Source organism: Phyllopteryx taeniolatus, chromosome 1, assembly GCF_024500385.1.
Source record: "Phyllopteryx taeniolatus isolate TA_2022b chromosome 1, UOR_Ptae_1.2, whole genome shotgun sequence".
NCBI classification, from domain to species: Eukaryota; Metazoa; Chordata; class Actinopteri; order Syngnathiformes; family Syngnathidae; genus Phyllopteryx; species Phyllopteryx taeniolatus.
The window spans coordinates 35,688,847-35,759,843 of record NC_084502.1 but is presented as its reverse complement, the minus strand read 5'-3'; the positions used below and the strand labels follow the sequence as shown (position 1 = coordinate 35,759,843).

At 42.9% G+C, this 70,997-nt stretch overlaps 4 protein-coding genes across 9 annotated transcripts in view; 3 read left to right on the top strand and 1 right to left on the bottom strand.

Annotated features, from left to right (window-relative positions):
• The window catches only part of rtel1 (regulator of telomere elongation helicase 1), a 57,302-nt gene extending 51,004 nt beyond the window's left edge, over positions 1-6,298 (top strand). The window contains exons 27-32 of one of the 3 annotated variants that reach the window (XM_061791947.1): positions 2,727-2,822; positions 4,004-4,214; positions 5,073-5,210; positions 5,311-5,421; positions 5,727-5,915; positions 5,983-6,298. In XM_061791947.1, the coding sequence (XP_061647931.1) occupies positions 2,727-2,822; positions 4,004-4,214; positions 5,073-5,210; positions 5,311-5,421; positions 5,727-5,915; positions 5,983-6,119 (882 nt within the window). In that variant the 3' untranslated portion in view covers positions 6,120-6,298. Of the gene's footprint in view, positions 1-2,726; positions 2,823-4,003; positions 4,215-5,072; positions 5,211-5,310; positions 5,422-5,670; positions 5,916-5,982 lie in introns of those variants that run through there. The other 2 variants (XM_061791955.1, XM_061791962.1) reach the window with 2 other exon arrangements.
• A 3,432-nt stretch (positions 6,299-9,730) lies between these two features.
• icmt (isoprenylcysteine carboxyl methyltransferase) lies at positions 9,731-14,119 on the top strand. 2 transcript variants are annotated; one of them, XM_061791934.1, is made up of 6 exons: positions 9,815-9,981; positions 10,409-10,497; positions 10,574-10,658; positions 11,183-11,371; positions 12,221-12,438; positions 12,713-14,119. In XM_061791934.1, exons 1-6 carry the CDS (start codon positions 9,960-9,962, stop codon positions 12,890-12,892), a joined length of 783 nt encoding a protein of 260 aa, XP_061647918.1. In that variant the 5' UTR covers positions 9,815-9,959; the 3' UTR covers positions 12,893-14,119. The 2 variants fall into 2 exon arrangements, with proteins under 2 accessions (XP_061647908.1, XP_061647918.1); XM_061791924.1 differs by lacking the exon at positions 10,574-10,658 and having other exon boundaries at positions 9,731-9,981; positions 11,202-11,371.
• A 3,238-nt stretch (positions 14,120-17,357) lies between these two features.
• Positions 17,358-34,107, top strand: LOC133486555 (large ribosomal subunit protein eL22). 2 transcript variants are annotated; one of them, XM_061791902.1, is made up of 4 exons: positions 17,358-17,462; positions 20,980-21,090; positions 28,467-28,591; positions 33,919-34,107. In XM_061791902.1, the coding sequence occupies exons 1-4, from the start codon at positions 17,451-17,453 to the stop codon at positions 34,061-34,063; spliced, it is 393 nt and encodes a 130-aa protein (XP_061647886.1). In that variant the 5' UTR covers positions 17,358-17,450; the 3' UTR covers positions 34,064-34,107. The 2 variants fall into 2 exon arrangements, with proteins under 2 accessions (XP_061647886.1, XP_061647895.1); XM_061791911.1 differs by lacking the exon at positions 17,358-17,462 and adding an exon at positions 17,544-17,562.
• Positions 34,108-34,176: 69 nt separating this feature from the next.
• Positions 34,177-48,896, bottom strand: rcc2 (regulator of chromosome condensation 2). Of its 2 annotated transcripts, XM_061791889.1 has the most exons (14): positions 48,703-48,896; positions 47,673-47,785; positions 46,510-46,725; positions 46,327-46,420; positions 40,318-40,461; positions 40,072-40,203; positions 39,858-39,946; positions 39,647-39,761; positions 38,709-38,875; positions 38,403-38,583; positions 36,377-36,482; positions 35,309-35,381; positions 35,146-35,223; positions 34,177-34,889 (listed from the first exon to the last, which is right to left on the bottom strand). In XM_061791889.1, exons 3-14 carry the CDS (start codon positions 46,708-46,710, stop codon positions 34,785-34,787), a joined length of 1,485 nt encoding a protein of 494 aa, XP_061647873.1. In that variant the 5' UTR covers positions 46,711-46,725; positions 47,673-47,785; positions 48,703-48,896; the 3' UTR covers positions 34,177-34,784. The 2 variants fall into 2 exon arrangements, with proteins under 2 accessions (XP_061647873.1, XP_061647867.1); XM_061791883.1 differs by lacking the exon at positions 47,673-47,785 and having other exon boundaries at positions 48,703-48,895.
• Between the last annotated feature and the right edge of the window lie 22,101 nt (positions 48,897-70,997).

Genomic DNA, 70,997 nt, shown 5'->3' with positions numbered 1-70,997 from the left:
GGTAAGGTCACCCATGGAAAACGGGTCCTAGGTGAGGGACCAGACAAAGCAAGGCTCTAAAAACCCCTATGACGAGCAAAATAAATGGACATAGGTTTCCCTTGCCCGGATGCAGGTCACCGGGGCCCCACTCTGGAGGTGGGGCTCAAAGGCGAGCGCCTGGTGGCGGGGCCTGCACCCATTGGGCCCGGCCGAGCACAGCCCGAAAGTGTAACGTGGGTCCCCCTTCTCGTGGGCTCACCACCTGTGGGAGGGGCCATAGTTGTCGGGTGCAGTGTGAGCTCGGCGGTGGCCGAAGGCGAGGACCTTGGCAATCCAATCCTCGGCTACAGAAACTGGGTCTAGGGATGTGGAATGTCACCTCTCTGGCAGGGAAGGAGCCTGAGCTGATATGTGAGGTCGAGAAGTTCAGACTAGATATAGTCTGCTCACCTCCACACATGGCTTGGGCTCTGGTACCAGTCGTCTTGAGAGGGGTTGGAATCTCTTCCGCTCTGGAGTTGCCCACGGTGAGAGGCGCCGAACAGGTGTGGGTATACTTATTGCCCCCCCACCCCCCCTCGGCTCGGCGCCTGTACATTGGGGTTCACCCCAGTGGACGAGAAGGTAGCCTCCCTCCGCCTTCGGGTCCTGACTGTTGTTTGTGCCTATGCACCGAACAGCAGTTCAGAGTACCCACCCTTTTTGGAATCCTTGGAGGGGTTGCGGGAGAGCGCCCCCGCTGGGGACTCCATCGTTCTCCTGGGGGACTTTAATGCTCACGTGGGCAATGACCTGGAAGGGCGTGATTGGGTTAGTCGGTGCCTGTTGTGGTGGCAATCCCCGAACCAGCGGACAGCGGTGAGGGATGCCGTCTAGCTGAAGAAGGAGTCCTATCGGGCCTTTTTGGCATGTGGGACTCTTGAGGCAACTGATGGGTACCAGCTGGCCAAGCGGAATGCAGCTTTGGTGGTCGCTGAGGCAAAAACTCTGACGTGGTAGGAGTTCGGTGAGGCCATGGAGAACAATTTCCGAACGGCTTCGAGGAAATTCTGGTCCACCATCAGGTGTCTCTGGAGGGGGAAGCAGTGCACCATCAACGCTGTGTATAGTGGGGATGGGGGACTGCTGACCTCAACTCGGGATATTGTGAGGCGGTGGGGAGAATATTTCGAGGATCTCCTCAATTCCACCGACACGCCTTCCCATGACGAAGCAGAGTTTGTGTTCTCTGAGGTGGGCTCTTCTATCTCTGGGGCTGAGGTCACCGAGTTGGTTAAAAAGCTCCTCTGTGGCAAGGCCCCAGGGCTAGATGAGATTCACCTGGAGTTCCTAAAGGCTCTGGATGTTGTGGGGCTGTCCTGGTTGACAGGCTTCTGCAACATTGCGTGGACATCAGGGACAGTGCCTTTGGATTGTCAGACTGGGGTGGTCGTCCCCCTTTTGAAAATGGGGTACCGGAGGGTGTGTTCCAACTACAGGGGATCACACTCCTCAGCCTCCCTGGTAAGGTTCATTCAGGGTACTGGAGAGGAGGGTACGTCGGGAAGTTGAATCTCAGATTCAGGAGGAGCAGTGTGCTTTCCGTCCTGGCCATGCAACAGTCGACCAGCTCTACACCCTCGGCAGGGTCCTCGAGGGTGCATGGGCGTTCGCCCAACCAGTCTACATGTGTTTTGTGGACTTGGAGAAGGCGTTCGACCATGTACCTCGGGGAGTCCTATGGAGGGTGCTTCGGGAGAATGGGGTGCCAGAACCCCCTGATAAGGGCTGTTCGGTCCCTGTACGACCAGTCCCAGAGTTTGGTCCGCATTGCTGGCAGCAAGTTAGACTCGTTTCCGGTTAGGGTTGGACTCCGCCAAGGCTGCCTTTTGTCACTGATGTGGTTCTGTTGGCTTGATCAAGCCGTGATCTCCAACTCTCACTGGAGCAGTTTGAAGTGTGAAGAGGCTGGGATGAGAATCAGCACCTCCAAATATGTGACCATGGTCCTCAGTCGGAAAAGGGTGGCGTGCCCTCTCCAGGTCGGAATGAGATCCTTCCCCAAGTGGAGAAGTTCAAATATCTTGGGGTCTTGTTCACGAGTGAGGGAAGAACGGAACAGGAGATCGACAGGCGGATCGGTGGAGCATCTGCAGTGATGCGGACTTTGTATCAGTCCGTTGTGGCGAAGAAGGAGCTTAGCTGAAAGGCGAAGCTCTAAATTTACCAGTCAGTCTACGTTCCTACCCTCACCTATGGTCACGAGCTGTGGGTCATGACCGAAAGAACAAGATCCCGGATGCAAGTGGCCGAAATGAGTTTCCTCCGCAGGGTGTCCGGGCTCACCCTCAGAGAGAGGGTGAGAAGTTCGGTCATCCAGAAGGGGCTCAGAGTCGAGCCACTGCTCCTCCGCATTGAGAGGAGCCAGATGAGGTTGCTCGGGCATCTGTTTAGGAGGCCTCCTGGATACCTACCTAATGAGGTGTTTCGGGTACGTCCCACCGGCAGGAGACCCGGGGACAGCCCAGGACATGCTGGAGAGACTACGTCTCTCAGCTTGCCTGGGAACACCTTGTTGATCCCCTCGGAAGAGCTGGAGGAAGTGGCTGGGGAGAGGTGAGTCTGGGCTTCTCTGCTAAAGCTACTGCCCCCGCGACCCGACTTCGGATAAGCGGAAGAAAATGGATGGATGGATGGTATAGAAAATGGATGGATTATTTTGGTTTTTATTTTCATTTTTTTTAAATTGCCCATTTCTTTTCTAGCAAAATAATTTGTCCACACTGTCACTTCAATACGACAAGAGGATGGATGAGATGATGCGTGGAGGAAAACGCAAAATAAAATTGGTCCAAGAAAAGGTATTTGTCATTTCCAATAAAACAACAATTTCACAGTTGTCAAACACAAAGCCCGGGGGACGGATCGGGCCCGCCACACCATTTTATGTGGCCCACGAAAGCAAATCATGTGTGTCAGCTTCCTTGGATCTTGTTTAAATCTGTACCAAAATTATTGTCATATGTAATAGATAATAATTATTGCAAAAACATTTTTGTTACCAAACCCGTTTTTACAGTAATTTGATCAATAGTTGAACAAACTGTTATCCTTGACTTCTGCTTTCAAAACTAGTTATCCATCAATTTGTTGTCATGTAATAATATGAGGGGGTTAAACATTCATAAGGTTTCCCATTCATATTGGCCCTCTGAGGGAAACCGTAAGTCCGTAGCCCGTGACAAAAATGAGTTTGACACTCCTGAACTATTTGGCAGAGCCTATTCTACAGTATATATTTTTTAAAGCATTAAAACAGTTTATCTTCCTCCACAGCTGCCTCTACAGTTGCGAAGTAATTTACCCTTATGTCACATTTTTTAATTGACAGCAGAAAATGTGGTACAAATCTGACCAACCTTAAGAAGCCAAGCCAACTAATGTACTTGCATTTAGTCATTCCAATTGTTATTGCATCAATAAATCAATAATAGCAAAAGGTGATCATTTAAACTCCTATAGTTGCCGTTTCGAGATTTGTCTCAGCTGTGTTAGTAAATACACTTCAAGTAGAACAGTAGAATGATTTCCATGGAAACACTTGATTTTAGTGTCTATTTTGCCCCACTAAAGCATTTCATTAGGTAGTGAGGATAAACGGTACGTAAAGTGAATGAATGACTAAGCTGTAATGACCCATTATTTTAAATGTAAAATTATGTATCTTAATGACATTTATTGTCTCACAAAGGGGTTTTGTTCCTCCCCACTGAAGCATGATAGTGTGGAAATCACGTATGATTTGGGTCCCCCTCGTCCATATATCTGCACCCTACCAGTTATTCTTCAATCCTAGCAAAAACCTTGTTCATTGACCCTGTATCAAACAAGCTTTTTAGACTTTAATAGGAGATTTTGCTTGTTATAACAAGCGTCCTACTGGAAACGGAGGTCTATCTTATACAGCTGTCTCTGTATATGTCACTGCCATTATGTATTAACAGCTATTAATAATTTGTCCTCATCTTTAATCTTTCTAAAGAAGCCAAGTGTTTCTTGGGTTGTTACTGGTGATGGGAAAAACAACTTCGCTAGGAACTTCCTGGGAGAAATGAAATCATCACTCAGCCAGGTCAACTTTGAGCGAATTCGCCAGGCTCTGTATTCATACAAGAAAAATGACAACCTGGACAATCTGCTGCTAGACACGTCTTTATTAACCCATGACCCTCATACTTACAGACTTTACCAGGGTAAGTCATTTGTATTATAAAGTACTTGTCTCAGTTCTTTCAGTGACCATATTTAAATTGACACACTACGTTGCTCAAGTCTGTTTGCATATCATTGTGTATACACAAGCGTGAAGTTGTGAACATTAATTCCCACTGACAGAATATTTAGCTTCTCCTCACTATAGAACCATTGATTAATTGAGGTACTTGTACTACCCAGTACTACTTCAAGTATCTGGTCAGTCTGGGGTCCAAACGTGCTGAGCTGATACCATTTTTGTGACATAAACTGTGGATTGTTGCTCATTTGTCAAGCAGATTCGTCATCATCGTGTCATTGTAATGTTTGAGGTTACACAGGTAGCCATGACAAAAATAAACACACATGCTAATACTGGCTTCCCATATTGCTGTGCCTTACTTAACTGGTTACTGCAGTATGATACTCCCCAGTCTCCAGCTTGCTGCAGTGTTCTGTTATCTCCTTACAGTTGCCACAGCAGAACCTCTTTCCCCTCCTGCTGTTTGTTGGCATCTCTAATTCCTACTCATTGATTTAATGTAGCATAGTTTTGGCAGTTTCCCGGTGAACTATTTTGTGGAAAACTGACCGACTCAAACCGGTGCAGTGGAAAGTGGCATTAGGACCTCCAAGTAATGCACTATTCTGGAAAGAGAGCACTACTGTTATAATATTATATTACAATTCTCAGTATCTTATGACATTTTTAAATTGTAAACTTTGCTGATCCCCAAGGGAAAATCTGAGGCCTATATATAAACAGGGGCTTAAAGAATGAGATGTTCCGTATGTATTACAGTGTTACATGTATTTCTGAGTTATTAGTTGATTAAAAGTCACTAAATGTGTCGCAGGTTTATACTCCTTTATACGACCACATCACAGGAAGACATTTGACGAGAAATGCCTGGAGCTGACTGGTACTGGCTGTGGATACAAACTGGAAGACTCGCTGTACAAAGATGAGAAGAGAGCAGGGATGTCGCATAGTGGTACAACTACAAAACAAGTCCAGTCAAGCAGCCTACCCTAAGTCACACAAGACAGTAGCTGTACATCCAAAGTCTTAATCTTTATTTTCCTGTCCAACAGATGAACAACCCAGTGGGCTTTCATCATCCAGTTCCAGTTTTACATCAAGTACGCAGTTGAATGTAGAACAATTCAAACGAGGACATCAAGGTCTTCGAGAAACTCAGACTGGTAGGTCATGCATACAAAGGAAATTTAACTCTATGCACAGAGCGCAATTCATAAACATGAGCATTGAAACTACAAACTACATCCTGAACACCAACATTGAAGCATTCTGTTAGCAGCACAATGATGTGGCATTTGATTATTTTACTGTAGCTGGAACTTGGAGATTTTACATAAGGCCAAAGGGCTTATTAATGGTCTCAAAAATAAACAAAAGTTTGGAAGAAAGTAATTTTGGAATCACAATCTTAGGTATTAGGTAGTGTTCTTATTGAACAAGAAAGTCCAGACTCCTCCATGTTTACCAGGCACTGATCCAAAGAGTCAAGTCCAGGCTGCCTTTTTGGCTGATGTGAAAAAAGCACTTGGCCCAGAGGGATCAGCTCAACTCTATCAAGCTGTTAACGCCTACAAGAAGACAGACAACTATGAAAATATGGTGACTGCGGCTGTGGCCTTATTCACAGAGAAAGATGAAAACTTCAGCCTTTTACTGAGTAAGTAGTCTCATCATGTTTGAATGTCTTTTTTCAGTTTACCTTTACTTTTCTTTCTCTTCTGAAGGATTTGGAAATATCATTCGCCATCACCATAAGGAGCAGTACAAAGAGATGTTGAGAGCGTTGATGGGTCAGGGTGCTGACACTGCTCCTGCACAAACAGATGAGACAAAAACAGAGGAAAGACAATCAAGTGCATGATTTTACTGAAGTTGCTATCATACCATTTCCAAATCATTTGAAACTCAGTGGAAAGCCTCTTTGTATATATTGTACAGTATGTGCAAAATATTATGATTACTGAATAATTCTGTTTGTATGCTTTTTTTGGGGGGGGAGGGTTACTTAAATAAAGTGAACATATTTTAATTTCAAACAGACAGTTGTGTCTTGGTGAATTAACTAATTCTAGTTTTAATGCAATACCTTAAACCAGGCTTTCCCAAACCTTTTAAGCCATACACCCCCTTCAACATCTGGACAGTTAGTGCACACCCTCAAAAGCGAAAGCCTGTTAATAGCCACTGAAAACATGGTCGAGTGAAGTTAAAAATTACATTCATGTGCACTGTTTTAAATTTAGCCTTTTAATTTAGTAGGGGAAAAAACTTACATTGGTGGAGGACACCACAGTGCATCCCGTAAGTATTCACAGCACTTTTGTTTCTTATTCCATTATGGATTAAATTCATTATTTTCCTCAAAATTCTACACACAACACCCCATAATGACGGTGTTAAAAAAAAGAGATTTTTGCAAATTTATCAAAAGCAATAATGAGAATTCACATGGGCATAAATATAGCATTTGCCGTGAAATTCAAATTATAGCTCCGGTGCATCCTGTTTCCACTGGTCGTCCTTGAGATGTTTCTGCAGTTTAACTGGAGTCCACTTGTGGTAAATTCAACTGCTTCAACATAATTTGTCACACAGTTGACAGCACAAATCGAGCATGAACTCAAAGAAAGTGTCCAGACCACAGGTGTCAAGCTAAAGGCCCAATGGCCAGATCTGGCCCACCACATCATTTTATGTGGGCCACAAAAGCAAATCATGTGCGTTGATAATGTTGAGAAGGGGTATTGCAACCATTTTTGTTATCAATCCCCCTTTTAAAACAAATTGAACAGTAGTTGAACAATTTTAATTTGCTTCTGATTTCAAAACTAGTTATGTCAATTTGCTGTGTATTTATTAATTTGGTGATGATGTAAACATTTACTGGAACTGGTTTCCCAGTCATAACTGCCTTCTGAGGGAAAGCATAACTGTATGTGTTCCGCGATAACCTCCAAGGTTAGGCAGCCCGCCTTGTGTTTGCCCAAAAGCACCTAAAGGACTCTCAGACCAGCAGAAAGTTGTCTGGTGTGTTGAGACAAAGGTTGAACTATAAATGCCACGTCATGTTTGGAGAATATCAGGCATCACTCATTACCTGGCCAATACCGGCCCAACAGTGATGTATGCAGGTGTCAGCATCATGCTGGGATGAACTGCAAAACAAAATGGAGGGGAAGATGAAGGCAGCAATCAATGTACCACGTGCTGGATGAAATTCTGCTCCTAACCGCTTTTGAGCTCAGACGCGCGACGGGACATCTTTCAGCAGGACGACCATAAGCACTCAGTCAAAATACTGTATAAAAAGAGTGGCTTTGGGGATTGGCTCTTACAGTGGCCAATTAGCCAAATGTGTGTACATTTCAACACTGGTGGGTAACACAACGACTCATAATAGCCACTTTGGCATGTTATATGTATATTGTAGTTTTCTCAAACGGCATCTGTAATAATCCAACTGCAATGTGAGACGACACTACAAATACCATAAACCCTGTCTGCAAACTGTTTGCTCATTGGTCCATTCGTGAATCCCTTTGTAGACGTCACTGCTGAGCAGAGGTGGGTGAAGTAGCGAAATGTTGTACTCAAGAGTACTGTTACTTTACTCAAGTAAAAGTAAAAAAGTAGTCCTCCAAAAAATTACTTGAGTAAGCGTAAGAAAGTACTCAGTGAAAAAAAACTACTCTAGTACTGAGTAAATGGTATGTTCTGATTTGTCAGAACATGAATGTCAAAATACATCCATACATCCATTTATTTTCTGAGCTGCTTCTCCTCACTAGGGTCGCGGGAGTGCTGGAGCCTATCCCAGCTATCATCGGGCATGAGGCGGGGTACACCCTGAACTGGTTGCCAGCCAATCACAGGGCACATATAAACAAACCAACCATTCGCACTTACAGTCACACCTACGGGCAATTTAGAGTTGTCAATTAACCTACCCTGCTTGTTATTGGGATGTGGGAGGAAACCGGAGTGCCCGGAGAAAACCCACAGGCACGGGAAGAGCATGCAAACTCCGCAGAGGCGGGGCCGGGGATTGAACCCCGGTCCTCAGAACTGTGATGCAGACACATCCCCTCTGTCACTAATGTGATTATTAAATCTTTTTGTTTAATAATAATAATGCATTCAACTTCTATAGCTTCTATGCTAGACGGGCTCATTGGCTTGACCCCATTGTGGGTGGAGGGGGCCAGGCCCACCCTTCCTCAATGTGCCGGCTAAGCAACTCCTTACACCAGTTGACTAACATGTATGTGATATGGTATTCATTCACTAATAAGTTGGATAGACACACAATAGGCTTTAATTGCTTGTGCTGGGACCACTAATAGCTAACATATCAACTCACATGTTCTTACAGGTGATTAGACACTGAAAAAGAATCCCACCGCACCACTCGTCAGGCGCACTGCCTTGCTCATTGTCTCACATCCTGTCCTGTCCTTTTCTGTCCTCTCTTGGTTAGTTATTGCATGTCCTCACCGGGTGTGTGTGCCGCCCCGCCCCCCACCCCAATTTCCACAAATAATAACACGATTTGACTATTGTAATGTTACTTGTATTAAAATATCCAAACTGTCTCACTATTGTTCTGCTGTCGTTCTCACCCCTCATCCAGAGGGGCAGAGTGGACAAGTCTGGGCAGTCTGTCCCATAAAACCCTTTTCTGTCCGGGTGCATTTTCAATAAATATCAGAGGAATTAAAAGATAGTTGGAGCCGCTTAGTACCTATCAAAGTCGTACTGCCACCTCTGCTCTGAAGAGATGTGAAAATGGCTATGCACGCACCTCATCCAACCTGATGAATCGTGAGAGCTGCTGCAAAGAAGAAAGGGTAAAACTGCCCAAGAATAGAGGTGCCAAATTTGATACATCATACTAATATAGGTTGTATTTGCTGTTAAAGGTGTATCAACAAAGTATTGAGAAATGACTGGGAATAGAAATGTACGTTTTTATTTTTTTTATAAATTTGCAAACATTTCTAAAAAAAATAAATAAATAATGTATGTTGTCATTATGAGGTGTTGTGTCAAGGGCGAAAATATTTTCCAGTTTTGAATAAGGCTATGAATGCTAAGTGTGGAGAAAGTAAAGAGCTGTGAATACATTCTGGGTGCAGTGTAATAAATGTGTAATTGTCTGACTAATCTCATGCACCAAAGTTAATAGAAATTTGGGACAATCGTTTGTTTAACATTATATTTCTTCGGTATTGGACCGGGTTGATAATGGGACGATATTGCCGTTGACAGCACGGAAAGACTGCAATGGAATCGGCTGAGGAAGTTGTAAATCGGTGATGATGTCACAGGCATGCCGAAAGTCGTAACAACTTTCTGTTCCAGTTGCTTGTTTTCTAACGGGATATGAAAAATGCCTACATCTGACTATAACACGAACTGAGCATCAGAAATCCCCACTCCGCTTTGTTAGTTGAATGCACCATGATAAAATCTCGCGATAATTTGTGCTTGAATCCATTTCCATCATGGCAGGGAGTAAGTTGGTACTTGAGGGAGCTGTAAGTATTAAGAGCTTTATACTAGGTCTCAGCGTTGTGATAATACCTTTGGTGAGGTCCTACTTTGGTCACCTTGACTGGGTCTTCGATTACCTGACGGAAACTCCTGGAAAAATAGCAATTTGTTTGCATATTGCAGTTATCAATGGCCTCCTGTTAGTCATATGCAGGGGACCTCTGTACAAGGTAAGCGTCAAGGCTAGCTAGCGAACTTTCATTCTAGTTATGTTTTATAAGGAATGAAGAATTCAAGTACCTTCGAATACGAATTTGTGTTACGTGCCACATTTTAGACCGCTAGCTAGCACTGCAATAGCAGTCCACGTTGGTAATCCTATTAGCAGCCCAAGTAGAACGAGACAGCTGGTGTTATGGTGGCGTTTCGAGCTGCAATGACCTACAGACATTACTATTTATTTTGATTTAAGGCCCTTGACGAATGTTTCAGTGTCTTTAGACGAAATGCCGCACATAAATTTAAAGTCGTAGATTTTAGGCCATAAGTGAAATAGAAAAGCATCAAATTTTCATGATCAAATTGAGAGCAAGCAGTTCGCCAGAATTACTTCAAACTTCACAGAAAACCAAAGTTTTTTTGTCTTGTTTCTTTTAGGTTGCAGTAAGAGCCTGCTTTCTTGGAGTCATTTTTGGTTGTGGTCTAATTATAAGCTGTACCGAAACCACTTGGACACATTTTGGCTGGTATGTAAATGAATATTATATAAAGTTAGAGAGAGCTATGCCTTTATCATGGAATCCTTGTTTACAAAATGTACAGGGGTGCTCCTGTGCCTGCATGCATGCTTACTCAACACAAATACCCCCCTGCCACAGTATCTACAACAACTTCACAGAGCAATCAAGTATGTGGCATTTATCAGAAAATAGCATTGTTAGAAAACGCTAATCTGTGTAGTTTACAAAATGTAATGGAGATCTGGTTACCTTTTGGCTTTAAAATGATAGCAGAGACATCGCACCCATGGGGAACGTGGGTGTTTTTGTTTGATAGCATTTTAGACAGTGTTGCTTCAAAGTGGCTGTGGCTCAGCGCCCTGCCTAGCTCATCACGTCATGGGCGTAAAGACTTGAGGTGGTTATTAAGTAGATTATTATCCAGCTGAGTCCTAACAGTGGGGCGGAAGTGTAGAACAGCTTGCTCACAGATCTATAGTAATAAGCAGGTAGCAAAATATTTACTTGGTTGTGAAATTTCACACTTGATTGGTCGGTAGGCAGTGGGCACAATCAATTAGTCAATGTTCCATATTATGTCCCCTTTGAAATTAAATCCCATAGTTTGAGCATTACTCGCAGGTTCTCCTTCTTTAAGACCCTGTATTATATGTTGCAATGTGTTTGCTGGTTAGAGCTTAAACATGTGTAGTGCTGTCACCTCTGTGCAGGTATATGTGCTCGCTGGCGTTCTTCCACTACTCCGAGTACTTGGTGACGGCTATTATTAACCCTCGCAGCCTGTCAATGGACTCGTTCCTGCTTAACCACAGTGTGGAGTATACGCTGGCTGCGGTCTCATCATGGCTTGAGTTCACTGTGGAAAATCTAACATTTCCAGGTCGGTGTGCGTTGGGCAAGTAGCTCCTGAATGTAAAATATTACGAGTTACTAGTAGTAGTTATACATTACAACTAGTAGTAATTTTTGATATTGCTATATCACTCTCTGAAAGGTTAATGCAATTTGATGCAAACACCTGAAACAAGATATTAAAGATGAGGCTAACTTTCTGTTGAACGTTTGTGTCTTACCTCACTAAATCAAAACAAAACAAAAAAATAAATAAAATTACAAAATCATTTGCTAAAAATGTCTTTCAGTTCTCCTTATATTGCCTTTTAGCCATCCATGATCCATTTCTATACCGCTCGTCCTCATTAGGGGGCACAGTGTGACTATTTTTCTTAGACAAATATAATCGTATTTATTTCTATTAAATTTTTGGTCCTATAAAATCAAAACCATTAATCATAGACTACTATCATAACCATAAACGTGGTGCTGCTTAAACTGACCTCGTGGGTAATTTGCGCTTTTGCGTGTAATTGCATGTACCCAAATAGTACCTGACCACCAAGAGCGATCTGGAATGTGACTGGCTGCACACAAAGAAAAAAACACCAATATAATGTATCGTCGCTCGTCTTTTTAGTATCACTGTCTGCTGTAAAATACACTCGTACAACAATCTTAGTTAGCTGTGTGTATAGGGCAAATTTACGAAATTACATTGGCAGCTTTGTATAATTCAAAAGAAGAGCTTAATTCATAGTTGTGCATTTTGTTTCATACATTCCAATAAGCAAGAGAGTATTTGGTCAATTATAATTGTTCAAAGATGAAAATTTTGTAGTGTCAAAAGCTGTTATTAAACATGTTCCGAATTCCTGTTTGACTTGTCTTTCAGAGCTGAAGCAGCTGAGCTGGTTGAGCTTCATGGGTCTGCTCATGGTGTTGTGTGGTGAGGCCCTCCGCAAGGCAGCAATGTTGACAGCCGGCTCCAACTTCAACCACATTGTCCAGAACGAAAAGGCTTACAGTCACGTGCTGGTCACCAGTGGGGTCTACGCTTTCTTTCGACACCCCTCCTATGTGGGCTGGTTCTACTGGAGCATTGGAACACAGGTCTGATTATCATAAATGCTCATATACCATCAGTACCGCAACTGTTGTCATATATGTGTATTGAGAGTTTATACTCAATGTATGAATTAATTCAAATGATAAAAAGCATACCGAACTAACCTAATCTTAAATATAAGAATTATTTTTATTTGGTGGGAAAAAAAACACTATGTTGGGTTTCACAGTGATTTGAAGTCATTTGAAAGAGTGTTTTTTGGGTCAGGCCTTGTTGGATAAAATGGTAGCTAACCAGTTGTATTACTGTTCGCTGTAGGTGGTGCTGTGCAACCCAGTATGTACACTGGGCTACACCATCGCCAGCTGGAGGTTCTTTCGGGAGCGGATTGAGGAGGAGGAGATTTCTCTCATCAATTTCTTTGCTGAGGAATACGTGGAGTACAAGAAGCGGGTTCCCACCGGGCTGCCCTTCATCTCAGGCATCCGTGTCAACTAGTAGGACCGCAACTCTTGAGGAGTGTACTTGACTCAAAAAGCAGGCCAGACTGTTGTGTCTGCGTGGTCGCAAAGAATTCTGCGAGCTGACCCACTAGCTAGCACAGTCCAGCAAGCAAGTGGACTCCTTTTACTTGACGAAAATCTACAATCCAGTTAGAGAGACCAAAACCTTTAACCATCTTTGCGTGTACTCTAGTAGCACTTGTTTGCATGCTTTGACCATGCTAGCTGTTAAACAACAACCAGGTGTCAATAGAGACTGGATGGTGTCTGTATAGGGAGACAGCAGCATTGTGAGGGACTTACAGGCATTACCATAGTTAGCTGGCAAAAAAGGGATTGGATACAAATATCACCCGTTTCTTTACACACATCATCCCAGCATGTCAAGTCAGATTGCAATTAGATGCTCCTTGACATGCCTTTTTTTGTTTTATTTTCTGTACCGGCTGTCTTGCTTCCACAGAACTGGATCTGATGCTGTTACTACCTCTGTAGCTGGCTTTTCTCACCCACTTTTTTTATGCTCGGTTCTGCACATTTTTCGCCATTTATATTTGTGAATTGTGACATTTCAGCCTGGAAAGGCACTAGGGCTACCTAGGAAGATGACAATTCACCCTAACATGCACAGATGGCATTCAGTCAGCCACCACTTTCAAATCAGGAGCACTGAGCGCACACCCATCCGATGATGAGAGGTTGAGAACATTACAACAAAGGAAGGCTTCAAAGCGGCAGGTCCAGTCCGACATCCTCGTGCTCTGCACAGATGATGCTAAGCACTGCCCTATGTTTTTGGAATATTTTTTTACGGATCTCTCATATGTAGCAATGTTTCAAAAAAATATTGGAGTTGACAATTTTTTTTCCCTATTATTTATTTTATTTTTTTAACTGATTGCCTGCACCCATTTTGTCAATTTTACCCCATCCAGAGCAATGTTGGTATGTAGGGCTGTTGAAATAAATGTTGGTAACACTGCATTCAGAACAGTCAGGTGGTCAAAGACTGAATTTACACTAAAGTTGAGTTGAACACTGTTCAGTATGTGTAATCCATTTTATGACCTTCACTCAGGCTAAAAACCATCACACAGTCACATCATTTGTTGTAATAAACTTTATCTTTGGCTTTTTATGAGTAGGCCTCATACCTACTAAGGGTTCTTCTCATTTGTATGGTTTTATTTCTGTATAATGTATTAAATTATTTGAGACTTCAGTAAGTGTTGACTTCACGCCATTTGTTTACAGCTTCCAATACTGAAACAATAATATGTTTGCATAGATTAGTTAATAAAATGATTTTGTCATTCACATAGTGGTATTTGACGAAACTTTAAGACAATCTGAATTCCAAAGGTGGCATGGTGGGTGACTGGTTAGCACATCTCCCTCACAGTTCTGAGGTTCCATGTTCAAAGTTTGCATTCTCACCTTGTTCCTGTGTGAGTTTTCTCTAGTTACTCTGGTTTCCTCCCATATTCCAAAAACATGCATGGTAGGTTGATTGAAGACTAAACTGTCCGTAGGTGCGAATGTGAGTGTGAATGGTTGTCTGTGTCCTGCGATTGGCTGGCGACCAGTTCAGGGTGTAACCCGCCTCTTGCCCGAAGTCATCTGAGATAGGTGGCAGCATCCCCGAGACCCAAGTGAGGATAAATGGTTCGGAAAATGAATGGATGAATTCTAAGAGTTGGGTGGCTCTGTAAATGTCAATAAATAAATTAGAAAGCAATAGTGTAAGCAAAATGCGGTGACCAATCATTTGTGCAATAATTTATGATTTTTGTCAGTGTAATTATAATTTAATGCAGCCCTATGGGGGGCACAAGCCAGTGCAAACTGTAGGCCGGTCCCAAGCCCGGATAAATGCAGAGGGTTGCGTCAGGAAGGGCATCCGGCTTAAAACTTTGCCAAACAAATATGAGCGTTCATCCGAAGAATTCCATACCGGATCGGTCGTGGCCCGGGTTAACAACGTCCGCCACCGGCGGCGTCAACCTGCAGGTCGCTGTTGGAAATTCAGCTACTGTGGGTCGAAGAAGAGGTGGAAAGCGGGTTCTGCGGCAGAAAGAGAAGCAGAAAGCACAGCGCCTAGAACTGAATGTGGGGACTTTGAATGTTGGGACTATGACAGGAAAATCTCGGGAGTTGGTTGACATGATGATTAGGAGAAAGGTTGATATATTGTGTGTCCAGGAGACCAAGTGGAATGGCAGTAAGGCTAGAAGTTTAGAGGCAGGGTTTAAATTGTTTTATCATGGTGTAGATGGGAAGAGAAATTGAGTCGGGGTTATTTTAAAAGAAGTTTTGGCTAAGAATGTCTTGGAGGTGAAAAGAGTATCAGATCGAGTGATGAGGCTGAAACTTGAAATTGAGGGTGTTATGTATAATGTGATTAGTGGCTATGCCCCACAGGTAAGATGTGACCTAGAGGTGAAAGAGAAATTCTGGAAGACGCTAGACGAAGTAGTTCGGAGCATCCCAGACAGAGAGAGAGTTGTGATTGGTGGAGATTGTAATGGACATGTTGGTGAAGGAAATAGGGGTGATGAAGAAGTGATTGGTAAGTACGGCATCCAGGAAAGGAACTTGGAGGGACAGATGGTGGTAGACTTTGCAAAAAGGATGCAAATGGCTGTAGTGAACACTTTTTTTCCCAGAAGAGGCAGGAACATAGGGATGAGCCACACAATGAAGTTTTGGGAAAGAGTAGTGGAGGCTAGACTCAGGACAGAAGTGAGTATTTGCGAGCTACAGTATGATTTCATGCCTAGAAATGGTACCACAGATGCATTATTTGCCTTGAGGATGTTGATTGAGAAGTACAGAGAAGGTCAGAAGGAGCTACATTGTGTCTTTGTAGATCTCGAGAAAGCCTATGACAGGTGGGACTGCATCAGGAATCAGCCCTGATCCCCTTCCTTTTTGCAGTGGTGATGGATAGGCTGACAGATGAGGTTAGACTGGAATCCCCGTGGACCATGATGTTTGCAGATGACATTGTGATCTGCAGTGAAAGCAGGGAGCAGCTGGAGGAATAGTTAGAAAGATGGAGGCATGTTGATGGAAAAGTACAGAGAAGGTCAGAAGGAGCTACATTGTGTCTTTGTAGATCTAGAGAAAGCCATGACGGAGTACCCAGAGAGGAACTGTGGTACTGCATGCGGAAGTCTGGAGTGGCAGAGAAGTATGTTAAAATAATACAGGACATGTACGAGGGCAGCAGAACAGCGGTGAGGTTTTCTGTAGGTGTGACAGACGAATTTAAGGTGGAGGTGGGACTGCATTAGGGATCAGCCCTGAGCCCCTTCCTGTTTGCAGTGGTGATGGATAGGCTGACAGATGAGGTTACACTGGAATCCCCGTGGACCATGATGTTTGCAGATGACATTGTGATCTGGAGTGAAAGCAGGGAACAAGTGGAGGAACAGTTAGGTAAGATGGAGGCATGCACTGGAAAGCAGAGGAATGAAGATTAGCCGAAGTAAGACAGAATATATGTGCATGAATGAGAGGGGTGGTGGGGGAAGAGTGAGGCTACAGGGAGAAGCGATAGCGAAGACTTTAAATACTTGGGGTCAACAGTCCAGAGCAATGGTGAGTGTGGTCAGGAAGTGAAAAAACGGGTCCAAGCAAGTTGGAACGGGTGGAGGAAGGTGTTAGGTGTGTTATGTGACAAAAGAGTCTCTGCTAGGATGAAGGGCAAAGTTTATAAAACAGGGGTGAGGCCAGCCATGATGTACGGATTAGAGACAGTGGCACTGAAGAGACAACAGGAAGCAGAGCTGGAGGTGGCGGAAACGAAGATGTTGAGGTTCGCTCTCGGAGTGATCAGGTTGGATAAAATTAGAAATGAGCTCATCAGAGGGACAGCCGAGGTTCGATGTTTTGGAGAAAAAGTTAGAGAGAGCAGACTTCGATGGTTTGGACACGTCCAGAGGAGAAATAGTGTGTATATTGTTAGAAGGATGATGACGATGGAGCTGCCAGGCAAGAAAGCTAGAGAATGACCAAAGACAAGGTTGATGGATGTCGTGAGGGAAGACATTAGGGAAGTTAGTCTTCGAGAGGAGGATGCAGGAGATAGGGTTACATGGAAAAGGATGTCGTGCTGTGGCGACCCCTAAAGGGACAAGCCGAAAGGAAAAGAAGAATTATACGCTGGTAATCGTGTTGCATTACATAAAGAAGGACAAGAGTGCAAGTATTCATATACCCACAGCATCTTATTAGTGTTCTCGTCAATATATTGTTTGACTGAATCATTTGGAGTTTATTCGCATTCATTACATGAGGTAACGTCAAGCTATCCCAGATTTATCACACTTTTCATTATAAGTGATATAACTACGCCTTACTGAGAACGCGCTTCGTGTACGTTCGCACTTTTCTGGAATTTTGAAAGTACACGAGTGTGCAATAAGTCCAGACAAAAAGAAGTGACGTCTCCTTGGATTGTAGATGGAATCAATGATTCGACAATTGACTTGTTGGCATTGTAAACGCATGCGCAGTCCCCGCTCGCTCTCTCTGCGAGCTTCTTCGCCATGGCGCCCATTGTGAGTAGAAACGCGTGTCAACAATCTACTCAAACTGTTTCGTGTCCCGTGTCAAACTGGAAAATGACCACGAGGCCGTTGTCATTGTTGTCTAACAATGGTCAGTGTCTAAACAGAGTATTTGAGGAGGCCTATTAACGAGCTCATAAGTAGCTCAGTTATTTTTGCGGCCCGTTGCTAACGTTAGCTTCTGCTTCCTAAACTCCCCACGTTTTGGCCTCTAATCAGAAACGACCGGATTGACTAAACGCGCCCCTAAACAGCGCTCCAATGACTGTTAATGACAATGTGTGTGTGTGTGTGTGTGTGTTTTTTTTTTTTAAAGCATTGTTTGTGTCATTCCAGAGTTCCTAATGCTGCCTTACGGCGTTGAGCTAACTGTCGGCAACATAACGAGTAGTTGCATTCGACAAGGATGCACTGTCGTCGCTTGTCCTAAATTCTATATTAGTTTTATGATATGACATTTTTACTAACCAAGTTTGAGCAACTCCTTTTCCAAATAGTAAGGCATTGTAAAGGGTGTGAAATAAAAATTAAAATTTTAAATTTGAATATCTGCGTAACGAGATGTCGTTAGTGGCTCTCAGACCAGCTAGGTACCACCTAAAAAAAATACCTTTCCACCACCATGACAGAATAACTACAGTAGCGAAGTAGGCCTAGGTGTTCACCAATAACAAAACGGATTATATTCCTAAAAAGCATATTAAGACAGTACAACACAGTTTGAACATTAATGGTGTGCTTTAATATAGGGAATTTAAAAAGGTTCTGTTAAAATGTATTGCACTAATAAAATTCAAATAAAAGTTGTAAATAAATAAATGGTTAAAAACAATACTTAAAGATAAGATGCAAATGTATTGAACAAAGGTTAAGTACAACGTAACTGGAGTTGGTGTGCCACTGGCCTGTGTACCACACTTTGAGAATCACTACCCCGAGCTCAGTGAGGTGTTTATTTATTTATTTATTTTTTTAAATACCACCATCATGACCAACATTAAAATAGTGTAGTAGGCCAAAGTCGTCATTGAAAAACAGGCATACATTTTATTCTTAAAAAAGGTATACAGCGGCTGAAATAAGTATTTAACACGTCATTCATCCTTCCTTCAATAATGTGAACTTTACCAGTGCCATTTGCTGTAAAGCCAACACCATCATGTTCCCACCTCTGAAATTCACTGTTGGTATGGTGTTTTTAGGGTGATATGCAGTGCCATTTCTCCTCAAAACGTGGTGTGCATTATGACATCTAAACAGTAAATTTTTGCTCTCATCCAACCAGACTATGTTCTCCCAGTATTTAACTGGCTTGTCCAAATGTTGTTCAGCAAACTATAAATGAGCTTTGACGTTTTTTGCAGCAATGGGGTCTTGCATGCTGAGCGTGCATAAAGGCCATGGTGGCGGAGTACATTACTTACTGCTTTCCTTGTGACAACAGTACCTGCTAATTCCAGGTCTTTTTGAAGCTCTCCACAGGTGGTCCTTGGCTTTTGGACATCTCTTCTGATTATTCTTTGCACTCCTCTGTCATAAATCTAGCGAAGAACACCTGATCGAGGCAAATTTATGGTGGTATGGTTGGCTTTCCACTTACGTATTATGGCCCCAACCGTGTTCACTGGAACATTCAGAAGCTTAGATATGCGCCTGTAACCAGTGCCATCGTTTTGCAACAATTACTTTGCCATGATCTTGACACCTCTGCTCTTACCCATCATGAGATGTGTCTTGACTCACTCCTTGGCAATGCGACCTTTTTGTAGGCCATCAATTAGGACTTAACCAGCTGATATTAATTTGCACTGACAAGGGGCTGGATCGCGGTTTGATTATTGATAGATTTTAGCTGTTGTCTTGGCTTTCCATGCCATTTTGCACCTCCCTTCGTGTTCAATACTTTTTCCCTGTGTCCTTTCACATTTTCCCAACATCTGGTGAAGTTTTCAGGTCAATAGCACCTTTGGAAATATATTTAGTGAGCAAAATGGTGACGTGTTAAAGACTTATTTCAGCTGCTGTATATATTATTACAGTAAGTCTCTGTAACATTATGCACAATTCGAACATGAGTCATGGATTTTCACGAATTGCAGCAGGGCTACTTTACTTTCTCAGTATTGTGTGATTTACTATCCCAGCATTTAATAAACAGTAAATCGGTGACTCGTTCTCCTTTCCCACATGAAAGGGCATTAGAGTAAGTAATTATAATGTATAAAACCCATGTAAACGATCGCTTAAAAATCCTCAAAATAGTGGTGGTGCAAAAAATGAACTGTGTTTAGTGTTGTATTGGGATTTTGTTTTTTAAATGTGTAATGTCAATTTGGGGGGTGTACATGTGCACACATACAAAATCAGTTATACTTTTGAGATGAGGTACATTTTCCTGTTTACATCCTGGAAATAACTTGGTTATTAAGATATTAATTGTTGAAATATTGCCATACAATATTCTTGTGCAATCTTTTGTAGTAGCTGTAAGAACAACTTTACAAAATAGAAAAGAACTGTTGTTCTGAAACACTATCAATAAATGTCCTTTTTAAAATTTTAATATATAATATAATAATAATATAATTGTCAAATTCTCGTTATGGTAAAATAAAAAATATCTAAGTTTTTGTTTTGTTTTCTCCATATCGCCCTGTGGGCTTTGTGTTGCTGTCTAAATGTGACAAAAAGCTGTGCAACTTCAAGCTCTATGCCAGTGGTTCTTAACCTGGGTTCGATCAAACACCCGGGGTTCGGTGAGGCTGGGGTTCAATGGAGGACTTGACACACAACGTTTGTGCATGCGTGGATGTATCTGTAAAAGCCTTTTTACACTGCATTTTGAATACCGTGTTCATACCGTTCAAAACGCAACGCTGCGTCAAGGTGGGAGTTTACCATTGCAGCGCTGTGCCTCGAGTTGAAATGCTTTGTTCTTTTTTAAACCATCTTTATTTAACAACATTTCAATGATACACTTAAGTTGATAGTATTGCTGTGGCATCAGACAGCGCATCCAATAATAAAAAAGAGCCCAAAAAAATCTATTCTTAACTATGAACCCTTTTCGAGGATTGTAGAAATAACATAAAGAAAAGGAACAGTTTTCAGAACGAAGTCCATTCTTCCTATATGAGAGTGGCACTTACCAAGTGGAATGGCAACAGCAAAATTCACATTCACTTACAGTAAATATTCATTTAATTGAATTTTTTTGTGTGAAATTAATGTTTTGTTGGTTTTGTTCTTTAATCACAATGATTTTGTGTGCAACCGATGCGCAGTACATTTTGTGCATGATCTGGATGACTGAGAATCTACACAGACAATAAAATATATACCTGTTTTAAATTTGAAATAAGCAATATTTTATTTTTCAAATTGGGAAGGGTTCAGTGAACTCCAGATGAAAGTTACGGGGTTCCGTACCTTCAACAAGGTTAAGAAACACTGCTCTATGCAGAATACGCATGTAATAGTTTTTTTTTCTTTTTTCTTTTCATTGAAGCAAAAGAAGCAGAACACTGGGAAAGGTGGTAAGAAGAAGAAGCAGGTCCTGAAGTTCACACTGGACTGCACCCATCCTGTTGAAGATGGCATCATGGACGCCGCCAACTTTGTAAGTTTTTGCTTATTGCGCGACCTATTACAGCGGGGCTGGGCAAAGTTTGCCCTCCGGGCCACCCCACAGTAACATTATCAAGAGGGCATTCCGACCGGAGTGAGCAAAACTGTAGCTATCGCTAATGCTAGTTCAATTATGTAAAGATAGAGAAGGAAACAAGCCTCTGACCTTAAAAAAAAACCAAAACAAAAAACTGAAATTACAGAACCTCCAAGCTGTTTTAGGTCAGCAGTAAGCAAGCTACTCGTTTGAGAACAGAGATGGAAATCACGTAATCGACAAGACCCAGACTACCAAACTGTAAGTGCGTCGTCAAAAACTCCCCAAGCCACGTTGAACATGTTATCGCTAGGGGTGGGCGATATGACCTAAAATCCATATCAAGGTATAAATTGCATCCATTCACGGTAATGTTATATATTGCAATATTAACTTACAGTGCTGTGAAAAAGTATTGGCCCCCTTTTCAAATTCTTATATTTTTGTATAGTTTCCTCATTTTAATGTTTAAGATCATCAAACAAAATACATACATATCAGACAAATATAATCCAAGTGAACTTAAAATGCTGTTTTAAATGGTGATTTCATTTATTAAGGAAAAAGAACTATTCAAAGTTACCTGGCCCTGTGTGAAAAAGTAATTACCCCTTTGTTAAATCATGAATTAAATGTGGCTAATCACTGTTTTTGGTTAATTTTCACTGATTACACCTGAGTGACTACCTCCAGATCTGTTCAATCAAGAAATTACTTAAACAGAATCTGTCCCGACAAAATCAAGTCTGACAAAATATCTAAAAAAGCTGCAACAAAATTACACAATCCAAAGAAATTCCAGAACAGTCGGAAAATAAAGTAATTGACATCTATCAGTATGGAAAAGGTTACAAAAGCCATTTTTAAAGCTTTAGGATTCCAGCGAACATGGGGAGAGCCATTATCCTCACATGGAGAGAACATGGAACAGTGGTGAACCTTCCCAGGAGTGGCCGGCCTACAAAGTTTCTCACAAGAGAACAGCAATGACTTATCCAGGAGACCACAAAGGAACTCAGGACAACTTCTAAAGAACTGCAGGCCTCCCTTTCCTCAGTTTAGGTCAGTGTTTATGACACAATAATAAGGAAGAGACGGTGGAAAAATGGCATACATGGCAGAGTTCCAAGGCGAAAACTATGCTGACCAAAAAGAACATAAAGGCTCGTCTTACTTTTGCAAAAAAAAAAAAAAAAACATCTGAATGATTCCCAAGACGTTTGTGAGAATGTATGGACTGACGAGATAAAGGTTGAGCTTATTGGAAGGTGTGTGTCTCGTTACATCTGGCATTAATGTACCACAACATTTCAGAAATATAACATCATACCAACACTCAAACATGGTGGTGGAAGTGTGATGGTCTTGGGCTGCTTAGGTCCTTCACCACCAGGACAACTTGTTGTGACTGATGGAACCATGAATCTTTATCTTTAACATAAAATCCTGAAGGAGAATGTTCAGCAGCAAGTCAACTTCTAAAAGTCTTTAAAAAACAAAATGAAGGTTTTGGAGTGGCCTAGTCAAAGTCCAGACTTGAATCAGATTGAAATGCAGTGGCATGACCTTAAAAAGGCTGTTCATGCTTGAAAACCTTCCCATTTTTGCGGAATTCAAATAGTTCTGCAAGGAAGCGTGGGCCAAAATATCTCCACAGAGATGTGAAAGACTTACTGCCAGTTCTAGAAAAGGTGGCGCAACCAGTTCCTAGGTTTAGGGGGCTATTACTTTTTCACACAGTCCCAGGTAACTTTGAGTAGTTTTATTTTCCTTAATAAATGAAGTCACCATTTAAAACAGCATTTTAAGTTCATTTGGGTTATATTTGTCTATTTACATTTTTTGGGTGATCTTAAACAAAGTGGGGAAACGACAGCTGTGTGCCAAAAAAACATTTGTATCAAGGGAAAGTCCATTTATTTCAATAATTTGTTTCAAAAAGGGAAACTTGTATGTTGTATTAGTTCACCAGACACAAAGTGAAATATTTCCAGCCTTTATTTGTTTAAATTTTGATGATTATGGCAGAAAGACAAAAAAAATAAACAAATCCAGTATTTTACAAAATTAGAATATTTCATGTGATCAACAAAAACGGATCTTAAATGCAGAACTGTTGGCTGCCTGAAAACTGTATTGAAGTAATATACCCTCAGTACTTTGTTGGGCCTCCTTTTGCATTAATTATAGCATCAAGGCAGCGTGGCATGGAGGTGATCAGCCTTTGGTGCAGTCCAGGTGTTATTGTAGCCCAAGTTGCTTTGATATTGGCCCTCAGATCGCCTGCATTTCGGGGTTTCTGTTCCCTCATCTTCCTCTTGACAACACCCCATTAAATTTAAATGGTGTTCAAGTCAGGCGTGTTTGCTGGCCGATCAAGTACGGTTATTCCATGGCTATTAAACCAGGTATTGGTAGTTTTGGCTTTGTGGGAAGGTGCCAAATCCTGCTGGAAAATAAAATCATTGTCTCCAAAAAGCTGGTCGGCAGCAGGAAGCATGAAGTGCTTTAAAATTTCCTAGTAGACAGCTGTGTTGACTGTGGACTTGATAAAAGACAGTGGACCCACACCAGCAAATGACATGGCTCCGCAAACCATAACTGACTGTGGAAATTTAAAACTGGACTTTAAGCAGCTTGACTTTTGTGCCTCTCCAGTTTTCCCCCAGACCCTGGGACATTAATTTCAAAATTAAATGGAAAAATTTACTTGCATCTGAAAAGAGGACTTAGGACCACTGGGCAACAGACCAGTACTTTTTCTCCTTAGCCTATCACAGAAGCTTCTGACGTTGTTTTTGGTTCAGGAGTGGCTTGACACATGGAATTCTACAGTATGTGGTGGTTCTTGATGCACCGACACCAGCCTCAGTCCACCCCTTATGAAGCTCCCCATATTTCTGAATCGCCGTTGGTTGACAATCTTCTCAAAGCTGCGGTCGTCCCTGTCACTTGGGCACCTTTTCCGGCCACATTTCCCCCTTCTTCTTAATACTCTGTTAATGTACTTTGATACAGCGCACTGTCAGCATCCATCTTCTTTTGCAATTTATTTTTGAGATCTTTTCTCCTTATGGTGGGTGTCAATGATGGTTTTCTGCACAACCATCAAGTCAGCAGTCTTCCCCATATTGAACCCAACTGAGACAATTGAACCAAACTAATGACACCTGTGGAAACATGTGCAGGTTTAGTGAGTTTAGTAGATGATTAGTCTGTGACACTCAGTTTAAAAGATTTATGGCCTGCAAAATTTGGCCTGCTTTCTTCAGAGTATTAAAAATTTTTGAATTCCTGATTTCGTAGGTTTTATGAGGTGGAAGACCAAATTATGTAAAAATAAACATCCACCCATCCATCCATTTCCTTTACCGCTTATCCTCACTAGGGTCGCGGGCGTGCTGGTGCCTATCCCAGCTATCGTTGGGCGGGAGGCAGGGTACACCCTGAACTGGTCGCCAGCCAATTGCAGGGCACATAGAAACAAACATTCACAATCACATTCACACCTACGGGCAATTTAGAGTCTCCAATAAACCTACCACGCATGTTTTTGGGATGTGGGAGGAAACCGGAGAAAACCCACCCAGGCACGGGGAGAACATGCAAACTCCTCACAGGCAGGGGTTGGGATTTAAACCCCGGTCCCCAGAACTGTGAGGTGGATGTGCTAAACAGTCGATCACCGTGCCGGCTAAAAATAAACAAATACTTGAATTTTTTAAAATTGTGGGCCCTGAATCCATCATCTATGAAAGTTTAACTTTTTGAATGGAATTATGGAAACAAACCTTTCGATGATATAGGCTCCAGCACGCCCGCGATCCTTATGAGGATAAAGCGGTACAGAAAATGGATGGATGGACTTTTCCATGATTTTCAAATTGTTTGGAAAGGGTCTGTATGAGCAGTGTTATTTGTTTGTTTGGAAAATAGATTGCTGAGTTTTTATTTTGATGTTTGAGAAATGAAATGTCAACTGAAGCCGCAAAAATTTACTTACATTCAATGATTCTTAGTCACTTTAACTATTGCATAACCAGTTGGTCCCAGGCTGGTCAGAATGCAAAAAAAACATTGGAGGTTTTGTACAAACAAGTAATTAAAGTGATGGATAAAAAAACAAGGCACTATCATCACTGTGCAATTAAAAAAAAAAAAATAGTCTTTTAAACTGGGACAGTCTTCACATATTTGCAGATTTAAATTTGATTTATAAAGTACTGCATGATTTGGCTCCAGCTCCTCTGGCTGAGTTCATCAGCCAAAGAAACAGCTCTGAGCGTGTCACTTGTGGCTCTGTCAGAGGTGACTGTCTCATTCCTCTGCGCAGGAGCACTTTCAGTAAGTCAGCCTGATGATGATGTTTTTTTGTGTGTTATGATCGAATGATTTGAGGTTTTATTCTCTCTTAATAGTATAGTAAGTCTTTGATTATGTATCCTGTATTATATTGTCTTGTAGATGTATTTTACTGCTTTTTTACATCATGGCCAGGGACTACAGATGAAAACTAGCCTTCTGGCTAATTCTGTCTTTTTTAACCATGTGTATTTCATGTGTATTATGAAATTGCATTGTCGCCTTTCAAATAAACTGATTAATAATAATAATCTGATTACCGTATTTACATGACCATAGTGCGCACCGTATTACAAGGTGCAGTCTCAGTTACGGGGTCTATTTCTGTATTTAACACATACATAAGGCACACCGTATTATTGGTATGGTAAAACATACGCTAGCTTAAAACATACAGTAGCATGCATGCACGCTAAAACAATGTTTTTAAAAAGGCAGCGGGAGCAAAACTGAGTTTGGTTGTACTTTATTGACGTATTTAACAATGTTAAATACTCATGTTATTTTTTTGATCAATCCTCATCCACAAATCCATCAAAGTCCTCTTCTTCTATATCTGAAATGAACAGCTGGGCAAGTTCACCATCAAATATGCCAGGTTCCCTCTTGTCATTGTCTGAGTCAGTCTCGTTGCCGAGTGGCTATTCAGCAATGATGCCGGCTTTCGCAAAAGCTCAAACAACAGTGCAAGCAGACACGTTAGCCCAAGCATCCACAATCCATTCACAAATTGTGGCACAACTCGCCCGGCGCTGCCTTCTAGTCTTAGTAACACTTTGTTCGCCATCTGTCATCCATCGCTTCCACGCCACTCGCAACTTCAGAATCAGAATCATCTTTATTTGCCAAGTATGTCCAAAAACACACAAGGAATTTGTCTCCGGTAGTTGGAGCCGCTCTAGTACGTCAACAGACAGTCAATTTACAGAACACTTTGGAGACAGAAAGACATTGACATTAAAAAAAAAATCAGTCACTGAGCAGTAAAGGGTTGCTAGTTATCTGGTAATGCCGATACTTTTAATTATTCTTTTTTTTTGACAATTGTGCAAAAAGATGCAGAGTCCTCTAGCACTTAGAGCAGTTCGAATGACTAATATTGCAGTAGTCCGGTGCAATGACTGACCATTGTGCAAAGGGTGCCGAGACTTCAAGGAGTGTATGCGGTTTAAAGTGACGAGTAGTGCGATAATGTGGGACAATGTTGGTTGTGCAAATGTTGCAGATACTCCTCAATCAGTGTGCAAATGGAGCAGATGCTACTCTGGCATGAGTGGCCAGTATATGCAAATAGTGCAGCATGGCGAGACAACTACAGTGAGTGCACGAGTAATACATAATTGGCCCCACAGAAATGTGACAACCAACTCAAGTCAAAAAATTGCCAGCATGTTGTAATGGAATTGTAGGTTAGGTGTTTAAGAAGTTGATCGCAAGAGGGAAGAAGCTGTTGGAATGTCTGCTAGTTCTAGTTTGCATTGATCGGTAGCGCCTACCTGAGGGAAGTAGCTGGAAGAGCTGGTGACCGGGGTGCGGAGGGTCCGAGAGGATTTTGCACGCTCTTGTCTTAGTTCTAGCAGCGTGCAAGTCCTCAAGGGTGGGTAGGGGGGTACCGACAATCCTTTCAGCAGTTTTGATTGTCCGTTGCAGTCGGAGTTTGTCCTTTTTTGTAGCAGCACCAAACCAGACTGTGATGGAAGAACACAGGACTGATTCGATGACCGCTGTGTAGAACTGCCTCAGCAGCTCCCGTGGCAGGCCGTGCTTTCTCAGAAGCCGCAGGAAGTACATCCTCTGCTGGGCCTTTTTGAGGACTGAGTTGATGTTGGTCGCCCACTTCAGGTCCTGAGAGACTGTAATTCCCAGGAACTTGAAGGTCTCGACGGTTGACACAAGGCAGCTGGACAATGTGAAGTTCACTTTGAACGCCCCGTTTACACCGATGTCCAGCGGTTGGAGTTCTTGAATTGAATTTGATCTTGAATTCTCTCGCGGCTGCTCGATTCCCATGTTCCTCCGCGTAACTGATAACTTGCAGTTTAAACTGTGCTTCGTAAGCGTGTCTCTTCGTAGGTGCCATTTTCGGGGGTCCTTAGCCAAACCAATGCACATACCGGAACTATATACCTGCTGGGGGCGTGCCTTTAGCGTCCTCCTTCACGCGCACCCTTCCCCCTTTACGTCCGCATGCTGTCCTCAGTCACTTCTGCCTTTCCTCTATAGAAGGAGCGTGACGGCAGGAAATGCTTCCAGTCAGTCAAGCGGAGCGCTCATCAAAGTCACAACGCAGCCGCATTATATTTTTGACTTTTAAGTGCGCCTTATATTTGTGAAAATACGGTAGTCTGCTTTAGTAGACTTGCTTTTTTTTGTTACCAAGGTTGAAGACAGCATTGGAAAAATGTGAATTAATCTATAGACAGATATTTTTGATGTAATGTCGAAATCTCTTATACTGGTACTTTGATTCAGGCTGCAACTGCGTCCGCCATTACAAGATTGATGTAACAAAAACAAAATGACAAATATTAAAGACATAATTAAAACCGGAAATTCAGAGAAATTTTGACATTCTTCTGGAAGTTGAATTTTTATAGGTTGACAGCTCTGGCATAGCTGCTATGATGTGGCCTATGACAAAAATTTGTTTGACACCCCTGTTTTTAATAATTGGTTAATTTATTCATTGTATTTAGGGAAATAAAAATATTAGTCAATTAATGTAACATTTTAATTTGATTAACAAAATTACACAAAATACATGTAGATGTTTTTCTTAAATAATTGGATCGTTAAGTATACATATATTTCGACATGAGAATGATCAAAATAAGCTATTGTCCATATTTTACATCCACATTGTAACATGACCTGGACCATCTGTTTGATTTATTTGGGAAAAAAAATACAATGTGGTCATTGAGAACCAAAGTTTCCAGTGTGTAATTTTGTGCAAAATTTGGTTGCAGGAGCAGTTCCTCCAGGAGCGTATCAAGGTCAACGGCAAAGCGGGCAACCTCGGCGGAGGTGTGGTGTCCATCGAGAGGAGCAAGAGTAAGATTACAGTCTCCTCAGAGGTGCCCTTCTCTAAAAGGTAACACGTCACACCGACAACCAATCACTCAACTAGTGATAGACCGTTTATCGGAGCCGATATTTGGCATTTTGGCGCATATCGGCATCTGCCCTTTTTTTCATCCGACGGCTGATAACTTTAATACTGGGTTATTTAGGCTCTGATGCAGCCGCTGTGAACCTCACTGTCTGTGACTTCTCTCTCCACAATTGTCCCGCCCAGAGCACCACCTGATTGGTTACCTGTACACAGCCAATCAGCGTACAATAAGCTGTGCAATGCATGCACAATCCTCTGTCTCACACACATGGGACAGAGAAGATAATTTTTTTCAAAATGGTCCAGGGAGAAAATATGTTTCAAAGGTAAGTTATGGCAGCAGATGCTACCTAAATTGAAATATATCCTAGTCCTCTACAACACAAAACTACTTGTAACATTCAAATGAGCCCATAAAGGTTATACAGAGACATATAAAACATGCGGCAGCTCTGCTCGCTCGGAGTCCCAGCAGACGTGCCTGATAGTGTTAATCGTGTGAATTTGCTTACAGTCAATGTACTTTCAATCATGTAAAGCACATTGAGTTGCCTTGTGTATTAAATGCATAAGGTGCACATTGCCTTGCCTTGAGCTAATCCCCGCAAGTAGACAATGCAAAGAGGTTAGCTCGCAGGCTAACACCCAGCGAGCTGCTAATTTGCCACGTCAACCATATTAGTAGTTCTGGGGGGAGCTTTAACCACTTGGAAAAATGGTTGATAGGGAACTAGGCAATGATAACATCAGAATGACTGAAACACCCACAGTAGGCAATGGAGAGAACACGCATCCTTACGCAGCCGAGTTGATGAGATGTTCAGCTCTCTGCTGGCACATCACACTGGTGACCTGCTGGCTAGTAGCTGCGTTAAGGATGGGCTCCATCTGTACCTCAAGGAGCCAGTGATCGACAGGTGTTAAGGGGGCCCACTCCAGTGGTGGACGTGAGAACGCTAACTCTTTTTTGATTTATTTTTATAAAACGTTTGTTTGGGAACTATTTAAATATGGAGTTAAGTTTAGAAGAGAAGCTCCTGATCCTGGGAACTCCCTGCACTTTTTGGTTTTTAACTTTAAACACAAATATTATTATTATTATTATGTAAAACTAACATTTCAATTATATTGAAATTTGGGGAAGGTAAGACATGCTAGTGATCCTGGGAGTTCGCTGCACTTTTTGTTAGAATTTTAACACAAACATACCTATTTTCTGAGACAAATTTTTTTTTTTACAAATCTGAAAAGCTGTTTAATAAATGTGCTTAAAGGCATTTGAATGAAGTGTTGGTGTTTTTATTATTTCAAATATTTTCCTTTTCACCGCAAAACGAACATCTAATCCAATTTTCGGTTATCGGCCTCCTTGAATACTAATAATCGGTATCGGCCCTGAAAAAAACCATATCGGTCTATCACTGTACTTGACACCACACAATTAGGTTCCGTTACGGTCACGAATATTCCTAAATAAAATCCAAATGTAGTACAACAGCAGGGACCTTGTTTGATGTGCGTTCCGCGTCTGAGACGCGCAAAAATGAGCAGGGACGCATAAAGTGTGATCAGTCTGCGTCCGCAGACGCACAGCATTGCTTACCAACGTATGTGTGTGTTGCTGAAGTGCTTCAGCGACTCCTTATCCACTAACCATGAGTCCTGTCTTGGTGCCATCCAATCAGAAGAAGAGTAGGATGGGTTATCATTCCATAAATACAGCAGCGCCGCCTTCCCCCTTGGTGAGCTAACTCCCTCTCAGTAGCAGTGAGAGTGAAATGTAAGAGCCATACAATTACAAGCCGTATTGTACATGTTTTTACGGTGCACGCACAACTCTATCTGCCGCACTCGCTCGCATGTCACGTCAGCATTTATTATTATTTTTAAAACACTCACATACATAGGACGAGTCTTGTAAAAAGAAATCATACGCCAGATTTCCGGCACTAAGCCTGAGTACTTTAAGCCATGAATGAATAGTTGACTTGGTCATTGAAGGGTCCCATTTGTGTGCATCTACGGAGCCAACGCCATTGGCCATACAGGACTCATACTTATAACTAGTCGCTGAAGCACTTCAGCAACACACATACATGGGTAAGCAATGGTGTGCGTCTCTGGATGCAGATACACCATGCTTTATATGTCTGGCTCATTTTTGCGCATCTCAGATTCAGGATGCACGTCAAATGAGATCCCTGTGTGTGTGTGTGTGTGTATACATATACATATACACACACACACAGGCCCTCCAAAGGTATTGGAACGGGAAGGTCAATTCCTTTGTTTTTGGTGTATACTGAAGATATTTGGGTTTCAGATCAAAAAATGAATAGGAGACAAAAGTTCAGAATTCCAGCTTTTGTTTTATGGCATTTACATCTGTGTACAACTCAGGACAGAGAGCACCTTTTGTTTGAAACCACCCACTTTTAAAGTGAGCAAAAGGACTGGAACAGACATTATCAAATTAACTTAAAGTGAATAACATTTAGGTGGCACGGTGACTGACTGGTTAGCACATCTGCCTTACAGTTCTGAGAACCGGGATTCAAATCCCGGCCTCACCTGTGTGGAGTTTGCATGTGGGTGGGTTTTCTCCGGGCACGCCGGTTTCCTCCCACATCCCAAAAACATGCGTGGTAGGTTGATTGACCTAAATTGCCCGTAGGTGTGAATGGTTGTGTGTGCCCTGCAATTGGCTGGCAAACAGTTCAGGGTGTACCCCGCCTCTCGCCCGAAGATAGCTGGGATGAGCTCCAGCACGCCCGTGACCCTAGTGAGGAAAAGCAGGACAGAATATGGATGGATGGATGAATAACATTTAATATTTGGTGGCATAACCCTTGTAATAACTGCATCAAGCCTGCGACCCATTGACTTCACGAGACTGTTCCATTCTTCATTTGAAATGCTTTTCCAGGCCTTTACTGCAGCCTCTTTCAGTTCTTGTTTGTTTCTGGGGGTTTTCCCATCAGTCTCGTCATCAGGAGGTAAAATGCATGCCATATTGGGTTAAGGTCCGGAGATTGATGATGAAGCTTCTCCCGATTAGTTTGGATGCATTTTTCTGTAAATTGCCAGACAAAATGGTTTTGTAGACTTCAGAATTCATTACGAGTTACATCATCAATAAAGACTAGTGAGCCTCTTCTAGAAGCAGCCATAAAAGCCCAAGTCATGACATTACCTCCACCATGCTTCACAGAGGAGCTTGTGTGTTTTGGATCATTAGTAGAGACTTTCTTTCTCCATTTTCTTTTTCAGGACATTGCAAATTTTTGTATTGGCTATGCCCAATGTTTGTGCAATAGCTCTGATCGATTTTCCCTCTTCTCACAGCTTCAAAACGGTTTGCTTTTCTCCTATAGACAGAACTCTGGTCTTCATGTTTGTTTAACAGCAAATGCAGTTTTCATGGGTGAAACCCAAAGCAAGTACTATCTAATATTTAAACAATCAACGAGAATAGTCACATGTTCCAGTATTTGCTCACTTGAAAAGTGGGTGGCTTCAAACAAAAGGTGCTCTGTCCTGAGTTGTTTAACACATCTAGATGTAATTACCATGAAAAAAAAGCTGAAATTCTGAACTTTTGTCTCATATTCATCTTTTGATCTGATACTTTCAGAGGGGACTGTTTGTGTGTGTCTATATCAGGGTTGGCACATCAGTCATGGAACCTCTTAGCCACTGTGGCTAAACAGTATAAAAATCTCCTAGCCACGCCTGCTTATGTAACTAAACCTTTAGCCACACGTAGCCAGTCCTCGTCACTGGGAAGCCAATAAGCTTTAATGATGCGGGCATCGTTAAAATGACCTAGTCATCAATCATGAGTAGGTCCGAACGATATAACAAAAATACTCGTTTCTTTTAAACAAATATTGCGATTTAGCATGTGATTTTTATTTATCTTCAGCATTATTCACTAAACAAGAAATAATGTATTCTATCGTATAACCAAAATAACATTAGATATAGCCAACAAATAATTCCTCTGTAGGCCAGGCCTAAATGTTATGATGAATTGATATGAACAAATCTTTATTTTACTATTGAACTGTAAAAATCACAGTAGCATATTGACTTATTGATTCAACTTCATGCCTTGTCAAAATGTAATACTGCATAATGATGCTTGTTAGTAGCAGTAGCACTGCTGTCAGTGTCAGCCAAGTATAAAGTGGAGAGTGATACGAGTGACACTTTTCATCAAGATGTGAGTGTAAAAGCGGTTGAAATGGTAAACTGTTAAATTTTGATTACTGTTATCAATTACAGTTAATAGTGTTCAATTGATTCACTTATTTGATAATCCCCAAGAAGGATCTTAAGGACTTTATGTAGATTTGTTTTCAAACTTTTTAGTTGAAGATATTAATATTCTAAATCTGGTTGTAAATATTAGACTAACTTTAGCTGTCAGATAATTGCAACAGATTTTAAAAGCAGGACAAAGTGGTCTTAGATAAGGGGGGCTCGTTACTCCCTTGGTTCGAGCCAGTGCCACCATTCAGCATGACAACAAATGTGGGATTAGCGGCTCATGCATTGAAGGCAGGTAGCTTGCTGGAAGAACTAATGTAAATTGCAGAACACATCGACCAGCACTTCAAACATACATCACAGTAATAAATATGCATGCTTCATTTAGGCGTCAAGCAGCATCAGGTCTCACCTTCCTCGATGCGCCGCTCCCGGGAAAGCCCATGAGCCTGACAGCCTGTAGCGAAAAATTGCACATTATTTTGTTACTATAGGTTTTTGCTGTATCCATTGTTTTTCCCGTTTCATAATAGTTACTATTACTAGAAGTATATAACACTCAGGGTTGCTGTTTGAAGTTTTACAATTACCATATCGATGCTTCAATTGTCTTCTGTCAGTTTTAACAAACTTCAACTGGGAGGAACAAAGAAACGGCCTGAAACAAGCACATTTGGCCTGTTTGGAGAATTATCTGCTGAATTGCACACTGCATGTCAGAATAGTTCAAATTACCAGTACTGAAAACACACAGCATTGATGCGGTATCGCTATAAAAGGGAGTCCGGATGCAGTCTGACATCACCCTCCTCACTTTTTTTGGGGGGGGGGGGGGCATGTAATGTGGTTGTTTGACAAATGCATTCATTGTGATAATGTGGGGAAATACACGAGCAATGTCTTATTTTATTCACTCAAATGGCTTATATCGGCACGATAGTTTCGCACTTTGTCACAAATTAATACAAATATTTCTATACTTTTGCTTGAAGTTTGACCTGTTGTGTAAGTGACCCGTTTGTTTTGTCTCTTAGGTATCTAAAGTATCTGACCAAGAAGTACCTGAAAAAGAACAATCTTCGCGACTGGTTGCGTGTGGTGGCTAACACCAAGGAGAGCTATGAGTTGCGCTACTTCCAGATCAACCAGGATGAAGAGGAGGAGGAAGATGAAGATTAAAGTCAAGCCGATTTTGTACATTGAAATAAAATTTTTCCGTCATTGTCCTGTATTTTTCTTTTGACTAAATAATTGTGGGTTGGTGTGAATTCAACATATTGTAGGAATCCTGCTTCTTTCTCTACAACCACTTTATTGGAATGAAAATGTAACCAGAAAAATGCACACTAAGATCTGTAAAAGGTGGGAGGGAAAAAAACAAACACCTTTGCTGATTTAAACAAAAAAGTCCCAACATTCCCCAGCTCAAAAACGTTTGACAGTGCATCATTGGCCCCTAACACAATCATTCAAGACAAGCCCCAACATTGATCTATTGTGAAGAATAACTCAAGGAATGTAACAAAGCTGAGAACCTAAGGAAAACATACAACTTCCATAACAGGGCTGTGGAAAATGTAGGCACTCGTATGGAGCATCTGTCCCTGCAGAGGTAAGGGTCATGCTGAAGCACCCGTAAATTTGACTTTCTCAAATACTGCAACACAAGACAATGAAACAAATGAGTGAATGTAACAAAGGGGAAAAGGAAGCACATCCCTGGAAGAAAGAAAAATAGTGCTTGACGTAAACTAGGGTTCACTCAATAAGTGACATGGTCTCAAAAGTTCGTTGTGATCGTAGCATCCAAATCGGTGGCAAGTGAGCCTCAGTGAAGCGGAGACGTTTGCAAAGATGCCGCATCTCCCGGGCGAACTCCGACCTTTCCCGCTAAACCTGATCAGATTGTTCGGGGATTGTACTCTGGCAGCTTTTGCAGTCTCTCCTGCTCGGCCGGCGTGTCCTGCCTGGCAATGATCATGGAGTGAGCGTAACCCATCGCCACCTGCAAAAACCAGACGAAAGCAAACGCTCAACCATCCCTCATCCTAAGTAGCGCTTTCCGGGACACAAACGGAATCAAAGGCAGTATCTGAGCGTACGGCTCAAGCGAAGCTGGGTGTCCGACGCCTTGCTCGGCCGGGTCCCGCTGAACACGTTCGTCATCTGCGTGTGCTGAACCTTAAACTTACAGCTTTGTAGACAATAATACTTGCAGGAGGGCTCCCCACCATTCATACAATGACAGTCATTCAGTGCACCTGTTCATTATAAATGCCATCCAGGGTCTTGACTTCTTGGGGGATGGTGGAGGATTTCGGTTTGTTGTCGCCATAGCCCTACACAAACAACACAGCAAACATTTTAATACCAACTGTGTCACCACAATTGAAGATCACGATGATATGAAGCACTCTCTCTTACCAGCTCTCCAAAAGTGGGTGAAGGGCCCCAGCTGATGGTAGTCTCGTCTGCAGCAATGATGATGCTGCTCTTCCTGTTTCACACAACACAGCAACACGGTCACACTCACACTCCTCACGTTCAAACTCACTCGCACACTGCCATTCTTACGCCAAGTCACTTATCACAAACTCACTTGCTTACTCTCACAGTAACACACTCAGTAACTGTCAAGTCACTCACACACACTCATCCTCACATACTTAAACCACACAAAAAAAAGTCAGTCACTGTTGCTTGTCCTTCTCATTTTATGACATCACAGTGTCATGCCATAAATGTTTTATTTTCATAATCTTTTATGAATATGCCCAGGATGCCCTTTTTTAATATATTCTAATTGGTCTTTAATACCTGGCAATTGACATGGATGGATTTCTCATTAATATCTGAGCTCTAAATAAGCCTTGCTCTGATTGGATCGCTGAAAATTTAAATTTAAATATGGAAAAGAGTTTTGCTGATTGGGCCTTGGCCATAGCACGGCATCTTGTGGCGGCCAAGTGTTCATATCTACGTCGCGTTTGTTGGATTGTTGGCCCACATAGGGACCGTGAGCTGAAAGGGGATGTTGGTGAACATAAAAAAGGAGGGGGATATTTTGACATTAGGCTAATCCTGTGCTCCCATTCACTTGCATCGCTATTTCATCCACAGTTTAATTAAAAATAATATAGTTAAGTATTGTTGTAAAACACATGTATACTTTATAGCGTGTATTTGTATGACTTGGCAGCAGCTGAGACTCGCTTGCTTAAAACCCAGAAATGTCATGTTGCCGTTTAGCTGAGGTGAGTGGCTGGGTACCAACCCCAAAGTGGGCAGCTACTTGAATATTGACTGGACTGTTCTTGGTTGATAAATTTGTTGTTTTTTTCTCTTATTTTCTGAAAACTTACAGACATATTGGTCTATAAATAACCTCAGTAGGTTTAAAATTTTCTAGTGTTACTTGAGTTGAAATACAACATTTTGACAAGACGTTTATCATAGAGCTTGCTGGTAAAGCATCAACTGCAGAGGACGTACCCGCACGACAGACTGCGGATTTTCCAGCCACACAGATCCTGCACAGCTTTGGGGTACATTGTCGACTCTCTGGAGGTGTTGGTCACCCCCCAGAAGAAGAGACTCCCTGCAAACAACAGTAAGTTGGGGCACTTGTAAGTGAAGGTACCATCATAATTACTACTTCTAATATTATCATTAAGAGTAACATTGGTACGGATGTGTGCACCATCCACCTACAAAGTCTAGTGGGGAAAGCAAGACCCAAAACGTAAAGTACATACATCCAAAATGTTTTTATGTACCGTATTTTCACGACCATAACACGCACTTAAAAGTCTTACATTTTCTCCAAAATGGACAGGGCGCCTTATAATGCGGCGCGCCTTATGTGTGCACCGAGTTCCGACATCTATAAATGTTGTTGTGTGATGAGCGCTCTTGCTTGACTTTTTTATCTTTTCCATTGCCTGCCGACACGCTGCTTACACAGAGGAAAAGCGGACGTGGCTGAGGACAGGGTAAGGGTGCGTGAAGGAGTACGCTAAAGCCACACCCCCAGTAGGTATATAGCGCCGGGGTGTTTTTTATTTTTATTTTATCGCTTGACTGAGTGGGAGCATTTCCGGGGTGTGCATTGTGCAAAACACCGTCGGTTTGGCTAAGGACCCCCGAAAATGTCACCTACGAAGAGACACGCTTACGACGCACAGTTTAAACTGCAAGCTATCAGTTACGCGGAGGAACATGGGAATCGAGCAGCCGCGAGAGAATTCAAGATCGACGAATCCATGGTTCGAAAGTGGAGGAAGCAGAAAAAAGAACTTCGCCAAGTCAAGAAGACGAAGCTGAGGTTCCGCGGAAAAAAAAGAAAAAGAAAACGCAGAAACAAGGCGAGGTGGCCCAAGTTGGATTAATGAGCAAAGAACAGCCGGGAGAAGTGTCTCTATAGTCACCATTCGACTGAGGGCAATAACTCGGGGCTTGCCATCATTCCGGGAGGCTTGACGAACCGCTGGACGTCCGTGTAAACAGGGCGTTCAAAGTGAAGTGAGCGGCGTGGGAGCCATTGAGGACAGGCGGCGAACACAGCTTTACTAAGACTAGGAGGCAGCGCCGGGCGAGTTACGCCACAATTTGTGAATGGATTGTGGATGCTTGGGCTAACGTGTCTGCTTGCACTGTTGTTCGAGTAGTATCTGCAACATTTGCACAATCAACATTGTCCCAGACTATCGTACTACTACTCGCTTGAAGTCTCGGCTCCCTTTGCACAATGGTCAATATTGCTATTGCAATATTAGTCATTCGAACTGCTCTAAGTGCTAGAGGACTCTGCATCTTTTTGCACAATTGTCAAAAATAAATAAATAATAAAAAGTACCGGCATTACCAGATAACTAGCAACCCTTTATTGCTCAGTGACTGTTTTACTCAATGTCTATATGTCTCAAAAGTGACTGTTGTCGTACTAGAGCGGATCCAATTACCGGAGACAAATTCCTTGTGTTTTTTGGACATACTTGGCAAATAAAGATGATTCTGATTATGCATGTTAAATACAGAAATAGACCCCGTAACTGAGACTGCGCCTTTTAATACGGTGCGCCCTATGTTCGTGAAAATACGGTATTTAGTATAGAAGAGGGCGGCACGGTGGACAACTGGTTAGCACATCTGGCTCACAGTTCTGAGGACACAGGTTCAAATCAGGCCTCGCTTATGTGGACTTTCCATCTTCTTTCCGTGCGCTTCCTCCCATATTCCCAAAACATGCATGGTAGGTTAATTGAAGACTAAATTGCCCATAGGTGTGAATGTGACTGCGAATGGTTGTCTGTTTCAATGTGCCCTGTGATTGGCTGGTGACCAGTTCAGGGTGTACCCTGCCTCTCGCCCAGACTCAACTGGGATAGGCTCCAGCATGCCCGTGACCCTAGTGAGGGTAACCGGTACGGAAAATGGATGGATGGAAAGTATAGAGGTCTGTTGTGCTGTGATCCAGCACCATTTTATTTGCAAAGTGAAGTGCACGACTGAGTCTTACCCATCTCGCTGATGGCAAAGGAACACTGGTAGCCCGTATGGATGTGACTGGCTCCTCGACCAGGGAAATCAAAGAGTTTTACCAGGCGAGGAACCATCTCATCCTTCTGCTCGGTGTGTCCCAGACGCCCGTAACCTCCGAACCCCCAGCTGAATACTCGCTTCTGAGAGTCCAAAACCAGCTGTTGGTGCGCATACACAGGCACACAGGCACACACACACACACACACACACACACACACACACACAGACTTCAATACCCTGTGTACAGGAGAAGAAATTTCATTTCTATGTTGTGACTTCTCACCGTGTGATTGGCTCCGCAGGCCACATCTCGGACCACCACGTTGGGCACGGGCATGATCTGGCCGTCTTTGGACTTCTCAATGAAGATGGCAATGCGGCGAGGGATGAGTTCACAGTCATACTCTATGCGCTGGGCACGAGCTATAAACTTGCCGTCGCTGTTGTGTCCTGCAGTGAGACCAGAGAAGAGACCGAATGACAAGTCTGCTTGACAGTTGAAGCGAGCACCCCTAAAAGTGGTACCACTTTGAAGTGCCACCAAATTTTTGTGGAACCATAGGCCTCAAATTAAAACTTGGAAGGTTGGACACCCATCATGTGGAAAGTCACACCGGACCCCAGCAAATCTTGTGACACTTCAGCTCAGAGAAAATCTAAAAGATTAATTTGTTTTGAATAGGCCATTGCCATTTGTTTTTGCTCTATGCAAAATAAGAATTAAAAAAAAGATAAGAATCAGAAATCTTTGAAATTTTATTTTAAGGGCTACATCGGCCAGTTACTCCATACTTTTATTATTTTTTATGTTTCAACATGGATGGGTTAACTTCTTTTTAGTCCTCGGATTGTTAACGATGTAACTTAAAACATCACTGCTGGAGAGTTCAGGATGCAGACAGTCTGAGCCTGGAACAAATAAATTCACTTCATGTAATGGGGAAAAACTTAAAAAACAAATGACTGAGGTCAACCAGCGTCATGTCATGGATTATGTTCAATACCAACGTATTCGCACAAGTTGAATTGAGATAACCGGTTGTTGAAAACTTTCAAACCAAACGGTTTCTTGACTTGATTTTTAGGAGCAGACTTTCCATATTTATGTCTAGTGGGGGTGTCCACGGAGCTGAAAGCTGACATGGAACGTTAGTCCCCCGAAGGTAAATAAACACTGATTTTTAAAAAAAGAACAAGAAAGTTCGGGTGCTTCCATCTTACCGAGTTGTCCATACTCAGGGCAGCCAAAGGAATAGAGGTTCCCTTTGCAGTCCACCACCATGCTGAACTCTGCCCCACACGACAGCTTCACCAAGGGCTGGCCATTGTAGGCAATCTGGTTACAGAAAATATAACAACCTTTGACTTTTCTGCTGGGGGTGCGTTACGTTGTATTTTATTATATTGTCATGTGTGTGTAGCTGGTGCTTACGGGCGCTGGACTGAGGACAGCATCAGTCTGGCTGCCTTGGCCAAGCTGACCCAGCTTGTTTTCACCAAACGAGTGTGCAATGCCATCCTCTAAAGAAAAAGAAACAGACAAAAGCATACATTACAGTAAGTATACTACAACTACGAGGACTTTACAAGACACGTTTAGCTCAAGAGGTGAAAGAACAACACAGGCCATAGTCCAGCACACACACCTGTGAGTGCCAGGGTATGATTACGTCCGCATGCTGCAGAGACAATCACGAGATCTGCCAGAGCCTCAATCAACTTGGGAGCATCCAGACGTTTGGTGTCTCCGTGACCCAGCTGACCTTTGTCATTCCGACCTGCCCAAATAATCAGTTACTTGCATATTATTTGCGTGGATCTTTAGATTAATGAAACAAATATACACATTTAAAAATATAATGATGTGTATTTTCTATTTGCATGGGCTTTACCCCAGCTCCACAGCTTGCCCTCAGTGGTGATGAGAAGGCTGTGAGCCGCACACGGGCCAGAAATCACACAACTGACCAGGACATCATTTAGACAGCCGTAGCGGTGCGGACCCCACAAATTCTGGCCCAGGTTGCGGAAAGCAGCTGGAAGAAAGAAAAAAAATAACTGACTGCAATGACATTTAGCCCATGCGGATTTCAAACCTCTTTTTGTGACAGTGCTCACCTAAATCCCATGGGCATTTTTTTTATTTTTTATTTATGACTCGTTTATCCATCCTTTTTCTGAGCCGCTTCTCCTCACTAGGGTCGCGGGCGTGCTGGAGCCTATCCCAGCTATCATCGGGCAGGAGGCGGGGTACACCCTGAACTGGTTGCCAGCCAATCACAGGGCACATACAAACAACCATTCACACTTACATTCACCCCTCCGGGCAATTTAAGAGTTGTCAATTAACCTAGCATGCATGTTTTTGGGATGTGGAAGGAAACCGGAGTGCCCAGAGAAAACCCACACAGCCACGGGGAGAACATGAAAACTCCACACAGGTGGGACCGGGGATTGAACCCCGGTCCTCAGAACTGTGAGGCAGACGCTCTAAGCAGTCGCCCACCGACCCGTTTAATCAATAGACATTAAACTGAATTAAAGTGAAATAAATTTATCCATCATCCCTAGCTAATGTGTACTCCTTTTACTAACAAGACGGCTGCAACCAGACAGGAACTTGTTCAATTTCCACGAAGAAAGAGATACCATGAGCAGTCATTGTTTTCGATATGAAAAGAAGGGGCATGGCAGAAGGCAATCAATCACACTGACCATTGCAGTGGTGCACACATTTATCCACATTGGAAACTTTTCACCCCAAATGTGTGTTTCCAAGCCTTAAATATTTTGCCGGTTGCCTTGCCTCACCTGTACAATTCTACATGAAAAAGAGTGCGAACTAGCTAGAAATGCTGCATGCATGCAGGGATGTCAGATTTAGCAGACCTTTTAATTGGCCCAAAACTCCCCAATAGGGAGGAGTAATTGGTTTAGTGCTTGCTTGCTATGCTTTATTTTATTGGAGCACCAGTCCCATATGCAGGTATGTACTTTTTAAATCAGAATCAGAATCATCTTTATTTGCCAAGTATGTCCAAAACACACAAGGAATTTGTCTCCGGTAGTTGGAGCCGTTCTAGTACAACAGACAGTCAATTTACAGAACACTTTGGAGACATAAAGACATTGACAAAAAACAATTGTGCAAAAAGATGCAGAGTCCTCTAGCACTTAGAGCAGTTCGAATGGCTAATATCGCAATAGTCCGGTGCAATGCCCATTGTGCAAAGGGCACTGAGACTTCAAGGAGTGTATGCGGTTTAAAGTGACAAGTAGTGCGATAATCTGGGACAATGGTTGTGCAAATGTTACAGATACTTCTCAATCAGTGTGCAAATGGAGCAGATGCTACTCTGGCATGAGTGGCCAGTATATGCAAATAGTGCAGCACGGCGAGACAACTACAGTGAGTGCACGAGTAATACATAATTGGCCCCACAGAAATGTGACAACGAACACAAGTCAAAAAATTGCCAGCTTGTTGTAATGGAATTATAAGTTAGCTGTTTAAGAAGTTGATTGCAAGAGGGAAGAAGCTGTTGGAATGTCTACTAGTTCTAGTTTGCACTGATCGGCAGCGCCTACCTGAGGGAAGGAGCTGGAAGAGCTGGTGACCGGGGTGGGGAGGGTCCGAGAGGATTTTGCATGCCCTTGTCTTAGTTCTGGCAGCGTGCAAGTCCTCAAGGGTGGGTAGGGGGGTACAGACAATCCTTTCAGCAGTTTTGATTGTCCGTTGCAGTCGGAGTTTGTCCTTTTTTGTAGCAGCACCAAACCAGACTGTGATGGAAGAACACAGTACTGATTCAATGACTGCTGTGTAGAACTGCCTCAACAGCTCCGGTGGCAGGCCGTGCTTTCTCAGAAGCCGCAGGAAGTACATCCTCTGCTGGGCCTTTTTGAGGACGGAGTTGATGTTGGTCGCCCACTTCAGGTCCTGGGAGATTGTAATTCCCAGGAACTTGAAGGTCTCGACGGTTGACACAAGGCAGCTGGACAACGTGAGGGGCAACTGTGGCGAAGGATGCCTCCTGAAGTCCACCATCATCTCTACAGTCTTGAGCGTGTTCAGCTCCAGGTTGTGTCGGCCGCACCACAGCTCCAGCCGCTCCGCTTCCTGTCGATATGCAGACTCGTCACCGTCCTTGATGAGGCCGATGACAGTGGTGTCATCTGCAAACTTCAGGAGTTTGACAGTCGGGTTCGCTGAGGTGCAGTCGTTCGTGTAGAGAGAGAAGAGCAGCGGAGAGAGGACACAACCTTGGGGCGCCCCAGTGCTGATGCTGCGTGTGGATGAGGTGGCCTCCCCCAGCCTGACCTGCTGTGTCCTGCCTGTCAGAAAGCTGTAAATCCACTGGCAGATGGCAGGTGAGACGCTGAGCTGGAGAAGCTTGGATGAAAGGAGTTCAGGGATGATGGTGTTGAACGCTGAACTGAAGTCGACGAACAGGATCCTCGCGTAGGTCCCTGCACTGTCGAGGTGTTCTAGGATGAAGTGCAGTCCCATGTTGACTGCATCATCCGCAGATCTGTTCGCTTGGTAGGCAAACTGCAGGGGGTCCAGCAGGGGACCTGTGACACTCTTGAGGTGGTCCAGCACAAGACGTTCAAAGGACTTCATGACCACAGATGTCAAAGCGACAGGCCTGTAGTCATTCAGACCCGAGATTGCAGGTTTCTTGGGGACTGGGATGATGGTGGAGCGTTTGAAACAGGATGGAACTTCGCACAGTTCCAGAGATCTGTTGAAGATCTGAGTGAAGACTGGAGCGAGCTGGTCCGCGCAGACTTTGAGGCAGGATGGGGACACGTGGTCCGGGCCTGCCGCTTTGTTAATCTTTTGTTGTTTGAAGATGCGTCTCACATCCTGTTCATGGATGGTTAACGCAGAGGTCAGAGGTGTGATTGTGGTCGCGGGTGCGGTCGGGTGGGTGTGAAACTGTCCTTTTCAAATCTGCAGTAGAAGGTATTCAAGTCGTTGGCTAGTGTGCCATTGTTCTCAGCTTGGGGGGATCGTCGCTTGTAATTAGTCAGCGATTGGAATGCAAGCCAGACTGATTTAGAGTCATTTGCGCTAAACTGTTTTTCCAACTTTGCTGTATAGATCCTCTTTGCAATGTTAATTTCTTTGGTCAGCTGGTTTCTAGCTCGATTATACAGGGCCCTGTCCCCGCTCTGATATGCATCCTCCTTAGCTTGGCGAAGCTGCTTAAGTTTAGCAGTGAACCACGGCTTGTTGTTGAATGTGCGAAATGATTTTGTTGGTACACAGACCTCTTCACAGAAACTGATATAGGATGTGACCGTGTCCGTATATTCATCCAGGCTGCCAGCTGAATTTTCAAAGACACTCCAGTCTGTGCAGTCTAAACAGCTTTGAAGTTCCATCTTGGCTTCATTTGTCCACTTTTTGACTGTTTTCACTGTAGGCTTCGCACATTTAAGTTCTTGCCTGTGCGTCGGTATTAAGTGAATTAAGCAGTGATCAGACGAGCCCAAGGCTGCACGAGGTATAGCATGGTATGCGTTTTTTACCGTAGTGTAGCAGTGGTCTAAAGTATTATTTTCCCTGGTAGGACAGTCGATGTGCTGCTTGTATTTAGGGAGTTCGTGGTTGAGTTTAGCTTTGTTAAAGTCCCCGAGAATAATGAGGGGTGAGTCGGGGAGTTTTTTTCCAATTTCGTTGACTTGATCGGCGAGCGTTAGCAATGCGGCGTTCGTGTTAGCTTGAGGCGGGATGTAGGCTGCAGTCAGGATGAATGATGCGAACTCACGTGGCGAGTAGAATGGTTTAAAGTTTAAGAATAGCGACTCCAAATGCGGGCTGCAGTGTGTGCTGAGCACCGTGACGTCCGTACACCATTTTTCGTTGATATAGAGGCATATCCCGCCGCCCTTTGTTTTCCCCGATGTTTCCATGTCGCGGTCCGCTCGATGAATGTGGAAACCAGGAAGCATAACGGCGCCATCAGGTACAGCGTCGCAGAGCCAGGTCTCCGTGAAGCACATGGCCGCGGAACGTCCGAAGTCTTTAACAGAAGATGAAGCTCGTCCATTTTGTTGGGTAGGGAGCGTACATTCGCGAGGTGGATCGACGGGAACGGCAATCTGTGTCCTCTCTTGCGGAGTTTCACCTGAATGCCGGCTCGCTTCCCTCTGTGGCGCCGCTTCCGTCTCCATGCGCCGAAAACCGCGGACGCCGCTCCGGTGAGTAACTCGGGGAAAAAACTGAGCGGATATTCGAAAGTTGGTGACAGAAAGTCCGGAGTAGACTCCTTGATGGTTAGCAGGTCTCCCCTTGTGTAAGTGAGTCGTGTAAGGTCTCCAAAGACGGACGAAAAACACAAAAACAAAGACAATACTAGAGAGCGCGTTACCGAGGCGACCACACTGGTAGGCGCCATCTTGCTAATGCTGATGAGACAACAACTAAATTATTTTGCAGGTTACCAAGTTGAATCGATCCAACCGGACTTTTCTTATTGGACTCCTTCCTTTATCATCAATTTTACAGACAATGCGCAATATGAAATTTGGCATTTAGCATTTCCCATTTGAGCATCATAAAGTTCTCAAATTGTGTTTATCAAAAAACGCAATTTGCTCAGTGCAACTGAAGAGAAACACAACAGCTATTTGTTTATGAGATTCAGCAGACAAGCATTACACACTACTTTTTACTCAACTCCCACAAAACTTTGCAAGTTTGCAAAATGTAGGTTGAAACGTAAACTATTTTGACTGACATTGGTGTTGAGAATTAAAACAAAAAAAGCATCACCATGCATAGTGAGGACATAATTTGACATATGTGCAAGTACACATATATAGCATGTGCAGCATATGAATCCTTCTAACAAGGTCTTTGTCTAAGCAGCTGCTACAAATAAAAGCCAACCCCCCGCCCTCCCTCACAAATCCCTTTGCTACAAAGCACATTTATCAGCGTGTGCCTGCAAATGCATCAGTAAGACCTGCAGGGGGAGGGGTGTCCACAATATATATACATACATATGAACAGAGAGCATCACAACAATTCAATAGTCACTCATTGTTTCAGCACTAGCTGTATGTTCTGTGCACTCAAAATGCAGACAGCTTGTCATTCCTCAACAACTGCTGTTCAGCTGTGCTTAAAGCTTGAGGGAGCTGCATGCTCCCAGAGCAGCAAATGAGTGTGAAGCTGAGAATTTTTCTGATCACTTTAGAGAACTAGAATGATGCTCTTAAGTCAACCCGGTAATTTGCCAGCTTGAGACGGTGAAACAGAGGCCGAATGCCGCCCACCGCAGCCAGAATGTGAAGTTTAACACCTGAGACTTACTGTGCACGCCAATTTGTGTTGAAAGCAATTGTCGCCAATGGGTGTAATGATGTAATGCTACATTTACAGTTTTACGTAAATCCAATGTGTTATTTCCTAGTATCGATACAATCGATTGATTACCTTTTAAAACAATTCAAATCCATATATTTTCATTTGGACGGCTAACTTGCTGAACACAGATAGCTCCAGTTGGATCGTAGGAATATAAATTGATACATCGATATAATGAATGAATCATTACACCACTACTGTATACTGATTTTGGTACAATATACTACAGTTTTTGTCAAGCCCTTCACTAAGGTAAAGGCAAGTTTGTAAAAATAAAAACTAAGTTTTTTTTACATTAATTTTTTATAATTTTAAAATGTACTGGGTGTATTTAGGCCACGAAAAAAGGGCTTCAAATTAACAGACAAACAGCTTTAATGGACGACTCCCCTCCCCATTAGTCTGGCAATTAGAGCTTTTACTGTATAGTATATTGTTGTTTTAATTTATGAATATTAAATTGGTTGACTTCCTTTTATGATTGTTTAATATTATTATTAACAATTCACACTATAAGATCTACCTTGTTGTTTGGGGACCTCTTTTCTTCCAATCAAATCCCAGTTAGTTGCTCCAAATATGACCAGTTGACCTTTAACTTTTGGGCATTCAAGTTTCTGTGGAAAGGCAAATGGAGTGTCAATCTGATAAACAAGCTCAACTTGTTTTATTTAAAAAAGAAGAAAAAATCCAGCAAAAAACTCACAATTTTCTCTTTCACATCATCTGCCACAGTGACGGGTTGCAGAGTGGACTTTGTGGAGGGCTTCCCCGGCTTTTTGTTGTTCTCCTGCTCATAGTCAAACTCGTCATCACTGCTGAAGTCTCTCTCTTTCCTTTTGCCACTAGCTCTCTTCTTCTTCAGGGATCCATTTCCAGAGACATCTGTCACCTTCTTGCGTGGCATTTTCAGTCAAAAGAGCTACAGGGAGAGAAGTCATGTGTAACCTTTCTATAATTCAATACGTGTAGGCACAGGATTACAACAAGTACATGGTACGTGGGTCTTTGGTTTACGATATACAGCATTCCGATATTAGGTAACGGCACAAGAAGGCACTCAGTTACCACCATAATCACTGTTTTCGCTTTGACGTTTATATTTATGGCCTTGGAATGTTTTTCATACAAACATTTACTGTCGTTATGACATTGGGAGGTTGTGAATGAATAGCATGCAATGAAATAGGTTGCCCAGTGGTGTAAGAATATTATATCAAGCTGTCCATGATGGCACACTTGATTACAGTCATACTTGCATACAAATATCCAATGTAATTATTACATTTCAAGGTTCCGAACATTGCACAATGAACTAATTTGCGCAGTTGCATAAGAATACGAAGTCATGTTGCACCCTCAATTACCACTACACTTAGTGTTCATTTTATTTTATTTTTACATTTATGGCCAAAACGTGTGTTACTTTTCAATTCAAATATTTACTCTCGCAATGACTTGAGGTTACGAATAGTACACAATGAACTAATTTGGGCAATACGCTCAAATGTGGCACAAGAAAGCATTCTCAGTTACCACTGTATTGACTTTAACGTATTTATGGCATCGTTTTTTTTAAACAAATATTTTCTGAAACAATTACATTTAGAGGTTATGAACGCTGTGCAATTAACTAGTTTGAGCAGTGGCCTAAGTATGTCGTCACGCTGCACGAAAAACCAAGCTCGGTTACCACCATGCTTCCTGTTTTACAATTTGATGTTTTACATTTACAGCAGAGAAGAGTTTTTCATATAAATATTGTAATTATGACATTTCAAAGTTATGAGCAGCATGCAGCTAGCTAGTTTGTACAAGCACGCTCAGTTAAGGCCTTACTTACTGTTTTTGACATTTGTTTGTACTTACAAGTGTTTTTTCATATAAATATGAAGGGTAATTATGGCAACAGTACTCAGCAGAGGTTGGGAATAGAGTACGGCACGTTCCGACTTGGGTGACTTCGCCGCCGTATAAGGGAACTGCGTTGTAAGCAGAAGACAAGCATCATGTAGGGAACCATTATAGACCTTGAAGTTGTGGTCACGACAAACAGCCGCCAAGGTAGTGACGTATGAGCCTGAACTGAAGTCTCGGCTGTAAATGCCCACAGAAATCTCGTTTAACTGACACTAAAACGTTTATATTGTTCTGCTTCAAACTTTTGTTTGACACTCGAGTGTATAGTATTGGCCACTGACAAGGACGAAATAATAAAAATTTCTTGTTGTATATGCTCACTAATTCCAACCAGGGTTAAAAGCCAACGAACAGATTAAAGGAGATCTGTTTGAACAATTCAGCATTTTGATTGACATGCGGAGACAAGATGACGGGGAGAGTGGGGACTTTAACTTAGTTTACTTTGTTGCGGTCTCTTTAGTCATAGACTAAACGCTAACGTGATTAACAATGACAATTAAGTCGGTTCCGTAACACGTACTATTAAAGACACCAAATGGAACAAAGCATATAGCGTGTGTCCGCGTCGCCGCTAGCTTCAAGAAGCTAAGCAGCGACGCTCTTTGTTCGCTTGGATATTGGCTAGCAAGCTAACAGAGCCGCCAATTCGTCAAGTTTCACCATCAGCCTAGACATATGGGAACCGGCTAAAGTTTGGGCCTCGTACAAATGATAAAACTTCTCTTTGTCCTCTCGCTGGAGTCCACGTGAAGATTTATGGATAATGAAGCTAACGTTCCCTCCGCGATAAGCTAACACATACTTCATAAAGCCATACGTAAAACAATACCGGGACGGGGGGGAGGGAAAAAAAACAAAACAAAAACTTTACAAACATTTCCAAGATGATACAGTTTGTCAAGGTAGAGGAAATGGATACGTGTGGTTTATATACAAGGTTACTTGTCATTTTCAGAGTGGAAAATAAATCATGTACCAGCGATTTCCTGATTCTGCAGCTCTCCGTCCGTGTCCGCTTTGATTGATGGGAACAAAAGAAGCTCGAGTCTGCTTCCGCATCACGTGCTTTCTTGCCCACACTCACCATCATATAATGTAGAGTAGACGACAGCACGCTTACACACTGTATGTATCCGCAGTAGTAGCTAGCTCTCCAATCTGCACACGTTCACGCCGCGCGGTTATGTGCGCATGCCCACTCGATCTATCTATCAGTATTGATTTAACTCCTTTCGTAAAAGTTAAAAAGTATGGACTTTGCCCCAAAAATATTTTCCCTGTCTAATTATACACACACACAGAGCGGCAGAAATGAAGTATTGAACAAGTCACCATTTTTGTCACGAAAGGTATTTCCAATGGTGCTGTTGACATAAACTTTTCACCATATGTTGGGAACTACCCAAGTAATCCGTACGTACAAAGAAAGTAGAACAAATAAGATCAGGTTAGAGCGTCTGCCTCACAGTTCTGACGACCGGGGTTCAATCCCCGGCCCCGCCTGTGTGGAGTTTGCATGTTCTCTCCGTGCCTGTGTGGGTTTTCTCCGGGCACTCCGGTTTCCGCCCACATCCCAAAAAAATGCATGAATTGGAGACTCTAAATTGCCCATAGCTGTGAATGTGAGTGCGAATGGTTGTTTGTTTATATGTGCGCTGTGATTGGCTGGCAACCAGTTCATGGTGTACCCCGCCCTCTGCCAGATGATAGCTGGGATAGGCTCCAGCACGCCCGCGACCCTAGTGAGGAGAAGCGCCTCAGAAAATGGATGGATGGATAATGTGAAATAATCAAACAGCAATCCAGCCCATTGTCTGTGCAAATGAATATCAGACGGTTCAGTCCTAATTGATGGCCTACAAAAAGGTCTCATTGGCAAGGAGTGAGTCAAGACACATCTCATGATGGGTAAGAGCAGAGTGCTGTCTCAAGACCAAGTAATTGTTGCAAAACACAATGATGGCATTGGTTACAGGCACATAGCTAAGCTTCTGAACGTTCCAGTGTGCACGGTTGGGGCCATAATACAGAAGTGGAAAGCCAATCATACCACCATAAATTTGCCTCGATCAGGTGCTCCTCGCAAGATTTCTGACAGAGGAGTGCAAAGAATAATCAGAAGAGTATAACCAATAACCAAGGACCACCTGTGGAGAGCTTCAAAAAGACCTGGAATTAGCAGGTACTGTTGTCACAAGGGAAACAGCGAGTAATGTACTCCACCGCCATGGCCTGTATGCACGCTCACCACGCGAGACCCTATTGCTGAAAAAAAGCATGACAAAGCTTATTTATAGTTTTCTGAACAACATTTGGACAAGCCAGTTAAATACTGCGAGAATATAGTCTGGTCTGATGACACCAAAATTGAACTGTTTGGATGTTATAATGCACACCACATTTGGAGGAAAAATGGCACTGCACATTCCCCTAAAAACACCATACCAACAGTGAAGTACGGAGGTTTTAACATGGTGGTGTGGGGCTGGTAAACGTCACATTATTGAAGGAAGGATGAATGGGAAAATGTACAGAGACATTCTTGACAAAAATCTTCTGCCATCTACGAGAATGATGAAAATGAAACGAGGGTGGACATTTCAGCAGGATAATGATCCAAAACATTCTGTCAAGGAAACGATCAATTAGTTTCAAAGAAAAAAAAAAAAAGACTGCTTGTGTGGAGGAATGGGCCAAAATCACACCAGAGCAATGCGTGCGACTCGTTTCTCCGTACAGGAGGCGTCTTGAACCTGTCATTGCAAACAAAGGCTTTTGTACAAAGTATTAAATACCAGTTGGTGTGTTCAATACTTTTTCCCTTTGTCATTTCACACTATTACACATAACCTAAACTTAATTTCTGAGTTTATTTGTTCTACTTTCTTTATGTATGGATGACTTGGGTTGTTCCCAACATCTGGTGAAACTTTCATGTCAATAACACCTTTGGAAATATATTTAGTGAGAAATATGGTGACGGGTTAATTACTTATTTCAGCCGCAGTGTGTATATATATATTTTTAACCTTGATTTAAAGGGGGTCATATTTGTTAAAACCGTCAGTATGACCTGACAGTAGTACATGAGGAAAATGTTCTTTGATAAAGAACTCTCTGGCCCCATCTTGTACCTCAGTTTAAATTTTTACATTTTCTCAGTCGCTTTGGTACATTTCTCATTCTCAGATCAGAATTGAAATTCGTGTAACTACTTTTCAATCTTCACGATTGTGTCACTTGTGCACATTAAAAAAGCAGTTTTTTGAACAAGTTGCAAAACTTTGGTAAAACCATTAAAATTATTATTCTTTGCTGATTCCTACATTATCAATTGTTTATGTCATGCATTAGTTCATTGCATTAGTCTTTACATGCAAAATGGTTGAACAAGTTGTCATAATATGTCAAGCATATATCTATAAATATCCATTAGATTCTCCATCCATCCATCCATCCATCCATCCATTTTCTACCGCTTATCCAAGGTCGAGTCGCGGGGGCAGTAGCTTTAGCAGGGACTCCCAGACTCCCCTCTCCCCAGTTACTTCATCAAGCTCTTCCAGGGAGATACCGAGGCGTTCTCAGGCCAGCCGAAAGACGTAGTCTCTCCAGCGTCTCCTGGGTCGTCCCCGGGGTCTCCTCCCGGTGGGACGTGCCCGGAACACCTCACCAGGGAGGTGTCCAGGAGGCATCCGAATCAGATGCCCCAGCCACCTCATCTGGCTCCTCTCAATGTGGAGGAGCAGCGGCTCTACTCTGAGATACTTAAACTCCTCCACTTCTGCAAGATCTCTTCCTTGACCGAGAGAGGGCAATCCAGAGGCACTGTCTCTGATGGCCATGTAATTGCAGAGGGATGTCAACCAGGACAACCCCACAACATCCAGAGCCTTTAGGAACTCTGGGTGAATCTCATCCACCCCGGGGCCTTGCCACCGAAGGGCTATTTTAACCACCTCGTTGACCTCAACACCATAGATGGAAGAACCCACCTCAGATTCTACAGACTCTGCTTCCTCGTGGGAAGGCCTGTCGGCGGAATTGAGGTGGTTTTCAAAGTATTAGGCCCACTGACTCACAATGTCCAGAGTCGAGGACAGCAGCGCGCCATCCCCACTATACACAGTGTTGATGGTGCACTGTTTCCCCCTCCTGAGATGCTGGATGGTGGACCAGAATTTCCTCGAAGCCGTCCAGAAGCCATTCTCCATGGCCTCACCGAACTCCTCCCATGCCAAAGTTTTTGCCTCAGCGACCACCAAAGCTGCATTCCGCTTGGTCAGACGGTACGCATCAGTTGCCTCAGGAGTCCCACAGGCCAAAAATGTCCGACAGGACTCCTTCTTCAGCTTGACGGCATCCCTCACCGCTGGTTTCCACCAACGAGTTTTGGGGGTTGTCATTGGGATGAATAAAGTTTTCTAAAGTTTCATTTGACTACCATTTAATACTGGATATTTATAATTGTGTTTTTTTACCTGTGTTTACAGATACACGACTTGTGAAGAAGAAGAATAACCAAAGTTGTGGTGGCAATGCTCCCATCGCAGATAAAAGGCCACACCATTGTCATCAGGCACAGCGAGTTGTGTACACTACGGCCTCACCAGTGGCTAAATGGCGAGGTATATTTATCATTTTATGTTTTTCCACTGACACAAGAAGTCATGAAACATCCATCCATCCATTTTCTGAGCCGCTTCTCCTCACAAGGGTTGAGGAGCCTATCCCAGCTATCATCGGGTAGGAGGCGGGGTACACCCTGAACTGGTTGCCAGCCAATCGCAGGGCACACATAAACAATCAACCATTCGCACCCACATTCACACCTACGGGCAATTTAGAGACTTCAATTAACCTACCATGCATGTTTTTGGGATGTGGGAGGAAGCCGGAGTGCCCGGAGAAAACCCACGCAGGCACGGGGAGAACATGCAAACTCTACACAGGCGGGGCCGTAATTGAACCCCGGTCCTCAGAACTGTGAGGCAGACGCTCTAACCAGTCGTCCACCGTGCCGCCTAGTCATGAAACATTCATTTAAAAAATAACGTCAAAAAGCATTTTAAAAAAAAGAAGATTATTGAAGGATTGTTTCATCTTTCTGCAATCAAACTTAAGATGAAGAACAGCCTGTACATTATGAACCACTACACAGCTGGCATCATTTTGTCTGGTGACAGGCAAAGTCTTCAACACTGTTTTCCAAAGGTATTGGTATCACTGGGTGAAGGACGCTAAGTCATTGACAGGTTCCAACTCACCCAATACCCTCATGTGTTTATAAATTGGATGGATGTCAGTTATAACATTGAGTCTTTATTTCCATTGACAGGTGAACTTTCACAATTACAAGGGCGTTATAACATTTGTCATTGTCAACAATAATCACTGGAAGCTTCTGGTAAGTGCAGTACTTATATTACAAATACAGTAAACCCCCCTCCATCGCAGGAGGTTGTTACATCCCCCCCCACAATAAGTGAAAATCATCGAAATAGAGATACCCTATGTAAAAACACTCGAGGCTTCCTCTTATAACATTTACAGTACTTAAAAAATGATGTTCTTTAAACACATGTTTAAAACAACAAACAAATTTAACAACATATTGAGAGAGTGCCAGAGAAATGGATAACACAAAAATATTTTACAGTATAAAAAAATAAACTGTAACAGCACTTGGGAAGAAAGCGCAATGCAGAGGTACCACGAAAACTGAACTGCCATACAGTGGGTATGGAAAGTATTCATCAATCCATCCATTTTCTGGACCACTTATCCTCACTAGAGTCGCGGGCTGCTGGAGCCTATCCCAGCTATCTTCGGGTGGGAGGCGGGGTACACCCTAAATCGGTCGTCAGCCAATCGCAGGGCACATTGAAACAACAACCATTCACACCTACGGGCAATTTAGAGTCTTCAATCAACCTACCACGCATGTTTTTGGGATGTGGGAGGAAACCAGAGTGCCCGGAGAAAACATACCTAGGCACGGGGAGAACATGCAAAATCCAAACAGGTGGGGCCGGGATTTGAACCCTGGTCCTCAAAACTATGAGGCAGATGTGCTAACCAGTTGGTCACCGTGCCGACAGGAAGTATTCAGACCTCCTTAAATCTTTCACTCTTTGTTATATTGCAGCCATTTGCTAAAATCATTTAAGTTCATTTTTTTCCTCATTAATGTAAACACATCACCCCATATTTGAAATTTTCGCAGATTTATTAAAAAAGAAAAAAAAGAAATATCACACAGCCATAAGTATTCAGACCCTTTGCTGTGACAGTCATATATTTCGGTTGCTGTCCATTTCTTCTGATCATCCCTGAGATGGTTCTATACCTTCATTGGAGTCCAGCTGTGTTTGATTATACTGATTGTACTTGATTAGGAAAGGCACACACCTGTCTATATAAGACCTTACAGCTCACAGTCCATTTCAGAGCAAATGAGAATCATGAGGTCAAAGGAACTGCCTGAAGAGCTCAGAGACAGAATTGCGGCAAGGAAACGATCTGGCAAAAAGATTTCTGCTGCATTTAAGGTTCCTCAGAGCACAGTGGCCTCCATAATCCTTAAATAGAAGACGTTTGGGACGACCAGAACCCTTCCTATAGCTGGCCCTCCGGCCAAACTGAGCAATCGGGGGAGAAGAGGCTTGGTGAGAGAGGTAAAGAAGAACCCAAAGATCACTGTGGCTGAGCTATGCAGTTGGGAGATGGGAGAAAGTTCTAGAAAATCAACCATCACTGCAGTCCTCCACCAGTCACGGCTTTATGGCACAGTGGCCCGAGGGAAGCCTCTCCTCAGTGCAAGACACATGAAAGCCCGCATGGAGTTGGCTAAAAAAAAAACCCGAAGGACTCCAAGATGGTGATAAATAAGATTCTCTGGTCTGATGAGACCAAGATAGAACGTTTTGGCCTTAATTCTAAGCAGTGTGTGTGAAGAAAACCAGGCACTGATCATCACCTGTCCAATACAGTCCCAACAGTGAAGCATGGTGGTGGCAGCATCATGCTGTGGGGGCGTTTTTCAGCTGCAGGAACAGGACAACTGGTTTCAATCGAAGGAAAGATTAATGCGGCCAAGTACAGGGATATCCTGGACGAAAACCTTATCGAGAGTGCTCAGGATCTCAGACTGGGCCGAAGGTTCACCTTCCAACAAGACAATGACCCTAATCAGACAGCTAAAATAACGGAGTGGGTTCTGAACAACTCCATGACTGTTCTTGAAAGGCCAGGCCAGAGCCCTGACTTAAACCCAATTGAGCATCTCTGGAGAGAGCTGAAAATGGCTATCCACCAACGTTCACCATCCAACCTGACAGAACTGGAGAGGATCTGCAAGGAGGAATGGCAGAGGATCCCCAAATCCAGGTGTGAAAAACTGCATAATTCCCAAAAAGACTCATGGCTATAATAGCTCAAAAGGGTGCTTCTACTAAATACTGAGCAATGGGTCTGAATACTTACAGCTGTGTGATATTTCAGTTTTTCTTTTTTAATAAATCTGCAAAAATTTCAACAAGTATGTTTTTTTCTGTCAATATGGGGTGCTGTGTGTACATTAATGTGGAAAAAAGGAACTTAAATGATTTTAGCAAATGGCTGCAATATAACAAAGAGTGAAAAATTTAAGGGGATCTATATACTTTCCGTACCCACTGTATAACGTGGGTTTACAGCAGGGGTGTCCAAACCTTTTCCTCCGAGTGCCAGATATAGAAAAATCCAAGGATGAAAAGGCCATTTGGATTTTTTTCGACTTTAATTTATTAAACACCCTAACATCAGTCAATCAAGTGATTGTATATTGTTTAAATATTCCAGTTATATTCAAAAACTGCTACCTGAATAGCTTTCTATAAAAGGTGAAAAGGCAAATATTTTAGGTGGTAGGCGGCCAGGTATCCTACTAGAATATTTCCGCCCCTGTAATGAAGAGCAGCTAAATCCCTTCTCTGCATTCAGAACCAAAACAAGAGCAATCTGTTGTAAGATCATTTTTAAAGCAGTTACTTGGGGGGATCATTAATGTGATGTTCCCAATTTTGACCTTGAGACAGAGCAGAAAGTATAAGAAACCATTTTTGCCTCTCAAAATAAACTATCTTTATTCACCAGTGTTATGAAGAGACATGTTGTTACTATTTTAGTTGTAAATAGTTAATTTGGATATTTGCCTATCTAGAAAAGTTCTACAGTATATAATATGGATTTATTAGTAGTAGTGGTAGTCTCCATCAACCACATCCCCCCACCCATGCATGGGATGCGAGTGACTTCCCACCAATTTTTTTCAACACCCACACTTCTCTCGTTGCTCACCTCCTTTTTTTTGTTTTTTTTAACTAGCATTGCAGCCCACGTCAAATGTAATTTTTAGTATACGCTGCATGCCGCTGAATAATGGACGGTGGGCTGCAAATGGCCCTTGGGCCATAGTTTGGACATCACTAGTTTACTGTATACAAAAAAAAATCCTATCTGCCACAACTACAAAGGCATTTTGTCATTTATCAATATTTTTTGGAAATATGTAAAAATCTTTTATTGTATGTGTAACCTTTGAATTCCTTTTATATCATTCCAAGTACATCGATGCTGTCAACCAAACCATATATTTGGTGGATCCGGCACAAAGTCAGACGGAATTTGTTGATTCTAACATGGCAACCAAAAGATTCAGATATTTATAGTTCAATGAATTCACCATTTCATTCTGTGTAGCTGTGGTTCTTCCATAAACTACTCTGTACCGAAATGTAATCCGTCTTCCCACAGAAGAAGAAGAAGAAGAATTGCGCAGTGTGAAAGTTGCTATACATGTTACGCCTTAATCAAACACGGTGTGTACCTCAAAATGAGTAGCTGCCATGGGAAGTCAGAGTCGGTGGACCACAAAAAGTGGAGAGGAGGACATCTGTCCCATCCCACCCAGCAGGATGGCAGTAGCTGTGGGGTTATTGTTACCTTGGTAAGTGAAAGCTACTTTTAGATTAAATAGGGCAGGATTATTGGTCGTGACGTGGTTTCTGTGGCTATTTAGCATGTTTTATTTTTTGAAATCCAGTTATACTGTGGATAGGGATAGCGGATAGCTGGCCCACGAATAGCAAAAATCCACATATAATTGACGCCCATTGGAATGCATTGGAAAAAGGGGAGGAGGGGGGGGTTATTTTCCCAAAATGCTGATAAACATACAATATGCGTTCTGCACCAAAAATGGGCAGGGGAATAAAAAAACCTGCGAATATGCGAATCCGCGGGTGCTGAACCGCGAGTATGGAGGAGTCCACAGTACTTTGTGGTTCTTTATATAAAATGGATTTGGTATTTTTTTTCCATTACAATATTGTCATTCCCATAAGTAAAGAAAAGCTCTTTGTTTTTCAGATGACAGTGGAAATCATGAAGGCACTTCCACAAATTTCCAGCATAAATTTTGGGACATCACAGATGGAGATGGCAAATGAAAGGAGAAGACTGGCGTTGAAATTACTCACAGCATCAGGTTTGTTGGTTCATATTGATGACCCATGTAATAATTTATAAATTTTTATTTCATTTTCAGACCGTTAAATGATGCCAGATAATGTCCTATAAATAAGCACTTTATAAAATATAAATGACCAACACCAGGGACTCTTTGAGATTACACACAAACTTATTCATATACTGTCCCACAATATAGGGCTTTAACGGGACGAAATGTTTATTAATTTTTAATACAGCTGTAATTTTTGAAAATCAATCAAAATTTTAAAGAGCATGCCATCCATCCATCCATTTTCTGAGCCGCTTCTCCTCACTAGGGTCGCGGGCGCGCTGGAGCCTATCCCAGCTGTCATTCGGCAGGAGGTGGGGTACACCTTGAACTGGTTGCCAGCCAATCGCAGGGCACATACAAACAAACAACCATTCGCACTCACAGTCACACCTATGGGCAATTTAGAGTCTCCAATCAATGCATGTTTTTGGGATGTAGGAGGAAACCGGAGTGCCCGGGGAAAACCCATGCAGCCACAGGGAGAACATGCAAACTCCACACAGGCGGGACCGGGGATTGAACCCGAGTCCTCAGAACTGTGAGGCTGACGAAGAGCATGCTTGCGAGACAAATTTTTAAACAAAAATTAAGTAGTACTATAAGTTATATTCCTTTATTTTGTAGTATTTGATTTCTCCATGCACTGTGGCATGTGCTCAATGGTGAAGCCACCACGAACAGGTCCTCCCATGACAAACTGGGTGAGTTTTACTTTGGAAGACAGTGGTGGCGGTGACTTGTTTTTTATAGTTATGTCATTTAGTCCTCGGTAGTTGATGCATGGGCGGAGAGTGGTGTCTTTTTTTTCTCCACGAAGAAAAACCCGACCCCGACCATAGACGAGGAGGGGCGTATGAGTCCAGCAGCCAGGGAGTCTCGGATGTAATCCTCCATAGCTTTTCTGGACGGGAGGGATTGAAGAGTTGGCTGGTGGGAAGTGGAGTTCCCGGCAAGAGGTCAATGCCACAGTCGTACGGGCGGTGGGGGGCGGGGGGTAGAGAGATTGCCAAGTCCTTGCTAAATAGTGGGGAGAGGTCATGATATTCTTTAGGAATCAGTGAGAGGTCCACTGGGGTGACAGAGGGTGGTGGGTCTTCTGAGGGTGGCATAGCGGAGAGCAGAAAGTGTGAATGGCAATGAGGAGTCCACCCAGTGATAGATAAATGAGTCAGGTCTATGGCAGGGTTGTGATGTTTGAGCCAGGGAATTCCAAGAACTAAGGGGGTTTCAGGGGAAGGAATGACGACGAGTGAAATGTTTTCGCGGTGATTACCGGAAATGAGTAGCGTGATAGGCACAGTTTGGTGGGTGACTGGGGAAATGACTCGGCCATCCAGGGCTGTGACTTTTTTCGGGGACGGAAGTGGTTGGAGAGGGATTTGCAGCTGGTGAACAATACCTTCATGAATAAAATTGTCATCGGCACCGGAATCAATGTGTGCTGTAATGGGAGTGTTATGAGCAGAAACTAGAATGCAAACGGGAATGGTCATGCGGGAGGAAAAGCTGGAGGAAATTGAGTTTTGGCTCCCCACAACGCTCTCGGACCACGGTGAGCCTGGTCTTTTGGTCGTAGGGGGCAAGAGGAAATGAGATGACCTGATTGACCGCAATAAATGCACAGCCGCTGGATGACACGACGCTGATGCTCCTGGGGGTCTAAACGTGTTTTACCAATTTGCATGGGCTCATCAGGTGCAACGGAGAGTGATGAAAGGGCAGCAGACGGTGCAGGAGGCGGGTGAGAAGCTGACGGCGCAGTGCTCGGAGCAGAAGGGACTTTATTCGAGCGGACCCCCCTCTCTCGTACTCTCTCGCAGTCTGTTATCAAGACTGCTGGAAAGGGCGATGAGATCCTCGAGAGAGGAGGGCTCATCCCGGATCGCGAGCTTATCCTTGAGTTGTTGTGAGAGACAGTACGAAAAAAATCCCTCTTAGCGCGCCGTCATCCCACCCGCATTCACCTGCAACTATACGGAACTCAATAGAGTACTCTGCTACGGATGTGCCGCCCTGAGTGACCGTGAGGAGGTGACAGGTGGCTTCTTTTTCCTGAACGGGGTGATCGAATACTTCACGGAGTTCAGAGGAAAAGGGATCGAATGAATGAGTACCGGGGAGGAGTTGTGCCATAAGGTAGTGGACCATTTAGCTAATTTGCCGCGGAGGAGCTTAGTGACATATGCTACCTTGGATTGTTCGGTGGGATAACTGTAAGGTTGAAGGTTGAAAACATGGGTGCAGTTGAGAAGAAATTGGCTACAAGCGCCTAAGTCCCCAGAGTAGGGTTTGGATGGTGATACATGAGGTTCTTTGTAAGGGAAGCGGGGTGGCTCAGTGGCTGCGGACTCATAATGGGTAACTGGGGTTGAAGGGTTTATAGCTTTCTGAGCGTTTCTGTGATTTCTTGCAATGTCTTGTCCTGAGGTCCTCTGTGGGTGCCTTGGAGGGTGAGTGCATTCTGAAGCGCCTCCGGGGTTGCTGGGTCCATGATGGCCAAAGTATTCTGTCACGAATGGAGAGGACCTGGACCCAAGAGCAGGCGGAGGCAGATAGGTTATGATGAACAGTTTATGAGGCAAGGTAATGGAGGTGGTCCTAGGTGCGTCAGCAGGCAGTGGCGAGGACAGGTGGCAGGCAGTGGCAAGGACAGGAGGCTGGCTTGGCAGGAATGATGTAGATCAGGAACCTATGGGAAACACTGAGAATGAGAAGAGACACCGGAGTCATAAAAGGGGACGAGGAATCGTGTAGCTTATGTGAGGCAGGTGAGCCGTGGTACCGCTTGGAGAAGCTGGAATACTTTGGCGAGGATTTCCGGGATCAGGCAGGCTTACTCGCAGGTGGTGATGAGGACTGATTGGTGACAGGTGCGCAGCTAGAGGAAGGTGCTGGAAAGAGAGAGGTGAGGGGAGAGAGAGGGTGCAAAGCGCCAACGAGGCTCCAACAATAGTACTACAGGGCAGTTCATGAAGATAATAGCATTTTAATAACAATAATCAAGCAAGTTATCGTTGTTAAAAGTTGCCACGTGTAAAATATTGCTTTACATTGTTTTGTGTTTGAATGTTTACTTCGAATGGATCCAGTGTGACGACTGCAAAAGGTGGTACCATGAGCAGTGCCATGGGGACTCCGAAAAGAGAAATGGTGTTGCATTATATGCGAATAATGTAATCATAAATAATGTAACCATGAATAATGTAAATGTTTAAAAAAAAAAAAAAGAAGATGGAAATGTATATTTTCCCCGCAACCCTAAACAGGATTAGCGTTACTGAAAATGGATGGATGGATGTATATTTTTCACATTTGTAAATAATGTATTTACTTCACTAAAGAAACCACCCGTCTTACAGATATCCAGTATCGCTTTATTGCTATTTAGATAAGGAACACCATGAAAACTAGATAAACAAAAGTATTAAAGCAATCACATGAATCAATCTGTAACTCATTTGTTTTACACAAAGCTCACTAAAATAAGGAAATGATTCATATAACGTGTTCCTGAAAAATCAACAGTAATTAAATGATAGATAATAACACATAAGTAATCCACATGATCATACTCCAATCTATCTTCAGGTCTCTCAGACTGTCTCGTGGCATCAGGCAGATTTTACTCAAACAGGAAGTTTTTCTTAAAATATTTTCCATGAAAACATTCAAACAGATTTAACAGGACTTTGTGACGACAAAGGTATTGTAGCGTATATTGGTTGGAATGAAAAATGTAATTAATTTGGAAAGAGATACGAAGAAAGGTAAGCGCCTGCGTTCACTTCCGGGTTAGTCCGATTTACGCTTTAATCGTTACAATCAAACTAATTTGTCTCGTAAAGGGGCACCACATCACTTTTTATATGTATAAAATTTAGGGAAAGTGACGAGAAACCTTTTTATCAGTCTCTTAATCTGAAGGTTGCTACATTTTATAAAATACGAGTTCGAGATGACAGAGGCTTACTTAAACTCAGAACACACACAAAACACAACCAAGAGTGGAATATTTGGTATTGTTAATGATATCTACGAGGGATCTAGAGGGAAACACCCAAAGGTGTCTGACTAAAGAAAGAAAATAACACTAATAATGATAAAAAAAAAAGAAAAATAGGCGTACGAAAAGTGAAATAGAATGGACTAAAGTTGAAAACGTGAGCGTTTAACGCGTCCAGTCCGGACGGGAGAGAGAGAGAGGACAAAGTTAGGATTTGGTGTGAAGCTAGTAATTTCCCCAAAATTATTAGGCACTAATATTGCACAGTGTGGCAAACACTGTTGTGTTACTCACAAACGTAGATCAGCCGGTAGATGGGGTGGCCCGTCTCAGTCGTCTCGGGAAGCACAGAGACAGGTTTGGTCGAATGAGAAAAAGGACGCAGAAAAATGAAACAAAAACAAAAGAGGCGGAAGCAGAAAAATAGTTGTTTGTCACGCCTCGTTGGGAGAATATGACCGTCTCTCTTCCTGCCTTTTCAGGGACTCGCTAGCAATTTCAGAGCAATCACACTTGGCGTACCTGGTACTTTAGTAGCAGCTGGTCTGATCGCCTAGCGGTGGCCCACGCGGAGGCTGGGAAGCCGAGTCTCCATCCCCAAGGCCCGCGGTTACCGAGCTGCGTTCCCGAACAAAGAAAGGAGAGGGGGGAGTGGTGGCCGAGGCCAACCCGTGGCTGCCGAGATTAGCCAGCCAGGACACCAAGAGAGAAAAAAACACAAGAGCAGCAAGAAGGCGGGAGCCAAGAGGTAAATACCCCGGGAGCGTGTCGAAGATAACCGAGGACCGGACAAGACCACACCCCTCAGCTTGAATCTAGTCTACAATTTTGAACCATAAGGTGGGTTTAAAATCATACATTAATATAAAATACTCTCAACTTTGTACTCTTTACTCACAGGTCAAGCATATAGAGTGACTGTTTAAACTTTAGTCTTGGCAAATCAACTGCTTATGGTTCAAATCACATTTCATGCTGTTTGGCGTCAAATCAAGGCAAACATTTCTCAAAATCTCGCGGCTGCGCTTGTAAAGTTGAGACACTGACACAGACATTAAGGCATACATTTGGAATAGTTCGGCAGAGTTGGTAAAATATCAAAACAGAAATTTTCCTTTAGTTAAACATCAAAGGGACTGGAAGTTCATGGGTTGCAGTACTCTCAAACGCCAGTGGGTGGCGCCTTGCGTGCACATTTGAATATTAAGCAAATAGTTTGTTGCTGTATTTGCATTTCATCGTCAATCGGTCCCTTTTGGGCTGCTGTCAGTTCTAACGAAGAAAAAGAGTCTTTGATGACTGCAAACCAAGATTTCGATGGGACCTGCTAATTACATGAGTGTCCACTTGAAGTACGCCAGGCGTCCTCTTAGTGACTGTTTCACAGCAAGGCGGCTTCGAAGAATGCAGTTTATCAAGCCGTGGGGAGTCACTGTGTTACTTCAGGTTGTGGGCAGCATGTCCGTCCGCTGCAGTATATACAGTATGTATGTATATAAATGCAGAAACATTTAACAGTCAAATCATACAGAGAGCGCGCAGATGTCTGTTGTCATGGAAACCCACTGACTCAGCTGCAATAAATGTTCAGACCAATCTTCTTTTTGTGTTGCAGAAACAGAAAATTTTATAGTTGACCGTTTTTGTGAAAATTTAAATATATATGAATAAGAACAGTGTAGTATGTATGAGTGGTTAAAGTGCTAATTTTGATAGCAAGAAAATCAGATTGAATGATAACACAATCTGAGATTTTTGAAGACTTCAAATGTACTACATCAAATAGTGATGGAGGTTTTGCGGATTATTTCTAATAATTTCTTAAAAGAAGTGGTATTGACTTGAAATCTGCAGATTTCAGAGGATTTTTATTTTGAAATGCTATATCACATTTTTATTGGGTCCTGTGTCAAGTGGGCTGCCAAGCCACATAAAGCGATGGAACAAAAAGAAGTGATTGGCTTAATGTAGCTGGGTTCATGATTGAGCTTAGCCCCAGTTTAAATTCCTGGTTCAACCACCAGAGGTCGCCAAACCAAATTTAGATCATGAAGTACGAGTCGCCAGGTCAAGCATAAGTCTTCTTAAATATCTTCATACTATTAAACCCCCTATCATAGTAAACAAACACATCCTAAAGTCAACCACTTATAACCATTTGTTTGATTTTATATCCTTGAGATAATTTTGATGTTCTCTTTGATGTTATAACTCAGATGTTCTTTTGAAAATCATTGATAAAAAGTACATCAAGCCTAGTACGGCTGTTATACATTATTCTTACTCTTGTATTACTGATAGAAAATGCTTTGAAACTGCTTTTGTGCAAGCACTGTAACCTGTGTAGGATTGTCTCTCTCAGGCAACGCAGCCCGAGATGTACCATGTAGGGAAGAGCATACCTGTTGGAATGCATGAGAGAATTGTATTCACATGAATGTATATACATTTATTTTGACAATTAACATATACACATGTATTGCAGATTGCTTAGAAATTAACATGGTGTGATGAAATGTATTGGTTGAGTTCAAGACATATGAAATGTGCTTGAATGTATTTACTGAGAACCTACAGAAACATATGAAATGTGCTTGTAGTTGAATGCATTTACTAAGAAGCCTATTTGGGTGAGCAAATAAGAGGTCAGGTCAGGATAACGCTGATGCCACTCTGAGGGGAACAGGTGCTTCCCACTCAGGTCAAAATAAGGAAACGCTGAGAAGTGAAAGTGAAAGATATCGCCACTCTGACGGGGAAACAGGAAACAGGTGCTTCCCACTCAGGTCAAAATCAGGACACGCTGAGAAGTGAAAGTGAAAAGTACTTTCACACTCAGGTTGTATCAGGACAGAGTAAACAAAGGATTATTTTTAGAAAGGGGAGTTCTGAAAACCAAGGTTATAAAAGCCTCACACGCTGATAAACGGGGCTCCTTATTTTTCTCGAGGATGAGGAGACAGACGCTCTTTTTCCTAGCAATGATCAATGACATGCTGGCAGGAGGAATTCATCTTTGAATCTTCCTCTTTAATTGGGTAAGACTAAAAGAATATTATAATAAGGTAACTAATAGAACCGCTATTGACATTGCGTGGATAGGGAAAAGGGCTAGTCAGCTGTCCAGGGATTCTTATATTCCAGATTATCTTATTATTAATTGGCATCACGGCTCCGTAGGACTTGATCACTCCTTAAGGCTCACTCAAAAGGTAATACTTGTTTTATGATTTATTACTTTTAAATTACTTCTACTTATTTTCATTGTTATTATTGTTATTATTCTTATTATTGTTTACTTTTTATTACAAACCCTTTCTGTCATATTATCATTTTAACCATAAGTAATCACTGAAATAAATACCTTGCTTTAATTCTATTCTATCTTTGTCATTCTTATAATGAGAAGTTGTCTCATTTTTATCACTCAACCTCTTATAAGTGATTGAACGTCGACGATACCAATAACACCGGGTATTAACACCATCCCAAAAAGTAACTCATCTATATTACTTCGGCTTAACACAAAAACAAATCCGTACGGTCCTAACAAGGATTGTTAAATTTACTAGGTCTATAACAAGTGCAAATGATTTTTAAGGGATGAAGCTGCTGTAAAAATGGAGCACTCACAATATTACCCTTTCACTCGGTGCGGTTACTCATCAAGGGGTGATAAGTGAGGGCAGACCGGATTGGCTCCGTAAAACTAAAGGCAGTTAGCACACCTAGGCGAATTCATCTCGACACCGGCTTAACAGCTCCTCGTCCCCTTGCGCATACGGTGTTGGTGCCGGTAAGGGAAAAGGGGGGAGCTTGACCCTTTAAACGGAGAGTCGGTCAGGACATTTCTCCCGATTAGTCCTGCGGATAAGCGAAATCTGACACCTGTTTTGGTGGAGACCTGGGGTGGTCTAGTGTCCCCCAGGACAAGACTGGTGTGATACGGTAAAGATTTTTAAAATTATTTTTTTAAATCAGGGGTTATGACAGCAAAATATGCATTTTTGGTGGAGACCTGGGGTGGTCTAGTATCACCCAGAACTGGACTGGTGTTGCGATACCGAATATATTTTTTTAATGATTTTTTGAAATCAGTGACAATGACAGCGAAATATGCAGATTTCAGGGTACTTTTATTTTGAAATGCAACATCAGATTTGGATGAGACCTGGGGTGGTGTAGTGTCACCCAGAACTGGACTGGTGTTGCGATACCGAATATATATATATATATATATTTTATTTTTTTTACAGATTTTTTAAAATCAGGCTAATGACAGCGAAATATGCAGATTTCAGCGGCCTTTTAATTTGAAATACAATATCAGATATTTCTCAAACCTCTTTTAGTGGAGTCATTGGTTGGTCTAATGTCCCACAGATCTGGACTGGTCTTGGATTATTTTTTATAAATTTTTGAAAAGCAGTCATGTATGCAGATTTCAAATAAACAATTTTTTAAATGCATCTCTAGATTTGAATTAACAATTGCTTAACATGGGCTCGCTTTTGGCGGGCTATGACCGTCTTTGGGTACTGGCTGGATCCTCTGTTGGGCCCTGTTAGTGACTGGGGTCCCCTTGCTCTCAGGGGGTGGTGGGGCGTGCTGGGTGGTGGGGGATCGGGGATGAGGGGGTTCCTCTTCCTTTGGGACTGGTCGGGGCGCTTCAGTTGGGCTGGGGACTGCCCTGGGTCTTGGGGACTGGGTGGCGTCCCCCTGGTTGGGTCCCCTGCTGGACGGGCACGCTGGCTTGGCCCCCCCTTGCGGATGGAGGGGCCCGGGCCCACCCTTCCTCAATGTGCGGGTGCAGCAACTCCTTATACCAGTTGACTAACACGCATGTGATATGGTGTTCATTCACTAATAAGTTTGATAGATACGTTATAGGCTTTAATTATTTGTGCTGGGACCACTAATAACAACACCAACTCACAGGTTCTTACAGGTGTTTAGACACTAAAAAGAATCCCACCGCACCACTCGTCCTATAATCCCCATCCACAAATAAGAACACGATTTGACTGTTGTAACGTTACTTGTGCTCAAATATCTAGACCGTCTAACTATTGTTCTGCTGTGGGTCGCACCCCTATTCCCCTTGTCCACTCTCGTCCCTCTGTCCACTAAAACCATTTTCTGTCTGGCTGCATTTTTAATAAACATCTGAATAATTTAAAACATTCAAAATAAGCGGATGGAGTATTTCAAACTCCCCTGTTGCACAGCAAAACTGTTCCAGAATAAAGGCATACAGATCCACCATTCCACAAGGCCATGCAGCTAAACAGGACAGGTTAAAATAAATAAATAAAAAAAAAAAAAAAAAAGAAAAGTGTGCTCTCATAAGTGGGTCTTCTACATGGAGGCAACCAATCAGAGGAAAGCCAAATATGGACAAAGCGGATACAAAACTGGATCAAACAAGTAACTGTCAGAGGGGCCTTTTTTGGACACTCGTTTGACAAAACCAAGGTGTTTTTTAAAAATGAAATTGACACTTTTATACGAAGTCCATGTTAGAGAGTCACTCTATGGAGGTCTAAATGGGCAAAATATTGGACCTTTAAAATCACTGCATTGGCTCCCCATGTGTTTCAGGACTGATTTGAAGGTTCTTTTACTGGTTTTTACATGCAAAGTCTTGGGCCTTCTTATCTTTTAGAGTTGCTTTTATCCTATGATCGCATGCGGTTCCCTGAGGTCCTCCGACTCTGGCCTCATCATTTCTAATTTGGACACACACTCATGGTGAAGCATTGTTCCAGTTTTACAGCCCCCGTCTGTGGAACAGCATGCCGGTGGATCTCAGCTCAAGACCCACCACCTTAATTTAGCTCTGAACTAATTAACTTTTATTTACTTATTATCCATCCATCCATCCATTTTCTGAGCCGCTTCTCCTCACTAGGGTCGCGGGCGTGCTGGAGCCTATCCCAGCTGTCATCGGGCAGGAGGCGGGGTACACCCTGAACTGGTTGCCAGCCAATCGCAGGGCACATCGAAACAAACAACCATTCGCACTCACAGTCATGCCTACGGGCAATTTTAGAGTCTCCAATTAATGCATGTTTTTGGGATGTGGGAGGAAACCGGAGTGCCCGGAGAAAACCCACGCAGGCACGGGGAGAACATGCAAACTCCACACAGGCGGGGCCAGGGATAGAACCCGGGTCCTCAGAACTGTGAGGCTGACGCTCTAACCAGTCGGCCACCGTGCCGCCTTTACTTATTATATGAACTTTTAATATTATTATTTATTATATAGGGCGGTACAGAAAATGGATGGATGGATTTATTATATTTTATCTGTATGCTATTATTCAGCTACTGTGGGTTGAAGTCAAAGAAGAGGTGGAAAGCGGGTTCTTTGGCAGAAAGAGAAGAGGAAAGCACAGAGCCTATAACTGAATGTGGGGACTTTGAATGTTGGGACTATGACAGGAAACTCTCGGGAGTTGGTTGACATGATGATTAGGAGAAAGGTTGATATATTGTGTGTCCAGGAGACCAGGTGGAAAGGCAGTAAGGCTAGAAGTTTAGAGGCAGGGTTTAAATTGTTTTACCATGGTGTAGATGGGAAGAGAAATGGAGTCGAGGTTATTTTAAAAGAAGAGTTGGCTAAGAATGTCTTGGAGGTGAAAAGAGTATCAGATCGAGTGATGAGGCTGAAACTTGAAATTGAGGGTGTTATGTACAATGTGATTAATGGCTATGCCCCACAGGTAGGATGTGACCTAGAGGTGAAAGAGAAATTCTGGAAGGAGCTAGACGAAGTACTTCTGAGCATCCCAGACAGAGAGAGACTCGTGATTAGTGCAGATTGTAATGGACATGTTGGTGAAGGAAATAGGGGTGATGAAGAAGTGATGGGTAAGTACAGCATCCAGGAAAGGAACTTGGAAGGACAGATGGTGGTAGACTTTGCAAAAAGGATGGAAATGGCTTTAGTGAAATTTGTTTCCCAGAAGAGGCACGAACATAGGGTGACCTACAAGAGCGGAGGTAGAAGCACGCAGGTGGATTACATCTTGTGCAGACATGTAATCTGAAGGAGGTTACCAACTGTAAGGTAGTGGTAGGGGAGAGTGTGGCTAGACAGCATAGGATGGTGGTGTGTAAGATGATTCTAGTGGTGGGGAGGAAGATAAGGAAGACAAAGGCAGAGCAGAGAACCATGTGGTGGAAGCTGAGACTGGACGAGTGTTGTGCAGCTTTTCGGGAAGAGGTGAGACAGGCTCTCGGTGGACAGGAGGAGCTTACAGAAGACTGGACCACTGCAACCAAGGTGATCAGAGAGGCAGGTAGCAGAGTATTTGGTGCATCTTCTGGCAGGAAAGGGGAGAAGGAGACCTGGTGGTGGAACCTCAAAGTACAGGAAATCATACAAGGAAAGAGGTTAGCTAAGAAGAAGTGGGACAGTGAGAGGACCGAGGAGAGGCGAAAGAAATACATTGAGATGCGACATAGGGCAAAGGTAGAGGTGGCAAAGGCCAAACAAGAGACATATGTTGACATGTATGCCAGGTTGGACATTAAAGGAGGAGGAAAGGAACAATACAGGTTGGCCAGGCAGAGGGATGGAGATGGGAAGGATGTGCAGCAGGTTAAGGTGATTAAGGATAGAGAAGAAAATGTGATGACTGGTGCCAATCGTGTGCGCGATAGATAGAAAGAATACTTGGTCCTGATGACATTCCTGTGAAGGTATGGAAGCATCTAGGAGAGGTGGCTGTGGAGTTTTTGACCAGCCTGTTCAATAGAATTCTAGCGGGTGAGAAGATGCCTGAAGAATGGAGGAAAAGTCTGCTGGTGCCCATATTTAAGAACAAGGGTGATGTGCAGAGCTGTGGGACCTATAGATGAATAAAGTTGATGAGCCACACAATGAAGTTATGGGAAAGAGTAGTGGAGGCTCGACTCAGGACAGAAGTGAGTATTTGCGAGCAACGGTATGGTTTCATGCCTAGAAAGAGTACCATAGATGCATTTTTTGCCTTGAGGATGTTGATGGAAAAGTACAGAGAAGGTCAGAAGGAGCTACATTGTGTCTTTTGACATCTAGAGAAAGCCTATGACAGAGTACCCAGAGAGGAACTGTGGTACTGCATGTGGAATTCTGGAGTGGCAGAGAAGTATGTTAGAATAATACAGGACATGTACGAGGGCAGCAGAACAGCGGTGAGGTGTGCTGTAGGTGTGACTGCATCAGGGATCAGCCCTGAGCCCCTTCCTGTTTGCAGTGGTGATGGATAGGTTGACAGATGAGGTTAGACTGGAATCCCCGTGGACCACGATGTTTGCAGATGACATTGTGATCTGCAATGAAAGCAGGGAGCCGGTGGAAAGATGGAGGCACGCACTGGAAAGCAGAGGAATGATTAGCCGAAGTAAGACAGAATATATGTGCATGAATGAGAGGGGTGGTGGGGGAATAGTGAGGCTACAGGGAGAAGAGATAGCAAGGGTGGAGGACTTTAAATACTTGGGGTCAACCGTCCAGAGCAATGGGGAGTGTGGTCAGGAAGTGAAGAAACAGGTCCAAGCAGGTTGGAACGGGCGTAGGAAGGTGTCAGGTGTGTTATGTGACAGAAGAGTCTCTGCTAGGATGAAGGGCAAAGTTTATAAAACAGTGGTGAGGCCAGCCATGATGGACGGATTAGAGACAGTGGCACTGAAGAGACAACAGGAAGCAGAGCTGGAGGTGGCGCAAATGAAGATGTTGAGGTTCGCTCTCGGAGTGACCAAGTTGGATAAAATTAAAAAAGAGCTCATCAGAGGGACAGCCAAGCTTCGATGTTTTGGAGACAAAGTTAGAGAGAGCAGACTTCGATGGTGTGGACACGTCCAGAGGAGAAATAGTGAGTATATTGGTAGGAGGATGATGAGGATGGAGCTGCCAGGCAAGAGAGCTAGAAGAACACCAAAGAGAAGGTTGATGGATGTCGTGAGGGAAGACATGAGGGCAGTTGGTGTTCGAGAGGAGGATGCAGGAGATAGGCTTACATGGAAAAGGATGACGCGCTGTGGCGACCCCTAAAGGAATAGAAGGGTGTGTGTTTGTCTCTGCCAGAAGGGAGTTGATTTTACTTCTGTACATAAAGTACTTTGAGTTGCATTTTTTTTGGGTATGAAACCGCTTATCAGGAAGTTTGGTTGATTTAAGACAGCAGCATGAAATGTCTCAACAAACATTTCTGAAATAAAATGACGATGTACAACAGATTCCACGGGAATTACTTTAAAATGAGCTCGTTTTAAAAGCAGGCAAAAAGACAAGTTCTTTCAGTTTCTTATCTTTTTTGAAGGCTCACGAGAAATACTTTTTTCCAACTTCAACATCTCTTGAGATCTGAGATTATATTTTTAACAGATTTTTGCACAGAGAGCCAGGGGCACACAGACAGAATTTTAGATGAAAAGATATCAGTTATTGAGGCTCTGCATGCTAAGTGAGGCCCTGTCGCCCTTGGTATATAAAAAAAAAAAACATCATGTGTTACGGTTTTACAATTTGTGAAGTGCACTGTTATGTGCAGAGAAAGGATAGGTGCATTCATGTATGAAAGGTCACCATAATCAAGTACGGATTAAAGTGTAGCAGCATTTAAATAATTTTTTATGTTGTGTCATCATCTACAGAAGCTGAAAAGGTAACCAGCCTATTTTTACAATGTTATACAAAATACCAATATCAGTATTT

Bases quoted from the DNA above. Each gene is read 5' to 3' on its own strand.
- icmt (XM_061791924.1), top strand. From the start codon at position 9,763: ATGGCAGGGAGTAAGTTGGTACTTGAGGGAGCTGTAAGTATTAAGAGC. The intron at 9,982-10,408 runs GTAAGCGTCAAG...TGTTTCTTTTAG, and splicing joins GCAGGGGACCTCTGTACAAG to GTTGCAGTAAGAGCCTGCTT. The intron at 12,439-12,712 runs GTCTGATTATCA...TGTTCGCTGTAG, and splicing joins ACTGGAGCATTGGAACACAG to GTGGTGCTGTGCAACCCAGT.
- LOC133486555 (XM_061791902.1), top strand. The intron at 21,091-28,466 runs GTAAGTTTTTGC...ATTTGGTTGCAG, and splicing joins TCATGGACGCCGCCAACTTT to GAGCAGTTCCTCCAGGAGCG. The intron at 28,592-33,918 runs GTAACACGTCAC...TTTGTCTCTTAG, and splicing joins GAGGTGCCCTTCTCTAAAAG to GTATCTAAAGTATCTGACCA.
- rcc2 (XM_061791889.1), bottom strand. From the start codon at position 46,710: ATGCCACGCAAGAAGGTGACAGATGTCTCTGGAAATGGATCCCTGAAG. The intron at 40,204-40,317 runs GTAAAGCCCATG...TTATTTGGGCAG, and splicing joins GGGCAAGCTGTGGAGCTGGG to GTCGGAATGACAAAGGTCAG. The intron at 36,483-38,402 runs GTAAGACTCAGT...TGTTGTTTGCAG, and splicing joins CTTTGCCATCAGCGAGATGG to GGAGTCTCTTCTTCTGGGGG.